General features: G+C 36.7%; 2 protein-coding genes and 1 pseudogene across 2 annotated transcripts; all 3 read left to right on the top strand.

Moving 5' to 3' along the window:
- The first annotated feature begins 1,526 nt into the window (after window positions 1-1,526).
- LOC139726284 (SEC14-like protein 2) lies at window positions 1,527-23,897 on the top strand (annotated as a pseudogene).
- Window positions 23,898-30,419: 6,522 nt separating this feature from the next.
- Window positions 30,420-43,238, top strand: LOC139726234 (SEC14-like protein 2). The gene is made up of 10 exons (XM_071637301.1): window positions 30,420-30,473; window positions 34,286-34,355; window positions 35,387-35,430; window positions 36,500-36,562; window positions 38,487-38,580; window positions 39,446-39,540; window positions 40,391-40,486; window positions 41,298-41,442; window positions 42,342-42,451; window positions 43,089-43,238. The coding sequence occupies exons 1-10, from the start codon at window positions 30,420-30,422 to the stop codon at window positions 43,236-43,238; spliced, it is 921 nt and encodes a 306-aa protein (XP_071493402.1).
- A 9,826-nt stretch (window positions 43,239-53,064) lies between these two features.
- On the top strand, window positions 53,065-71,725 carry LOC139726233 (SEC14-like protein 2). Its single transcript, XM_071637300.1, has 12 exons — window positions 53,065-53,236; window positions 54,774-54,843; window positions 57,371-57,414; window positions 58,374-58,436; window positions 61,227-61,320; window positions 62,163-62,257; window positions 63,294-63,389; window positions 64,030-64,174; window positions 66,813-66,922; window positions 68,352-68,497; window positions 70,350-70,501; window positions 71,042-71,725. Exons 1-12 carry the CDS (start codon window positions 53,183-53,185, stop codon window positions 71,317-71,319), a joined length of 1,347 nt encoding a protein of 448 aa, XP_071493401.1. The 5' UTR covers window positions 53,065-53,182; the 3' UTR covers window positions 71,320-71,725.
- The last annotated feature ends 364 nt before the right edge of the window (window positions 71,726-72,089 follow it).

Raw genomic sequence — 72,089 nt, 5'->3', positions numbered from 1 at the left:
TATACTTTACAGCCTCTTTTTTCCGTTCATACTTATCAAATAAACATGTATGAATAGGTTAGGAGAGTCCATATGAATTGAGTTATACATCATTTTAAAGCTTAGAGTCTGTTCTTTCAGAATCTGCCCTTTACTAAAAATATATGTCTGGCGACTTTTTGTTGGTTTTGTGATTCAGGGTCACATTTAGGACTATTGTTTTTTTTCTTGGAAGTAGGTCTCAATGTATTTTTTTTTTTTTGGTTGTTTTACCTCAGTTGATAATTAACTTTTTTTTCGATGTTTTTGAAGCATATGAAACTCAATAAAATACGTATTGAGAAATTTCGATAAATACATGAATAAAATTGCTTGAGCTCTTTGAGAAACAAAATTGAATCTAAAATGGCTGCCATTTCCCGTTTTCTCATAAATTTTCAACTAGGTAACCGTAATACACACTTTAAATGTCTAGATATGTATGTTGCGACACAAAATGATCATAAACTACGTATGGAGGGATATTTTCAAGGGCCCAAGTAGCAATTTTTTTAATTCTATTTTTTTTTCTAATTCCATTTTACAACTCCACACCATATAAGTACGTATTGTGTGTATAACATATTTACAGCTGCATTCATTTAGTGAATAAAGCAAAATCAAGCTTTCTAGACACGTATCAGTGATTAATTAACTTGTTGTTTCTTACATCCGTCAGCTACTTAACAATCTTTTAATTAAAAAAAAAACTGAATCAGTTCTTATTCATGATGTAGGCTTGCATAAAAACATTTAACCATCAGTAGAGATGTGTGCCTAAACAGAGTGGGTGACATTTAGTATCATAAACATGGGTCGGTTTTATAAAAGTCTTATGAAAGACTTTTCGCTTTTGAGAGACTTCATGAAATGGATTTTACTTCTCTTTGAAAGTCTCGCATAGCTACATATCATAATATGAGAGAATGAATAAATCAACTCAAATGTAGGGCAATTTGTCGATCAGTCACTTTCTCACCTTCTGATAAACAAGGCGCCTTGGCGACATGCAACATGTCGTATTGCACAATGCGCCTTAGGCGAGTTTGTACAAGTCGCCTCCTCGTCTTCTCGCCTTAAACAAAGCGCCTTGGCAAGTTTTTACAAGTTGCCTGGTGAGTTTGTAACAAGTCACCTTCTTTCTTTCTATTCTTAAACAAGGCCCGTTGGCAAGTAGCCTTCTCGCCTATTTTAGCCAGAACAAGGCGCCTTCGAGAGTTACACAAGTCGCCTTCTCGGGGCACTTTTTGTTTGCGTATAAAGTGTGCACGTGCTGTTACTCCGGGAAGTTGTGCATTTTTTTTGTCGACTGGAGCCAACCGCAAACACACCAGCAGCATGTGCAGTAATCGAGAGTCACTTAGCGATAGCATACAGACGTGGATCTTGGAGACTTCTTGTGCGTGTTTTTCGTGTGCTATACGTTGTGAGAAATATATGAATATTCTACTAATTTTGCCTATTGATTTGGAAATATTCTGCCTGTATTCTCCGCTGAGGCGAACAAAATGAGCGGACGACTCGGAGATTTGAGCGCCAAGCAGGCAGATGCCTTGCAATCGGTATGTCATTTCCCGTATTGATTTTGTGTTTTATAAACCTGTAAATCAATTTGAAATGGAAGAATTTTACATTGTATGAACAGTTAAGAATTACTATTCAAGATAGCCAATTACTGTATTGTCATTACAAAAGTAGATTAGGTTGACTATTCTTCAATGAATGCAACGGAGCACAGAAAATCGGATTCCATCCCGATGGGATCCCATCTTCTTTACTCATATTTGTTCATATCATATGATTATTTCTGGTCAGTTTCCCTTTCTTGTTGGAATCTGTCAACCAACTATTTACTTTTTCACTTCTGAAGTAGAAAACCATCATCATGCTTAAATAAAAGGCAAATCTGGGGTTTCTGTTAACACTGTTTTTTCACATGGATAGCCTTTAGTGTGAAATTACAGTTCCTCTATCACTCTGTGAGGACTAGCTGAATCATATTGTCGCTGAGTCTATATGTTGTAGTGGGTTTTGGAAAATGCTCTTGCTTGTATTTTTATCGATCAATAGTGACATATTTTGTTGTATATTGTGTGATGACTACGAAAATAGTAGTTATAGGGGTACTGTGGATTTTACTCATAGTGTAACGGGTTGATTTATGGAACAAAAAAAGACAGGAGCTTTGACATAGAATCATGTTTTTCCGTCAGTTATTTGTATCAAAGGACGGAAATTCATCTGTATAGCTTCGGGGAGACACTTGTGCAATGAGTACTTTATTACTTCTCAAATAGTATGATCATAATTTTGATAAGTGTATTGTGATTGTCATGTTCATAAAAAGTGAATCTTAAGCATGTACACAAAACAGGAAAATTCACATGACCAATGACAATATCTATCAGGAGTCTAATTTTTGTTATCACACATGTATGTATTATCATATAGAACAAAAATATTACTAGATTTCTTGTCTTTTTCCCCATAGGTTGCGATAGCACTTACAAAAAAATGTGGGAAGCTATAGGCTTGAAAGAGAAAGATTGTAAAATATTACCCTTACATAAGTTCTGAATAGGTTGAGCTTTGATCTGTCAAATGCCTGCTTGCTATTGCATACTAGTAATGAAATTAACTTGAACTTGAATATATATTATATTGGCTTTTCGGATTAGTCTTTGAATCAAATATGAAACACATAATCATGCTACACTTTCCCATGTCAAGCCAAAGTCAAAGGAACGTTGCAATTTGTTATCTACTATTAGTCGAATGATCATTATTTTTTGTAAGAAAATCGTCTGAATTATCTGTCAAATGCGAGTTCTCTTATATTTTTTTGTGGTTTTTTTTCTTTTTTCATCCATCCATTCAAAACAAGATATATCTATACATAGATATATGCCTTAGCTCTGTAATTGTTCGATTTATTCCAGTCGCAATTTGTCACGCAATGTCTTCTCATATGAATTGTGATTACTTATTTGTGTGCTTGTGTTTTTTTTCTTCCGTCATTTTCAGATGAAAACAAATTTGAGCGATGTACTACAACCTCGACACAACGACCACGTGCTTTTACGCTTTTTGAGAGGTGAGTCTTTCCCTTTCCCTCATTGAAAATAAAAGCGAAAAACAAAAACAAACTTTCAAATTATGAGAAGTTTGCCGGTGATATTGTGTATTTTGTATATCTTATTGAATTTACATCTTCAGCAAAACCGCTCTTGAGCGCATGCATTTTATTCTCTTCCTTTCCCGCGCTTGCTAGTAAAGTGATTGGACTTGTTTTTTGCTTGAATTATCTGCGAATAGTAGAATAAAGTCGATTTACGTCACAACACCTGCCATTAACAAGTAGTGCCAGTCCGTTCGGGATTAGCAAAAATAGGAGTTCAAATTAATGAAAATTAATGAGTCTCTGTCATGTCTGTTATAACAACAATGCTATTTGTTGCGTTAATTTAATAAACAAAAGAAAATATGAACGAGTGACCAACGTGAAGACTATAACAGATTATGCATCTGGGGCCCGTTGCATAAAAGTTACAATTATGGTAACTTTGTCATCCAATGGTAACTACCATGGCAACAATACTCAACAGCCAATCAAAGTCAAGAATTCCATGGAAGTTACCATTGGATGGCAAAGTTACCATAATAGTAACTTTTATGTAACGGGACCCTGGTCGATAGTCTTCGAGAGAATTAATCCCAAATCCCTTGTATTGTTTTTCTCTCTCTCTCTCTTTGCCTCTCTTTCTCTCTCTCTCTCTCTCTCTCTCTCTCAACCACAATAAATACGCAAATAAAGATAAGGTGGTGATGTCATAACCACACGGATAGCTCCCAAATCTGTAACTTCACAAAAGCACTTTGTGTTTACTTTATTAGCAGTAAAACAGAATGATAATTAATGTTGACGCTCAAAACAGAGTAACTTTCTTATATTGGGTCCGAGTTTGATGAAATTTTGATTATTGTCTTTTGATATAGCGCTATTCCTATTGAAGTATGCTTAAATGTTAAATTTAATTGGAATTTAGGGTGCTAAATGTTTGGTGCTTTATGTTTTCAGCACGAAAGTTTTCAGTGAAAAAGGCGGAGGAGATGTTCAGACAAGTGAGTACAAACCATAATTATTTACTCTGGTATTTATGGGCCAATGATTACATTAGACTATTTTGCGCTGATTTAGCCACTTATCGCGGCTTCTCTCTTTCTCTATTTCTTTCTCTCTCTCTCTTTCTTGAAATCCAATTCTTGTTTGGAAAAAACAGTTGTTTTCTAGCGAAAAATTTTCTTCTGAGAACTTTTACATTGATCGTAAGAAAGCTCTTACAATTTGTTATTTGGCACTAGTATTCATTACACAGTCATTCATTACACAGTCATATATTGTGGACTCCAGATAGTTCTTTTTTTTTCATGTTTACTCTGTCATGTCTGTGGCAGAAAAAAAAATAAATTGAATTGAATTATAGACAGGTGCATTAATGAGTTACATTGACAAAGAAGAGAAGGGACGGAAGCATAACTGTGAAAAACAAATTTCTAATTAATGATTAACTTATAGGTATTACGGGAAGCATCATTGCTATTATTAACTTGATATAATATTATCATTATTGTTGTTGTTATTCGTGTGTCTAATCAGTAACAATATCAGGAGCTCTGTTACATCACAGCGCAGTAGAGTATATTTACATAGTAGCTGCGCTATACAAATTTGTCTAATTATTATTATTATCTTTACTGCTTGACAACATTACCGTTGACCTTACCGACGAAAACATTAGCAGGGAATGGTTGTGTTTTAAAATCACTATGGGAAGTTGGGAGTCAAAACTAAACTTAACTACAGGAATTTGTTGAGCAAAACAGGAATTTTGTAGAAAGTATGCACTTTCATAGTTTTAATATTAACATTTCTCTCACAATGTTTGAAAACACACACACACACATGCCCTCACACCCACTCAAAGGAATACACAGGCGCTAGAAAAGTAAACGAGATTGGGGCCTGACGTGAACACTGTATGATACAGGTTGAGAACGTATAGTTAAGGAAATTTATTCTCAATATGACCCACCAAGTTGGCAAGCAAAAATGAATGCACGTACAGCGTAGTATGGTAGTTGTATCGAACGAAAGAGTGGTTCAAACCATCTGCACAAGTTATTAAGTGACGAAAGTCCGTAAATGGTTGAAAAAGTGACAATGGAATGTATTCATTGTTGCTCAGTATGGGGGGGGGGTCTTTTTGCACATATCTATCTTAATCTATTGTGTCTAATCATTTGTCTTTATCTTATCTATATTCATATAGGGATCTGATATGGCGTAGTCAGAACCGCGTGGATACAATTCTTGAGTGGTTTCAGATGCCTGAAGTAAGTACAAATATTTGAAATTATGCAGAATATGAATACGATCAGATTTTTTTTATTTACCTTATTGTATGTTTGATGTATATTTAGACCTTTTTTCCTACAAAAGCAAGAATTTATAAAATAATGTTAATATCATGCCAGGGGGAATAAAAACACATCATCCACATAACTCTTGCGTATCTAGCGCAATTATGTTAAATTAGCACGTGCCATATATCTTACAAGTGTTGATGGGTATTACATATCATATCAACAATGGCTGTAAACACACACAGACACACAGACACACACCCATACACACACTGATTGGATTGTTAATTGCCAACCCTCTCAGCTAAAGTCGAAACAAGTTGCAAGGCCTCTGTAAAAGGCCGTTGTTAATGACGGGGCTAATGTGCACAAGTGACTTTCAGTTTAAAGCACCGTGCTGAAACCGGAAAGGAATCCTCCTTATTATGGATAAAGAAAGACCTAGTCAAACTGCTATCGTGCAATGGCCGTTAACAAAGTGTAAATTAGACAGATGACAAAACTTACCTGATTAATGTTGACTGTAACTAGACATGTCATTGCATGATATTCATTCTTCTCCAGAGAGAAGCTTGTTGAGACTTTCTCAGAAGGGAAATCTGTGTTATCATGTGTTTTATCTCTGTTCAGCAGTTGTTCACATTGGGGTGACCAAGCAATTTGGTCAAGGCTGTCTTGTACCACGGCATCAGAGACTGATTTCCTAATGTGTATAAATGACTTCCGTCTCTGATGTCATGCAAAAAAAACCCATTAAGGAATTAAAGATTAAATGCAGCATTGCTGCCAAATAGACTAAAGTATAATCTTAAGCAATGCTTAACTGGTGGAGTCCCAAAGACCACATTTCCACAGTTAATGCTTTTTAAACATAACTTTGGCTAATTACTATTAAACCTGTATCTAGGTCCTGTACATCGTAATATTCACTGGAGAAATGTGAAATTTCTACAAATCGAAAATTGTGTACTGATACTTACAAAGATTAACGTTCTATATTTTGTCGCAAATCAAAGTAAATCTTTGTTATCTTTTACTTCTTGTGGAGATTTGAAAAATTGAACCAGTTTTATCTCTTATCCTATTGATAGGATAAGCTGGAGTTAAATTCAGAGTTGCCCACCCATTTTAACAGGACAGGGGTATGATAGTAATGTGCCTTGGCCTCTAACTCTGAGTTGCTACCGTGTTTTTATAACGGAGTCTAACAGTATAAGACGCGTTATTATAACCAGAGATTGGACTTTTTCCCCCACCATTTGAGATCTCCTTTTCTAAAACAAAACAAAAAAAAAGCCTATCACAGTATGTAATCAAATTGAGGAACATATTATTTTAGAATTATTTGAATGGAATTGATTTCAGGAGTCTTTGCTAGCCGAAGTTGGAAGGTGACAAAGTGGCCATGTGTATCTCTCCACATCATTTCAAATAATTGTGACATGTATGATACTATGATGTGTAATATGATAATGGGCAATCCCTATAAAATATGTTTTGTTCTATATGATCATTTATTATACTTTAAGTATACACTTTGCTTGCATGTTATTCTATCATTACTGCTTTCCTCTTCCTCAAAACTGTCTTACCATATTGACCATAGGACCTATATATTCAATTGCTGTCTCTCTAAAATTCCTTGGGTTTAGATGAGGGACAAATGCAAAATTAGTCTGAAAATCTCAATCTGATAGATTTAGAAGTCAATCTAATTTTTAAGTCTAATTTTGGATTTGTCCCTAACCACAATCCCAGAGATGATTTCCAATCTAAACATTTAGAGAGTTGCATAGAGGAACTTAGTTACGCATCATACTCGCTCATTAGTTCCCTAAATTTCATTTTGTTAATTTTTTCTTGCCGTATAAAAGAGGAAAAAAAATGATATCAATACTCTAGGTTAACTTTAGGGCCCTGAGGGGGTTATCATGGTGTGAATTTTGGAGTACAATATCTTAAACCAACATGCGCCAATTTTGAGTGTAGATGGAATGACCCTTCGTCAATGCCTCCTCAAGGTTTGCCTGAAGTACTGGCCTGGAGCGCCGTGGGACTGGACAAAGAAGGTCACATCGTTTGGATTTCTCCCCTTGGCAACGTCGACCCAAAAGGTACTGCGTAGGTACTGCATCTGGTATACATTTGCAAATTGATTATAGTCACACACACACACACACACACACACACATACACAAACAACGCGCAGGTACACTGATATGAATAACAATTGATTATATTGGTTATATAATCATAATTATTATATATATATATACATATATATATATATATATATATATATATGAGAGAGAGAGAGAGAGATAATGTGTCTACATAAGAATACAAAACATTAATTTAGCGAAATCATTTTGTAGTATGTTAATATATTTAATTCTTTACCATTCTCAAAAATTCCATATCTTTATTACATCATGCCCGAAGTTTAAAGTGTTCGAACGTATATACCTACCACGAAACTTTCCGATGCATGTTGTTTTGATGTTTTGATTTGATTTAGTGCATTCTGAAAGTAAGATTCCGCATCATTTTCTGGTAGACGTCGAAAAATAACGTAAAACCAGACAAACAGAATGGTTGAAAAATCCAACATAAAAATGGGAAAGTCATAAGATCTTGCACGTATGATATGTTTGTAGCAGCAATGGTAGCAACCACACTACATAAAGAAGATTGACGAATGTGATAATGTCATTGACTTAGATTTTTGCACAATAATGTCTGAAATATCATGTTTTGGTTTACAAGTTCATGTAATAGGTACTATTGTATTTTTTTCTTCTTGTAGGGAATTATTGCTAAGTAGATGCAAATATGCTTTTTTAGGTATTTATTTGAAAATAATCTGACAACAGCGTTATTCAAGAGGAGATTTAGTATATAATAATACATTAAATGTCTGTCAAAATCAATCAGAATAAGTGTCTGTAAGGTGATGCATAATCAATATTGTGACTATTTGATAGTATCTGTATCTGTGTACATTATATGTGATTTGCAGTGCATACAATAACATTAATTCGAATTTTTGCTGTTTCGCATGTTTCCCACAGGTATGTTGTACTCCGTGAAAGCAGGTGATGTTATCAAGACAAATATCCACATTCTGGAACGGCTTACAAAAGAGCAAGAAGCAGTTTCGAGAAAAGTAAGTTAGACAGTTACTACAGTTCTTTTCGAGGCAATAGATTATATCTATACTTAATAGATTTAGAAAAACATTCAGTTTGCTGGTGCATAAGAATGTTTACTTGCCCCCTGAAATCCCCCGAGAAAAACAGCAGACTAGTTTTTCTTGTTATTGTTAGGTTTTTCCCCCCAAAAAAGTTGATAATTCTTCTTCTGTTGTGTCGTTGAACTATGCGACAATTTAACCACAATATGTATATTTCATATCTTGGGGCGAAACAGCCTACTGCAAATGCAGCTGAAGTTCAACTAGAAATCACAATTGAGTAAAGAAACACACACATACACACACACACACGTACGCACGAAAACAAGAGGGAGTAAATGAAACAAGCAATTAGCTTCTTCTGACAGTATACATCTTCAGTGATCAAGATGGTTGTGCAAGTTTTATAGTGATCACTGCCTAATCACTCTATCACAATTATCGCACACTCTGACACTCATTCACATGGAGTGTGTTCCAGAGATAATATCATAGCGACACAACTTTTATTTTATTGTAAAATGCTCTTTGAAAGATCAGTTGATCAATTCATTCATTCCTGATTGATGATTGATTGATTGATTGATTGATTGACTGATTGACTGATTGATTGACTGATTTGATATTCAGCTTCGTCGCAATATCGAGGGCATTACGATGATTATCGATCTCGAACACCTGGGCACATCGCACATGTGGAAACCGGGTATGAATGTAATGACGGAGGTGAGTGGACTTTTATATTCGTCTTTTTGAAGCGTTTGTACATACGACACAAATAAGGTTCGAATTGTTTGTTTGTTTACTTTTCCATCTGAGAAGATGGCTGGATAGCCCATATTCAGCTACGTTAAGTTGGTCTTCCATGGGGTCCAGTTGGATGTGAGGTGGGACCACTTCACCGGCATTGACCGGGTTAAACACCCTGCTCTTTGCGATGAATGAATGAAGCGGGATCTTTTACGTGCATGGTTGTTACTCTCTCATACACATGACCTCTATTTTATGTCCTATCCTAGGGACAGAGTGTTTTGCCTCAATATGATAATTATATTACGATAAAGATATAGATTATATAAACCGATCCAAAAAAAAACCAAAGCAACAACAACAACATGCTCTCTCCTGTCGCCAAAATACAGTGTACATGTAGATTAACGCACATATTATCGACTCGCTTTTTACCAGTAGTGGTCATGGTGAAACACCAGGAATTAAAAGAGTGAAAACAGACCCTTCTGGCTTTTTTTTCACTCAGACCCAATCAGCGTGCAGGAACTAATAACAACACTATTAACAATTATCTTTACACAGTTGCGACCTTATTTGATATTCTCTTCTTGCTTTGTTGCTGTTATTGTTGTTGTTGTATTGTGCTTACTAACTTTCTTATTCGTCCTTGCTTGACTGATTTTTTTTTTCTCATTTCAAAATGAAAATTAAGATCGCTTGTCTGTTCGAGCAACACTACCCGGAAGTGATTCACCGCGTGTTTATTGTGAGACCGACGAAGATTTTCCCGGCAGTCTACATCGTACTGAAGCCTTTTCTCAGTGAAGGCACGCGGGAGAAGATCAAGGTGATTGGAGGTAATAATCTTACCTTGTATATATAAGAGCTTGGAGGAATTAGTGCAAAGAAAGATATTTTCCTAACTCCATATGACATTTGAGTTATTTCTTACCAGAAAACATTGTTCTGTAGGTTATGACTTCTTCCGTCTCAAAAGCCATTCACTCAGGGATCGTAATTTATACTTTTGGATGTAATTTTTGTATACAATATTATTCACCCCCAGCAGATTTTCTCCAAAAGGGGAATATTGTATATATATATATATATATATATGATCATAATGGTATAATTAATATTATAACAAATCAGTACATATTCAGATTGAAGAATCGATCAACTAACTCTGGTCCAACCCTTATGGAACAAACACAGTGTTACCACAGTGTGTTCACATAGTTGACTATGTGTAAACAATGTGTTAACCATGTGGTCACAGTGTTGTCACAGTGTGGAATTTGAGATCACATAGTGTACCACATAATTGGCATACCGAACACAGAGTGGCACACATATACCACAGTGTGGTATAGTGTTACGACAGTGTGTTCACATAGTTGACTATGTGTAAACAATGTGCTAACCATGTGGTCACAGTGTTGTCACGGTGTGAGATTTGAGATCACATTGTGTACCACATTATTGGCATACTGAACACAGAGTGACACACATATACCACAGTAAGGTATATATAGAACTATGTGTAAACCCTGTGTTCATAATGCTACCACAGTCTGGTATTTCAGTTTAAGTGTTTTACCACATAATCCCCACATAGATCACATACTGAACACACTGTGAATCATGTTTGACACAGTGTGGTATATTTTGAACTATGTGTAAACCCTGTGTTGATAGTGTTGTCACACTGTGGGATTTCAGATCCTTCATTTACCACATAATCCACACAGACTTGGCATACCGGACACTGTAACTTGTGCTTACCACATGTGGTATATATTGAACTATGTGTAAACCCTGTGCTCGGTGTTGTCACTTTGTGGGTTTCAGATCATTCACCTGCATCATCTCCACATACTTGGCATACTGAACACACAGTGTGGTTTATTTATGTGTAATCCTGTGTCCATAATGTTGTTACACAGTGGGATTTCATATCATTGATTTAACACTATAATATCCACATACTAGATGTTAAGGAAAAAACACTACATTTTTTTATTTTGAATAACTAAAAAATAATGAAAATTAACTTTCCTCAAATTTACACAGAAGGTAGCCGCTGAATAACGTACAATCTTGTTGTGTAATGTTTCAAAATATTGCAGGGAACAGCAATCAACAAAATTGTATGCCTGTATTAGCTATATACCTAATGTGTAAATTTGTGGAAAGTTATATTTTCATGGGTTTTCAGTTATTCACAATCAAAAGCTCAAACTATTTTTTTCAACATCTAGTACTTTGACACACAATGACTCATGTTTACCGCATATTGATGTATATTGAACTTTGCTTTAGTATTGTCAGTAGGGGATTTCAGATCTCGTACTACCACATGGCATGTTAATCCTTGTAAAACCAGGCTATTTCTGGTTTTGTTGGGGGGGGGAGCATTTTACCAGTTTGGTGAAAGGATTCAAGTATTGTAGTTCATTAATAAATGTACATGTATGTATCAAATTAAAAGAATATACCTCATCACTACATGTACTCCCCAGAAATTTTTATCAAGTTTGTAAAGCCACTTAGCTGGTTTGATTATCCAATAAAGTAATAAACCAATAACTTAAAGCTGGACAATATACAACACCATTTAAGTACACGGTAGTTGCAAATGTTATATACTTATTTATTTTCCTAATTTCAGTTGAAACCTTTCAAATTTCAAATACTGGCATGGAACAACAGATTCATTTAATGTGAGAATATGACCTATACATATCATTTATCCAACCTTCAGATGAATAAATCATGCACTTAGTGTTGTGTTAATACTATTTACGGATGCATAACATCAAACACTAGAAATTATGTAACACTAGGAGTATCTGTAGTTGTGGAAAGAGAACAAAAAGTGACATGTTATAACTTCCCAGTTTCTCTCATAAATCACATGCTTTCCTAAGATTTCACCAGGAGGTATTGCATACAATCTATTGGTCACATGTTTCACTACTCTGATGTGTACAGCATCAGCACGACTCTCCCTGTCTCTATTCTTTATAAATGTGCCATAATGCTCTACATACTTAATGAGAGTAAAGGCATCACTATCATCTTCCGAAACCACAAATCATGTACAAATGCCACTTCATTGCCCGTTACTCATTAATAGGTGAGTTATGCTGCGAATCATGACAATTGATTTAAGCAGTACTTAACCTGTCCTATACTCCTACAGTATTACCTATCAAGTGGGAGTGCTGAGGTACAGAATGTGATACTTCATGTGGTATTTCTGTGGTGACACTGTGGTATTCCTGTGGTATTCCTGTGGTGACACTGTGGTATTCCTGTGGTAACACTGTGGTATTCATGTGGTATTCCTGTGGTACAGACTTTGCATAGCTCATGAATATTTATAAAAAGCAACCTAAATTTGAGAAAATTCATAAAATACTTCTAAATTCGAAGTATTTGTGATGGGATTTCCTTGAACTATTGTCTAATGTTATGTTAAGCCAATGTCATAAATTTTGTTATGAAAAGGTAATTTCATATTCAATAACAGTGTTATCTACTCAGTAACCGTGCCTTCATGCATTACAAATATTGATATACCTGATGACTATGTGGTTTTTGATATATTTGATGACTATGTGGTGACTACCACATTGTACTGTGGTGGACTATGTGGTGACTGCCACAGTGTGGTAGACTATGTGGTGAATACCATAGTGTGGATGACTATGTGGTGACTACCACAGTGTGGTAGACTATGTGGAGAATACCATAGTGTGGTGGATTATGTGGTGACTACCACAGTGTAATGGACTATGTGGTTATAACCCTGTGGTCATAGTGTGCGACACTGTGGTTTAATTCACAGTGTTTTTAATATGTGTTTTGGACCATGTGGTAACACTATGTTGCACAGTGTGGTGACGCTGTGTTTCACACTGTGTAAATACACAGTATTACCACACGTCCCAAAATCACATATTAAACACATATTAAACACATGTGTTCGACACTATGTTACACATTGTATTCCACACTGTGTTCGACACTGTGTGCCACACTGTGTTGCACAATGTGTTACATAGTGTGGTAAAACTATGTTCTTTCCATAAGGGAAGTCCCTTCCTAAGAATTATTTGAAATATGAACTTTTTTTTTTGACGAAGCAACTTGCCATAATGATACACTGTATTTGAACGTATAATCTGCATGTTTTCAGAGCTCATTTTCTCATAACCTTGTTTGCGTGATGGCCCCTGTATTCATACCGTTTCTTTCGTCTTTATCCCCTTTTCTTCTAAATAGACATCTTTAGAAAGCTGAAGAGTTAAAACTGAATTTTACCGAAGTTAGGTAATCAATATTTTGTGACTTTAACGTGTTTTCATTGTGACGAGTCACTTTTTAATGCTCAAAACACAAAAACATCTATCCATGCAAATTCACGGACACACAAGTAATGAGCAATAACTCTACTTCAGTTCATTTCAGTTCATTTCGTGTCAGTTCAGCTCATATTCCCAAAGTAAACATGGTAAAACATATACAGCGATATACACAACAATACTGCACAGAGTGTCGGTACTAACCACACATGTACAAAGCAGTAGAAATACAGTAGAATACGTGTATAATAGAAATATGTAGGGACCTAGATGAACTCATAATAATAACGATACCAAAATAATATTTGCAGATATTCCATACTGTTACAATGCATCTAGGGAGATCGGTAGATGAATGACAACCGTCTCCTTTGATTTGATTGGCACACGTAGGGAGCTGGAAGGACGTATTGCTGAAATACATCGATGCTGATGTACTTCCGGTTCACTGGGGTGGAACTGTGACCGATGCCGGGGGCAATCCAAACATGTGTCCCAGCAGGGTAAAATTAAGTAATGGTATATGATATAGAGGAATAAGGATAACAGTCTCCATGAGCGATAAATACAAAGATGGCTGAAATTGGCACGATGGTAAACATGACTATGGTTACGGGCAAAGTCATTTTTCCAGTGCGAGAATTAATTCTGTATACATGCATGCGGGGATTTTCACTTCTGTGATATATACATTTGCTATTATGTAATCCGTGGATGTATGTCACGAATGTAATTTGGGAAACTTTATGAATAAAATAGATTGAAATTGAAAAAGGCATACACCTATGTGGGAAACATAGCAATGATAATGTTAAGTAATAGTTATAACAATAGCAATGACAATACAAAGAACTAACACTAGTCTTCTACTACACTAATTCTACACCGTCACGTCTACTTTTATACCACCACTACTACTATTACTACTACTGGTTGGCATCCATTCGTCTGGAGAAACGATGGCGTAGCACTAGCTACGCAAGAAGTCTGCACTGCCTTGAGTGGCTGTAAAGCCCTACTCTTGAGTGGCAATCCTTAGAGCATTTGCAGCAGATGAAGTCTGTTGGGGCCGATACTGAGACTGCCCGTGCCTTTCTCTTAGCTCTCCTGTCGGTCTGCTGTACGTGCCTCACAGCTTCAGCTCTCTGAACGCCCTCCCTGACGGTGCCTCTCCATAGCGGACGATCTTCAGCTACACCTTCCCATGTGTTGGTGTTGATGTCCATCGTCTTCATGTCACGTTTGCAAACATCTTTGAAGCGAAGATGCGGCCTTCTCATGGGACGAGACCCCTCGCATAGCTCTCCATACAGCATGTCCTTCGGGATGCGACCTGGTTCCATTCGACGCACATGACCCAACCACTTCAGGCGTCTCTGGCTGAGGTGTGAAAACATGCTGAGAATGCCGACACGCTGGAGGACCTCTGCATTTGTCACCCTATCCTGCCATTTTATGTGCAGGAGTCGTCTGAGGCAACGGAGGTGGAAGGTTTTGAGCCTCTTCTCCTGGCCAGCATATGTTGCACAGGACTCAGAGCCGTATAGCAGGGTGCTGAGGACGCAGGCTTGGTAAACGCAGAGCTTGGTGTTCTTGGTCAGCTGACTGTTGTTCCATACGCGCCTGTTCAGTTTGGCCATGACTGCGGTAGCTTTCCCAATCCTATTGCTTATCTCATTGTCAAGGGAGAGGGAACTGGAAATTGCTGAACTAAGGTAGGGGAAAGAGTCCACTTCTTCCAGATGTGTGACATTAATGGAGATGTCTGGAGGAGAGTCAGTGCCTTGGGTCAAGATCTTAGTCTTTTTCAGGCTGATGGTTAGTCCAAACTCTTTACAGTCATGGGACAGACAATCAACAAGCCTCTGCAATCCCGCTTCTGTGTGCGATACCATAGCAGCGTCGTCAGCGAACAGAATTTCTTGGATAAGAACCTCTCTAACTTTGTTTTTGGCATGCAGTTGGGCGATGTTGAATAGCTTCCCGTCCGCTCTGGTACGGATGTAGATGCCCTCTGTGCAGTCAACAAAGGCGTACTGAAGAAGCATGGAAAAGAAGATTCCGAAAAGTGTCGGTGCGAGGACACAGCCTTGCTTCACACCGCTGTTCACAGGGAAGGCATCAGAAGTTCTCCCGTTGTAGCAGACTCTACTTTGCATGGGCGTCACCAGGGGGGGGGGGGGGGGTGCGTTGGGTGCGAACGCACCCCCCTTCAGATCTATTAAAAAAAAAAAAAAAATCAGTCTGCGAGCGACCTCAACGCCGGACGCTAAATAATTACTCTTTTCTAATTTGTTTTTATATTTTGCACCAAGACACACACACACACACACAGACACACACACACACACACACACACACACAAATAATAATAATAATTCGCACCCCTGGTCACCTGGCAGCACTGATTTTGTACATATCTATTAGTATTCTACAGTGTTTACTATTTATCGACCGTACTGTACATCCGTACGATACGGAGCACTTGTACACGTTTGCCCCATCCCACATAATCATAATTGCCTCAATGAAAAGATTTTCTTGCTTTTTTGTTAGAATTCAAGAAATCTGTCCAATTAGTTCACCCAAAAGCAGTGGCGTAACTACGGAGGGGGGTGCGCCCCCCTCCCAATCCGCTGGCAAAAAAAAAAAGACTTACCGAAATAGTGATTCAAGTGTTAGTAAACTGCTTTTGAATGAAAGGGTGATCAAGAAATAAGATATTTTTCTATGATTCCTTTTAACCATAATTAGATAGGTATATAGTGTGAAACATTGTTCAAAAAGTCCGGACCCGACAAAAGATTGTGATTCAGCGTGATTCCTGGTTGGCATTCTGCATAATTATAAGCAGGATGTGCGCAGTGTACTCAGTACATCCGAACGAAGAGTCGCTACAATGTTGCGCAATGTGATGTAGAGTGTATACTTTTGTACCTTACTCTTCGTTATATCAAAGCTAGATCATTGATTTTGCAGTGTTGCTTTATACATACTAGTCTATGTAAAAATGTCTTGCATTGCCAATAAAAAGACTTGCCCTGGGCTAATTCCTAACTTTTCCTTGTACATATAAGACACACACACTAACAAACACGCACAATTAGCAGTGATTAGTTTACGGGATGCTCTAAAAAAGTGCAGATTTTGGACATCCTTTCCCCGCTTGGTCACTTCGACGCCACCTCGCTGGTCATACCTCCCCCAGTCATGAACATAAACCCACACCCTTGACTACCAGTGGCGGATCCAGGGAGAGGGGCGCACCGGGCTCACCGGGCGTCCCCCCCCCCCCCCCCCTTTAATTTCCAAAGCGAAAAAAAAAATAATGTAGCTTCAAACGGCAGTTTTTGGACAGTAAAATGTCAAAATTTTCAAGCTCGCTCGCTCCTCTCGCTCGCATTAGTCGTAATGCCATTCTCCTGAAGTTGCTGCCAGTAATTGCCGGCAGTTGCGCCTGGTGCGCCCCCCCTCCCCTTAATTTCCAAAGCAAAAAAATATAGCTACAAACGGCAATTTGGGGACTGTAAAATGTCAAAATTTTCAAGATCGCTCGCTCCGTTCGCTCGCATTTAATCTTTATGCCATTCTTCTGATGTTGCTGCCAGTAATTGCCTGCAGGTGCGCCCGGTGCGCCCCCCCCCCCCCCCCTTAACTTCCAAAATGAAAAAATATGGCTAAGAACGGCAGTTTGGGGACTGTAAAATGTAAAATTTTCAAGCTCGCTCTCTTCGCACGCTCGCATTTTATTGTTATGCAATTCACCTGCAGAGATGTCAAGTTCAAAAAACTTTTATGAGTGAGATTTTTATGACTCGGCTTCTCGACGCTCGTGCGCATGCGCACGCGAACGAGGAGGGTGTCCCCCTCCCATGGTAGGGAGCTTTTTTAAATTGTTAGCTCTTAATGATGCGATCTGGTGCATACTTAAGTGAATATTTTTTACTAATTTTGAAAGGCAAAAGGGAAATATACCTTCAATTGCAACTATCACCAGATGCGTGAGGAAAATGGGTGCCATGCGTGAGATCGTGAGACAGACCCTAAATGCTTGAGTCTCACGCAGAATGCGTGAGACTTGGTAGCTCTGCACCTGGATGTTGCTGCCAGTAATTGCCAGCAGTAAGATGCGCCCGGTGCGCCCCCCCCTTAATTTCCAAAGCAAAAAAAAAAAAAGATACGGCTACAAAATGCAGTTTTGGGACTGTAAAATGTCAAAATTTTCAAGCTCGCTCGCTCACTCGCTCGCATTTAATTGTTATGCAATTCTCCCGATGTTGCTGCCACTAATTACCGGCAGTTGCGCACGTTGCGCCCCCACCTCCTTTATCTCCAAAGCGAAAAAATATGGCTCCAAATGGCAGTTTTTGGACTGTAAAATGTCAAAATTTCCAAGCTCGCTCTCTTCGCTCGCTCGCATTTAATTGTTATGCCATTCCCCTGATGTTGCTGCCAGTAATTGCCAGCAGTTTCGCCCGGTGCGACCCCCACCCCCCTTAATTTCCAAAGCAAAAAAAAGTATGGCTACAAACGGCAGTTTTTGGACTGTAAAATGTCAAAATTTTCAAGCTCGCTCGCTCACTCGCTCGCATTAATTGTTATGCAATTCTCCCGATGTTGCTGCCACTAATTACCGGCAGTTGCGCACGTTGCGCCCCCACCTCCTTTATCTCCAAAGCGAAAAAATATGGCTCCAAATGGCAGTTTTTGGACTGTAAAATGTCAAAATTTCCAAGCTCGCTCTCTTCGCTCGCTCGCATTTAATTGTTATGCCATTCCCCTGATGTTGCTGCCAGTGGTAATTGCCAGCAGTTTCGCCCGGTGCGACCCCCACCCCCCTTAATTTCCAAAGCAAAAAAAGTATGGCTACAAACGGCAGTTTTTGGACTGTAAAATGTCAAAATTTTCAAGCTCGCTCGCTCGCTCGCTCGCTCGCATTTAATTGTTATGCAATTCTCCTGATGTTGCTGCCAGTAATTAACGGCAGTTGCGCACGTTGCGCCCCCACCCCTCCTTTATTTCCAAAGCGAAAAAAGATGGCTCCAAATGGCAGTTTTGGGACTGTAAAATGTCAAAATTTCCAAGCTCGCTCTCTTTGCTCGCTCGCATCTAATTATTATGCCATTCACCTGATGTTGCTGCCAGTAATTGCCAGCAGTTGCGCCCGTTGCGCCCCCCCCCTTAATTTACAATGCAAAAAAAAATATGGCTACAAACGGCAGTTTTTGGACTGTAAAATGTCAAAATTTTCAAGCTCGCTCGCTCGCTCGCTCGCTCGCATTTAATTGTTATGCAATTCTCCTGATGTTGCTGCCAATAATTAACGGCAGTTGCGCCCGTTGCGCCCCCACCCCTCCTTTATTTCTAAAGCGAAAAAATATGGCTCCAAATGGCAGTTTTTGGACTGTAAAATGTCAAAATTTCCAAGCTCGCTCTCTTTGCTCGCTCGCATTTAATTATTATGCCATGCACCTGATGTTGCTGCCAGTAATTGCCAGCAGTTGCGCCCGGTGCGCCCCCCTTAATTTACAAAGCAAAAAATATGGCTACAAACGGCAGTTTTGGAACTGTAAAATGTCAAATTTTTCAAGCTCGCTCGCTCCGCTCGCTCGCATGTAGTCGTGATGCCATTCTCCTGATATCGCTGCCAGTAATTTGTCGTTTCACACCGTCATTCCATAATCCATTTATAAGGGGTACAACCCTCTCCGGCACTTCCACACCCTCCCCCCACCCTTGCTCGCTCCCTCGCATACTACCCCCCCCCCCCCCCTATAAGATGAAATCCTAGCTACCGGCGCGCCGGTGCCCTTTCCCCGCTTGGTTTCCCTCAAAAAACAGTAAAAGTCTAGGGATTGAGAGCTTCCTATTTTCCAAATGTCTGTCAAAAAAATCTCGTAAACATTTAGTGTCAAAACGCACCCCCCTTGAAAAAAAGCTGGTGACGCCCCTGCTTTGCATGTTCTCGTGAAAGGAAATGATAATTTGGAGCAGTCTCGGGGGCATCCAATCTTCTGCAGGAGACTAAAGAGTCCACTTCGGCTGACCAGGTCAAAGGCTTTCGTCAGGTCTATGAAGGCAATGTACAGCGGCTTTTGCTGCTCACGGCACTTCTCCTGCAGCTGGCGTAGTGAGAAGATCATGTCTACTGTAGATCGGCCTGCCCTGAAGCCGCACTGCGACTCTGGATACACCCGGGAGGCAAGACTCTGTAGGCGTGCCAGAACTACACGTGCGAGGACTTTTCCGACAACACTTAGGAGAGAGATGCCTCTCTAGATGTTGCAGTCGCTGCGGTCTCCCCTGTTCTTGTAGACAGTGACGATATTGGCATCACGCATATTTTGGGGTACGTGGCCTTTTTCCCAGCAAAGACACAAGAGCTCATGGAGGTGTTGCAGTAGTACTGGCTTGCCGCTCTTTAGAACTTCTGGTGGGATACCATCATTTCCTGGAGCCTTCCCGCAGGATAGACGGTCAATGGCTTTGCTGAGTTCTTCTTTTGTACTACTACTACTACAATAATAATACTACACACGCTGTCACATTTGGAATGCTGATTCTCAGAGACAATGACAACTTCTTCACACAACAAACTACGGCATCATCTGATCTGTATAGTACTGATCAAAAATACTCTTGTATCAAGTCCCCAAATGATTTCACATTATTTGACGTAAGTTGGGCATTGTATTTCCTTGCTAATAGTGTCTACCATTTTCATAGATATCCTGGATTTGAAAAAGGATAGCCCTGTTTGTGTACTTAAACATAGAAACTTTTACAAGGTTATCTTTTAGAATGGCAACTCAAAACAGGCGCTCTCAGTTTAATCTAAAGTTCTACCAGCGTCAAATTTTCTCTCCTGAAGAATTGGTTTATATTATTCTCTGCCACCAAACTCATTCGAGCAAGCATTGGTTAATCCGCTGATAAGGGCATGTTGGAAAATTAATGAAACCGCTGTCTCGATCAGTCTAACATTAGATTTCTAGTTTACTATAATGAGTCTGAATGAATATTGCACCGTGTCGTTTACACGGAGACAAATGATCATGATGATGGTTTCGACAGATAAACCTAGGAGGCAAGGTTCCGACTTTCTACTACCGCAAAGGTCGCAGTCTCGAACACGCCGAAATGATGACGACGCAAGAGCTTCCGGGTAAAAAGTCAGTGGAAATCAAGTTCAAGGCCAACAGATTCGGAAGCATATTCAGGCGAGTCTTTACCCGATCATTATTTCTTCGTCTTTTTCTTCACTTATAGTGATTTTAGCATTAATAATTGCAGTAATATCATCGTATTATCATTCACATTCTTGTTTTATCATTATTTTTAATACTATCGTAACATTATTAATTTTATTCTCATCATTTATTATCATGATCATTTTTTGTATAATCATTCTTGTCATTATTGGTATCATCATCGCCATCATTGGTGGGAAGGATTGATTTACATTCTAACTGTTACTGCATCCGCAGCAAATATCGTGATATAATGTGCGCATGTTGATTCGAGTATTATGTTGCATATCACATTAAATTTCAAGACGCCAACCTTTCATTTCTCCTTTCAATACTGAGAAATAAATAATAACAAATAATATTCCCACTCGCAACCCAATGGCAGTCCTATAGCAATCATTTTCGTTGTCTGTGAAGTGTGTATGTAAGTTTTTATTGTTGTTGTTGTTGTTGTTGGGGTTTTTTTCAATGACATCGAGCTCAAATTGATATAAGAAACACATCGTTGTAGAAGTCACAAAAGTTACATGTATTACTAGTATATGCAGTTGATTAGCGATGGTTCATCTAAGACCCCTAATCAGAAACAGTTGCAAAGCTGTATGTATCATCCACTTTCAATATACGTAATCCAATATGCTTTTATGTTAACAAGTTCCCTTGAATGTTTAGAATTGTTCTTTTACTGGAACACAAAGAAACCGTTAAGGTGCTGTCCATGGCATTGCTCACTGTAACTCTGTGTTTCATTATTTTTTTGTTGTTGTGTTTTTTTTTTCATTAAACCTTTATCTGCTAATGCGCAGAATGTAACCATGGTAACTACGAACTGGCTTAGTAGTATATCATTGTGTTCATCATTGTTGGGAGAGAATGTACTATATGAGTCAAGATGACAGATGATATCATACTAATTAAGAAACTATACAGCACCATTCTGTTCAAAAGAAACTCTCTTTCAGTATTAGAACAATCAGTAAAAGGAAAACAATCACTAGAAAAACAAAACAAAACACGAGTTTCCTAACCGCACAGTGTGTTTGCAATGATATTTGTAGCAAAATGCTAGATTTCAGTAAATTAAAATTTGCATTCTCTCTAGTCGATTGCCAGTAGGTATAGGATAGAACACGAATTTTCCATAAGACCGACATTGGTAGGATTTGGAAATATAGTATCCCCGTGTTGTATACGACTTTTTGTACACAATGTAGATCAAATGTCTTTCTTATATCCAGGTACGAATTCAAGACGGAGTCTCACGACGTAGCTTTCGGCATTACTCGAACCACACACACGGGAGAAAAGGTCGTTATCTTGGACGAGAAGCGGTACAACAGTCACATCGTAGCTGAAGACGGGGAAATTTGGTTCGAGGAACCGGGATTATGTAAGTAGCGAATTGAGCATTCGGTTTTGTCCTTTTGTTGGTTGGTTTGTTTTTGTTTTTGTTTTTGTTTTTGGTTTTTTTTTTCATGTTGATCACCAATTTTTTTTTCATTGAGTTTTTATTGATCAAATTAACAGGATCAACATCACAACAAAATTCGAGATTATAAAAATACTACAGTTAACGTACTACTAATAAATAATAATAAAAAATTAAGTCAACAAATTGTAGAAAATCAAAGCAAAGCAGCATAGAATAAAGTCAATACGAATGTTGTACATATGCAATGGTGGGTGTGGACCCCTTTGAGCTTTTGGGGACATCTACTTGGTTCCACGTATAAAATGGTTTAGCCATTTTGTCATGTATACATGTTTCTATATGCTGTTAAAATGTCTCATGTGGAATCTGGTGGGTTCTTCTGAGGGCGTCCTAAGGGCAACTTGATGCTCTCTATTATGTCTTGAGGCTGTTTTTCAAATAATGTACCATTGATTGGTTTGTTTGTTTGTTTGTCCGTCTGTCTGTCTCTTTAGTTTATAGTTGGTTGATTCTTCACGGTATTGCCATTTTATAATTAATTCTAAAAGATATAGTTTACCTGTCGAGAGGTTTTTTTTTTTTTTATTCTGGCAGGGGGAAGGGGGGGCGGGGGGAGTGGTCTCTTTGGTTGGTTGTTATAAGTTGCATTTTCAGTGTTGTTGGTGTTGTTGTTGATGATGATGATTATACTCTGTGTGCAACTTTCTAACTCGGTCCAAACGTATCAACCTGTAGACAGTGGAAGTTTGCGTATCTCATATAAATATCGCTAACGTTTAGAAACTATAGGACAGGTGACTACATCAAATTAGTGGTCCATTGCGGAACGCAGTCCAACCAGAATAGCAAAGGCAAGTGAACATACTTATCGAGATTCAAAACTGAGAGTAATAAATAAAGGAATGAACTCTCACGTGTGATGAGAAAACAATTCAAAAGAGCAGATGTTGTAAATGTCAACTTCATAAATCATAGTGTCTCGTTCAACTATACAGTCAAGAGCCTTTATATAACAAAACTAATAAATTAATCTTGTGTACCTATTGCCCATTGATTATTATGCATTATGTGTCTCATTTTTTCTGTTTTTGACTCGGAGTTTACAAGCAGTATTTAGACGTACAGCCGTTACAGGCAAACCAAGAATAATTCATGTCAAACCATGCGACTAATACTAACTACAGATTCCTGAATCTATTGCCACAGACATCGTGAAGTTTGACAACCACGGAGCCTTCCAGAAGACCCGGAAGCTCAGCTACTGGATGGAGGTCATCGAGCCACCGCCCGACAACGAATCGATGCTTGGAGCCAGCTGTATGGACGACATCGTTCGAGACAGCGGCTATCACGACGGTCACTTCCTCGCAAGAGGGCGCTGTCCATCGTCATCAAACCATTCTCGGGAGTCGCCATCCTCCTCTGCGAATTTGCCCGGATCGGCCACGCCCAGTAGAAGAAACCTACATTTCTTATGAACAAAACAAACACAAAACCAACAACAAGACATGGAAAAAGATCAAGGCAGAAATCTGACCTTGTGTCGGTTGGAGTCACATCAGCTTCAAAGAGAAATTAGATCGTGCTTTTCAACTTTGTGCAGTTGTTGTTTACTCTCTCTGGTGTCGAAGAAGTGCTCTGAAAAAGTGGGAGGTAATACGCTTTGGCATTGGCAACCACATTATAATTCATGTGCTTGCACCAACCGATCTTTTTATGTCGCCGAAGCACAATTCCCTCCAAATGGCAAGAGAGATATTACAACTATATGCAGAACTACGGGGGCAACCAGGAAAATGTGAACACGTTTGAGAGACGCGTTTTGCCGAACTTAAAAATGGTGCGGAAAAAAAAATGTTGTCGACTAATATAGCCTTATCAATGCTTATCCAATAATCTGCATACACAGAAGATTAGAAGCATTTTTCCATCAGAAATATAGTGTTAGTTGACATCCGTACAAACTGACACTCCAAAATAGTTTTGCAAGAAACGATTCTGTACAACGGAAATGCTCTGTTTCATTCTGATGCGTATTTTCTCGTAATTGTCTTGACATCATTTACATCCATCACACATCTACGACACGTACGAGGTTAAATGGGGGAAGAAATACGTTGACTTTTAAGAGCTTAAATGCCCTTTTTATCTTATTATCAGTATTTATAGTCAAAGGGAGTGTATAGATTGTCATGTCACCCAGACATACTGCATGATTAACGATGTTTTATCATGTCTCAGAGTCATCTTCTTCCATTGTTGAGAAATGTCAGGTTGTTCCAATCTCTGGCTTTCTCTTGCCCCCAGTCTATATCATATAGGAACGCAATCACAGAAAGGTGCGTCATCGGTCAAACTGGGCAAGGGACGGCCGAGTTCTCTTCTACACTGATTCTAGGCGTGACGAGTTCTCACATTCTCACATTCATTCACACAACCCTCCCACACAGTGATATGTAGGGTACACCTTTGCTCCTTCCCATTGTTCTGTGGATCCCACACTTTGGATTTTGTGTTTGACAGAAGAGTGCCATCTATCGTATCATGTTATCCCATTAGATAACCCATTACAGACTCACACAGATGCACACACTTTCCATCTCCCCTGCATCTCCCTCTCCCCCTCCCCGCTCTCCCTTTCTCTCTCTCTATCTATATGATTATCCATCTTTCTGTTCTTCTCCTTTTCTCTCACTCTTTCTCTCTTTAAAAAACAAAAAACAAAAAAAAATTACATACAGATTGATAACAGACCATTTTAATGTCACTTTTTCCTAATCCCTACAAGACCCCAACGTGGAAATTGCCAACGCCAAAATTACTGTTAGCACTGATGAAGGCCTCGTACATTGTCATGTAAAAAATGGTTTTCCGTGTAGCAACTAAGAAAAATTGATTAAACTCCTGGGAGAAAAAAATACATGATATAGCCAAGTGTTGAAACTTGTTTCACTGAATTGTCAGTTAACAATTGTTGCATATATTGATTATGAGTTATTTCTTTGAAAGTGCCATATCAATTGCCAACTTACTGTCGCTCGATGATGTGCTTTGTATATTGCTGATTACTTGTTTTACATGTATATTGTTTGTATGTTCTATAGAGTTGCTCCATTGTATTTGTTCAAATTTATTTATATCTTGCAATGTGGAATGGTAAAAATAAACAAGAAGGAAAATTAAACAGATATTTTAACCGATTTGAGTATGACTAAATTTAATTGTGCTCTTTCTCTCCAATCCCCCCCCCCCACTATAAATCGCTCTCTCCATATCTCCCTCCCTCTATTTTTCTCTGTCTCTCTCTCTCACTCTTGGAAGATTCGTTTGTTGGTAGTTTTGTTTTGTTTTTTTCTGCTCAATTCACTCCTCTTCCTCTTCCATGCTCATCATGTAGACCGTCCTGATATGGAAGATATGTATGAGGAAACAACAGGAAGAATCCTACCAATTTCATACATAAACATTCTTGAGTCCTCTCGTTCATGCATGTACTCGCTGCACAGAAACAAAAACATAAAACAAAAAGGCAAAGGGAAGTTATCAGTCAATCGTTGAATGGAACCACATCGCAAATATGTGAGAAGGAAATCTGTAATGCTTTATTACTTTATCTCTTTAAAGACAAACAAACAACATGTTGTGCATAATTTCATGAGGAAAGGATCATATAATATAACATAATATGAGTAGTGTTATTCCTGTGTCCTAAAAATCAACGATCTTTCGTAAAGGCTCGCAGTGTGTGGTAAATACTTGTTTCGTATCGTTACACTTAACGTCTTTTTTTTTCAGCATGATTTTTGATTGAAAGAATAAAGCTAATCTTTTGTCTCACGAAGCGAGGTAGAGTCCATTAGATTTATCTCGTTTAGTGAGACGAAAAATTAGCTTTATTCGTTCAGTTATTGTACCACGATGATGAAAATCTTCCGTACTATAATTTTCAATGTTCATAACATGAGAGCGTATATCACTAGCCGCCCTTGTGACGCTGATTCGTTGTCACGGTCTGCTTTAGTTGTCATGGATGTTAGATATGCATTATTCTACTTTATCTTACGTTGTCTCGTCAATCCTGCATGTTGTATTCCTTTGTATATATGTAAATATTGGCGTATCATGGTAAATAGAATTGTTTACTGAATCTTTCTCGATGTCACATGGCAATCCATTAGATTTTTGTACCCTGTTATCTGCTGAGGTCTAGAGGATAATTATTAATGAGATCGCACAGCTTGAACAAAATCTGACGAAATAAGCTGAAGTTAAAAAGCCACCAAGACCATTCAACTCAAAACAACAAGGAATCAGCCCAACTCAATGTTACTGTGGAGCAATAGGCTGCACTAACAATGGCGAGCAAAGTACAGAGTTTCTGGTCAAACTCCGGCAACATAAGTCTTATGAGCTTGTCTTATCTGGAAACACTCGTTGATAAATAATCACAGTTGTCAAATATATGGTCATTGAACTTGGTCAAGATATATGTCAGACAGACAGCAGTAAAGTGGGAGGACAAATCATCAGACATCTCATTAATTTCATTTGTTGTCTCGTGCCTTCCTAGGAGCGGTAGACACCCGAATGCAGGAAGGCGTCCATTGCACATTGTTGCAAGAGAGCCACGCTCTAAATAGTGTGGACTTTTTTTGTTGTGTTCACGTGCATGTCTCTCTCTCTCTCTCTCTCTCTCTCTCTCTCTCTCTCATTCTCTCTCTCTCTCTCTTTGCCTGTGTCTGTGTTTGTGTGTGTGTGCTTTGTTTGTTTCGTTTATTTCATTTTCAACAAAGAGTGGCAATGTACAAACATAATCACGAGAAAAGAACAATAATATGGAAATTAAAAAATGCATATTCTCAATGCGTCGAAATATCATATAAACACCATGAATTAAGGAAGAAATAAACAAGTGTATACAAGTAAATTACTGCGTATTGTTGACAATGGAGGGGAAGCTAAAAAGCAGAGCTTGTAATATGCTTTCCCCTCAAATCCAATATTAATGAAGCACGAAAATGACTAAAAAAACATGACTAAAAAAAACATCGAACTCTAACAACAGAACTAAAACCTTACAAAGCCCTTCACAAGATCGCCTTCTTGCAGCAAAGAATGGGGTTTGGAAGGAATCATGAGTTGAATTCGAAACAGACCATTTTGGACTATATAGGATAAGAAATTGCATATGAGTGTGTGTGTGTGTGTGTGTGTGTGTGTGTGTGTGTGTGTGTGTGTGTGTGTATGTGTGTTCCTGAGTTGTCTCAGATGCAGCCAGTTATAGTCAATAGGGAGTGTTGTGCATGTTCTCAGAGTGTGTCAACTTCACCATATTTTTCGGAAACATGCGTGCACCTTTAATGATAATGATAATGATAATGATAATGATAATGTTGATACATAACAGACAAGGTATCATGTGGTATAAAGTGAATGATGACGATCAAATGCAATGGAATTTGTATTGGCATGGTCGCCCCAACGTCAAATAACTTTTATACACTTGCGCTATACACACACACACTCATAATCATGACTATTACGTATATACTTTATAATTTAGAAGGGTAGCGTGAAAAAACAAACAAACTTGGTTTGTCTTTTGTATTCACATCAGGAAAAAAAGACATTTGAACATTAAGGATGTGTAATATTTTCTGCGATGAACTGTGATCCATCCATTGGCAACATCATACAGGTATATTTCCTTCACACTGATATTGCTGTTTTATCTTTGTTTTTTCTTTACTGTGTTATTGAGACTTGGTATTGGAGACGATAGCCCTATGTGGCAGCAAACTCCAATTCGACGTCTGCTGATGTACATAGGTCTACAAATCACAAATTCTAGATTTCATTGATTAAGTCTTCTTGTTATTCTACGTTTTCTCTGCACCCACTGAGAACAGCCAACAGAGGAATACACTGACTAATCATCGTAATGCTTCGATATCTTGCACATTACCGTAATGTTGACATACAGAAACTCACAATAGCAAGACAAATCTCATTGAATAGCACCCAAAACCTTTCGATCATCTTTATAGTCTTTTTGATGTGGGAACTGTTCCAGAATTGAGTCTTTGACAAGGAATGGTATAGAATTATTTCAAAATTGATTATTACCACATCACCAGCTGCCACATTTCTATGACAAATTTGCTCTCAGCCAATCAGCTGCAAGGATTTCAGTAGCTTGTAACATCTATGACAACTTGTCACTGATGACAAGTTTTATGAAACGGGCCCCAGACGTCGTGATGCGCAGTCATGATTATTCTTTCGGTCCAGATATTTGCTCACATAACGACATTTGTGATCACTAGATACAACATGTTCTTAAACCTCAAATTATGCATTATTTGCTGTATTTGCTTTTTTTTTCCACTCTGCTTCCTAATGTAATGTAATCAACACTGATTGAAGCGCATACTATAGAATTTCGGATATTCTCTCTCTCCCTCCCTCTCGCTCCCTTCGCTTCTCTTGTTTTATATATATATATATATATATATATATATATATATATATATATATATATATATGTGTGTGTGTGTGTGTGTGTGTGTGTGTGTGTGTGTGTGTGTTATACATGTGCACTCAGAGAGAAAGAGATCTTTATCTATTTATTAGCATACCAATATGTATACATTAAAACGTATATCTGACTCATGGTTTATCATGTTCTAAGCCTATAAGGGACTGACGCAATAAAAAACAACAACACCGAACGATACAAAAACATTGCCCAAATTATAAACAACCCAACAAGGTGTAAATTGCATACATACTGTATAGCGTACGAGACATCTGTTATGTATTACTCTTTTTGATACGGAAAAACAATTATATACGAACGTGTATCTAAATGTGTTAATTTACGACTTATGCGTTGTCATTAATGATCAAGCTCAAAGGCATAGCAAATAAGTTGGACTTCAAGTCAAAGTTAAATTAGAGCTGATAAAAATGGTATCCGCGATAGCTTACAGTTATTATAGAAGGTTAGCGATCGTATTTACACATCTTTTTGATCTCGGCACGACGAGTTAATCACGTTAATATGCTAAAATCTGTTTAATTGTTTTCTTCTCATCCGTGACCGAACAAAGATCAAAACATATTTTTGGTGAACTCAGTGTTGTCAATACATAGCTACACGCTTTGTTACCATTTTCGGAGATACTGTAGGATTGCAGGATTGGCCAAACAAAAGAATAGCAGTAATGATGGCATGATGTCTTAATGAAAATATATATCGTCTTATTCTTTTTAACCCACAAAAATATGCTGCCCTACGTGTATACTGCCTATTTATTTTTTCAAGAAATTAACAACCGAACATTGTTGTTGGTGGGCCGTATCATTCTTATTTCTCTGCTATCTTTTGTGAGAATACATACATAAAGTTCGGAAGGGAAACTATACGATGATACCAACTTTAATGAAAGTAATGCAAAGCAAATTTACATCAATGTCAATGTGTAATCTATTTTCATGTATTCAAGGAAGGGATTCAAGGGATTCCTTGCCTATTATTTATTTATTTATTTATTTATGTATTTATGTATTTATTCATTTATTTATTTGTTATAGAAAATGAACAAATATTACGTTTGTGAGCATTGCTGTAGAGCTCTAAAGATTTTCGTTTGTGCAGATAAAGATTGTTTCAATCATTCATTCACCTCGTTTTATCCCCCCCCCCCCCACACACACACAAACACACACTCCCATTCTTGCCTGCTCCTTTGCAATTAGCGAGTGGTAAATGCGTAACACACTTGGAATTTTCCTTCGGGATGTTCCGCACCCTAAAGCCCGGCACACAACGAGTACACCAGCGTCATGTGCAACATACGAAGGTCATACAGTGATAGCGCACAGACGTGTAACTCGCATTTTCCTTGCGCGTGTTTCATTTTATGCTCGGCATTGTGACAAATTGAAGAATATTCAGTGGATTTTTGGAATATTGCGTTAGTTCTCTCACGGCGAAAATGAGCGGACGACTCGATGATTTGAACTCCAAGCAAGTAGATGCCCTGCGATCGGTATTTATAATTTTGTTTTCATTTAATAGAATGGTTTGATAATAACAAACTAAACTACGACTGAGGTCACACATTAATGTGTATTATAGGACATACATAATGACAGACAAGAAGGAAAAGTTCAAACACAGAAGAAATATTGAGACATATCAATGAGTCCATATTTTTGAAGTTTAAGATTTTAGATGTCTCATGTTTCCTTCTGGCATAGATCTACATAAAATTTGTGCTTTTGGTGAGAAAGCTAAAATTGCTATTGTCTCTTTTTTTACTCTTGTTTTGTGTGCTGAACGCTCTTGTGCAAAGGGTTGCAATTCTAGTATTTCCTGTTCTCTCTCAGGATTAGAATTCATTTCAAGCCATCAGAATTTTCGCTATTTTCTCTTCTTTCAGCATGAATCATCTTTTCAATAAGTATGATAGTGCCGTGAAACAAGTTTATATATACATAATCTGTCTACTGTCAGTCAAGGACAGACATCTTAAACAGCGGATAGGGTGGTGAATATGGGCATCAATTTTATGTGAAGGGTTGCATATTGGTTGTAGTAATAAAGATTGGTTTATGGAGCGTGTAACATTATGGCCGCATCACGGAAGCATGTAGTTCCGTCATTAGTTGCGCAGCTGAAGATACACCTGTGTGCCCTCACTGAGACATTAATCGCGCAATAAATGTCAGTGCAATGTCACCCAGGTCTACAATACATATTTTACGATCAATGTATTGTACATATTAATGTATTCATTGCCAATGAATCTGATTTGATTTGATTTGATTTGATTTGATTTGACTTGATTTTATTTTATTTGATTTATTGATTCCTGTATTATCATTGTACATGAACATACATGTACATGTACAAGTACATGCATTGTTGGAGCCATACATATACATAAACATCAGTTGTTAAAATATTTTTCTTCATTGCCTTTACACAATGTTTATATACAGCAGAAACCTAACGGCAAGACAACCGTACAATGAATAAGACAGTAGATTTGCGTGCAGCCCTCGTATATAATACACATAGAAAAAGTTAGGAGGGAGGGATGACTTGCGTAGAGATAGGATAGTAGAAAGGAGAAAGGGAAAAGAGAGGTCTGTCTGCTTTCACTAAAGGCTTACACAAAGTTAGTTCACTTGGATCACTGATCAGTAAGGCATGACAAAATATTTCTCACCGAGGTACAGGTGAACAGTTACAGTTCATGGTTGGTTACATGATTACATAATAGATGAAATGCGACGACATTTCTACGAAGGAATTTCGGTGTATTATACACTAACAACGACAACGAAATTACTGATACCGAGAGTAACATTGTTTTTACAGCTTTCCTAATAGAATACATGGACTTTAAACGTCGAATTTCCGAAGGAAGAGAGTTCCAAACATCGGGTCCGGTGTGTCTAATAGATTTCAGAGCCATCATTGTTTTATGATTATACAAATGAAATTTATCAGATTGTCTTGTGGGATAAGAATGTATGTCCTTGTTTGGTTGAAATAGTGAGAAGAAAGAAAATGGCAACTGGCCATTATGTAAGCGAAACATAAAGAGTGAATTATGCACAAAATTAATTTCATTTACCTTGAGTGTTTTTAATTCTGCGAATAAGGGATCAGAATTGTCTCGATAACCTGAGTTGGTGTATTTACGTATTGCTTTCTTTTGTAGAAGTAATATATTATCAATGTGAATTTTTTTAAGTTGCCCATACAATGTTGCAATATGAAATGTACGATAATATCATTGAATATCAAAATAATATATTGAAATAAATGATAAAGGGATCGTATAGTTTTGGTTGAGACCTAACTTCAGGTTACCTCTCATGAAATATGAAAGGTCATGTAATACCATGAGGAATTCAACGTTTATTTGATAAAGATTGGTTTTGAAATTGCCGAGATATCCCAAACAGAGCGATTCGAGTCCCACCTTTTATTACGATCGCTTTGTTTTACTTTGTTTTTGGATGTTTCAGCCATTCCAAAACAGATTTTCATCAAATAAACTTTGAATTCCTCTTTAGAATGATATGCTCTATACTATATCACAAGTGTTTTCTTGGTATCCCGGAAAAAGTTAAAAACCCAATTCTCATTTCCACCAATACAGTACCATTCCTTTAAATCGATCAATTCTTTTGAATTCTTCACACATATATATTTCATTTCATTTTCGGACGAAAGTATACAATATGACATCTGCATTATAAACAAAGTAAAGTACAATGTGACTTTTGCATATTCAAATGAGATATGAATGCATGTCATTTGTTTTAAATGAGACAAGACATAATTTAGATGAAGAAATGCATGGACAAACTGTAACTGAATCGTAACCAAGAAAAAATGTCGGAAATGGAGGGGACTACTAAAAAGCCTAGCTTGTACAATGCAATGCACTCGTGAAAACGAAACAATAAGACATATAATTCCTCGAGAAACAGAACATGAAACAAATACGCACACAAACGCACACGCAGACAGAAACAAAGCAGCTCTCTTACATACGCGTGGAAAGAATAAACAGGAGGTCAAAGGTCAGAAAAGGGACAGGAAGAGGAAGACAGGGTAAGGAGCTGCTGCAAAGGAGGAAGAGTTCAAGGGTCGATGCCAAGGCAAATGAGACTACAGTCTTACCGTGATATGGACTTTATTTAATAAATGATATATTATAACGATTATGAAATAACTTAAACAAAGTTAAAGACGTTAAAGCAAAGAAATGAATCAGCGGCTTTCAAAAATGCCAGTCCCCAGTGATATAAGAATTAATTCAAAAAAAAAATCTTTAATTTGAAAGTAAAGGTGTTAAAGCTTACAGCTTCTTTTATGCTGCTATCAAGGGAATTCCAGAATTTAGCTCCGGCAAAGGAGAATGTAGATTTTGAAAAAATCGTCCTAGACAGCGGTAAATGAAATTCATTGGATTGTCTAGTGGGATATGAATGTACAGTTTTATTTTGAATAAACATGGAATCAAACACAAAAGGAAGGGAATGATTTTTTTCACTTTGTACATAAACTGTCCTAAATCTAACAATACAAATCCTTAATTTTAAGATATTATTTTGATGAAACAAGTCATTAGTATGACATCTCCACGATTCTCTACAAATAATACGAAGAGCATTTTTCTGCAATAATAACATTCGTTCCAGATACGAGGAATAAGTGTTACCCCAGGCGAGAACGCCATAATTCAAATAAGGTAAAATCAAAGATGAGTATAACATTAACAGAACATTTTTTTTTTAATAAGATTTAACTTTATTGATTACGCCGATATTTCTAGAGATTGTACGGCAAATCGATTCAATATGCAAATTCTAGGTGAGCTTATTATCAAGAAACAAACCTAAAAATTTAATTGAGGAAACTTTTTCTACGGCTATAATATCCAGAAAAACCTTCTAAGGTAATTTTTCCCAAGAATTACTGAAAAGCATACATTTAGTTTTATTGAAGATTAATTGACAATTTGTTATCTCCTATCCAGTAAAGTAATTTATTTAACTCGATATTCAACGTATCAAGGACATTATCAACATTATCATAGTTAGCACTTTTTGTACTCTTTAAATTCCGAACTATATCAATTAGTTTGTTCCTGTGTGTGGAAGGAAAAAAAAGAAACTGGATTTAGGAGTTGTGCCATTGTGAGATCATTATGTTTGACTGAAGCAAACTTGATAAACGCTGAGTATGAGCAAATGCCAACATTTGATCAAGTCTTCTGTTTGGGATTCCAATCATTATAATGTTTGTGTTTGTCTCTTTGTTATGTTTCATTTCTAGCTGAAAACAAACTTGAGCGATGTACTAGAGCCTCGACACAACGACCACCTGCTTTTACGATTTTTGAGAGGTAAGACTGTATCTCCGTTCTTCTTAAGCCAGAAGAAAAAAAAACCCGTGTATTTATCTTTTCATTCAAAATGTAAAAAGTGTTCTCGTGTTTTTTATCTTTTATTTCGTAAAAATCTTCAACGAAGCTATAGTGAACACATTTTGTTACTATACCTTACCTTGTCAGGTGAATGGATTTGTTTTCCTATCATCATAAATTAATGATGAAACAAACTAAACTTAGATCCACGTTATCACACCATCATCTGGCCTTTTGAGATTAAATGTTTGTTATCACTGTTGAGGATATTTGTCACAAACGTATATAATGTTTTCTCTATAGAGAAGTGCTTTCAACCAAAGTGCTAATATCTTTCTTCTTCCCCATTTTTCTCTTTCTTAACCTCTTTCTCTTTTGCTTTCCTGTGTTCTTTTGCCAAGATTCCTATCGTGATAAGCACAGAGAGATTATGAGTCAATAATGTTACCTAAAGTTAATAAGTTTACTTATTATCTTCAAAAATACCATCCTTTGAATGTGGAACTTCCTTAACGTTTAATTATTATCAGTGCTAGTTTTGACGGGTACTACCAACAAGAATGTCTGTGAAGTTAATAAACTCCAATTCTCTTCAACAATCTTATTAAACATTAATTATTACAGCGGAGAAATACATTGTCTTTAATTCTGTTTAGTTTTATGAAACGAGGCTATTATTATGTAGACAATTATTCAGTCAAACAGTCATCAGATGGCAAAGTTATTTTATAAAATGATTTGACAGTGATAAAAAGACTAAAAAAGAAAAGATGGAAGAGTCTTCAAATTAAAATAATATAATTGAATTTAAAACATCACGAGTATTGTTGGGGGGTTTTTCTGGGGGAAGCAATGATGTTGGCCAAAAAATACATAGCATACGAACTTTAAATGAGGTCCGATTTTAATGTCAGTATATTCCTGTTTGTTTGATATCAAAAGTCAGCTTTAATAAACATTGATTATAATTGCTCTTAAAGATATTCAGTGTTTGGTGTTTTATTATCTAGCACGGAGGTTTTCAGTGAAAAAGGCAGAGCCGATGTTCAGACAGGTGAGTACCAACGATATTTACTCTGCAGAAAATTTGGCTGAAAATGATCCTTTACTTCTTCCTTCTGGTATTTTCAAGTTGTTGTTGTTTTTTCTCTCTCTCTCTTCTTTTTTTCCTCTTTCTTTTCTCCACGTTCCTCTGTTTGTTTGTTTGTTTGTTTGTTTGTTTGTTTGTTTGTTTGTTCATTTCCATCTGAGAAGATGGCTAGATAGTCCATATTCAGCTATGCTAAGCTGGTCTTCCATGAGGTCCAGTTGGATGTGAGGTAGGACCACTTCACCAGGTTAAACACCCTGCTCTTTGCGATGAAAGAATGAAGCAGGATCTTTTACGTGTATGAGCTGTGACTCTTTCATACACTAGACCTCCATTTTATGTCCTATCTGAGGGACAGAGTGTTTTGCCTCTTGCTAGAGGGGACGGTATGTTTACACACAACATTGCTCAGTCCAGACTCGGGATCGAACTCGGGTCCCTTGGATCGTGAGGCAGACGCGCTAGCGACTGAGCCAACTCACCGCTCTAAATCTCGTTTTGCTGTTTTCCTACGAAGATATAGCTTATGTGTACTCTTAGAGAGATAAGTGTCTTTGACTGAATTCCATGGGCATGTAAAGCAGAGGACCGAAGGAAGTATAACTGTGACAAAAAAAAAACCAACCTTATGTGACCCCCACCACGCCTCCATTTGCTTTTACTGTCCAGACTGAAATTCTCGAATACGTCAATCATTTACAGAAATTATGAATGTATTAATTTTTAACATTATTTATTTTTTCTACCTATTACTACAATGATAGATGAGCAAACCCATGTTAAAGTAAAAAAGGGCTGTGCTTTTTCTCACACAGGCACTTTGGGGTATTAGACGTTAATTGTACTGTATTCAACCATTATCTGGTTGTTAAAGTTATCAAAATGATTAAAGTCGTAAATGATAACAAAAGAAACAAAACAACAGAACTGAGTTTATTCGTAGTTTTTCTTCTCCCTTATGTCACATTGGAGAGTCTTTTTTTTTCATCTATATTATCTAATATTTTTTTAACGTCTGATTATCTTTATCCAGGACCTAATATGGCGGAGTCAGAACCGCATTGATACACTTCTGGAATGGTATGAGATGCCTGAAGTAAGTAAGAAGTCTGATAAAATGCGGAAAATAGATAACAAATAGAAAATAGTGAATAAATGAAAACATAAGTGACATTTTAATTTGCCCTTTGTATATATACAGTATGTCCCCAAAAAAAAAATTACAACGGGACCCCCCGCAATGATATCTTTAAGAATAGCGAATCAATCTAAATACAAATTCAGGTCATGAAACTATAACTCATTGCCCACATCTTACAGAAAACCCCATTCGATTTGCTTCAGTGGTCAAAGAGAAATACGGAATTTTGTAGAGGATGTCGGGAATCTCTTTTGTCCAAGTTCTGTCTATTATTCACGCACTAGAGCATTGAATTGCTAAAATTGGAAAAATTAGACTCATGACATGCTTTACAACAATCTACATTTCTCTGTGACCGCTTAACCAAATTGAATGAGGCTTTCTGCAAAATAAAGCTAAGATGTTATATTTTACGGCCCCGAAGTAGCACTTAGACAGGTCGATCATTTTGGATGTTATCAATTCGAAAATTTGATTGTCACTTTTGAGGGACATACTGCAGTATGTCCCACAAAAATTACAATCAGATTTTCGCATTGATAACATCGAATATGATTATTTTTTTTCCATACTACTTCAGGGTCTTAAAATATGACATCTTAGCTCTATTTTGCAGAAATCCCCATTCGATTTGGTTAAGCGGTCACAGAGAAATGGGGATTGTAGTAAAGCATGTCATGAGTCTGATTCTTCCAAGTTTAGCACTTCGATGATTTTGTGTGTGAACAATAGACAGAACTTGGGACAAAAGAGAATCCCGACATCCTCTACAAAATTCCTCATTTCTCTTTGACCACTGAAGCAAATCGAATGGGGTTTTCTGTAAGATGTGGGCAATGAGTTATAGTCTCATACCCTGAATTTGTATTTAGATTGATGCAATATTTTTAAAGATATCATTGCGTAGGGCCCCGTTGTAATTTTTTTTTGGGACATACGGTATATATATATATATATATATATATATATATATAGCGGAATTAGGATATATATACATATTTACACACATGTATTCTATAGTTTTTCAAGATTTGTTTCCCTCAAAAAATAATTCCACGCCCCATGTCATGGCAATGCTTTAGGGAATACCTTTAGCTACACTCACCGAGAGAGTAAAGCAAGACATCTATTGTTCTGAAAAGACTTTTACTTGTGCCTTTTCCCACATTGTAATGAGTTAGACATGTCCTATCCAAATCTCAGTTGCCATTATTAATGACGCTGCTAATGTCCACAAGTGACTTTCAGTTTGGACAGCACCTTGCTATTAAACCTGAAATGAAATCCCCACCACGGAAACGCAATCCTCATTACGCTGTGCAATCAATGACCGTTAATACAACGACACAGGCAGACGATAAAGCTGATTACATTTTGAGTATAATGTTGGTCATTTTCATGAATTACTTGCCTCTTTCCTAATAGTGAGGAGTTTATCGAGACTCTTAGATGAAAATCTTCATTATCGTCATGATCATTTTCTTGATTCATTGTCCTTGTCCTTCAAGACGAGAAAAATAAAAATGGCAAAGCATAACAGCCTCCTCAGAGTAAATAGGAGTAAATTGATACGCTAGACACACAAAATAACTGCTGTTCACGTGTTATGGGGGCGATGAAGTGATTTGGTCAAGACTACTGTACCATAGTGTGGACATGATCTCTGTCGTAGCAGGCAAAATCCATAAAATAGATAGAGAAAAATATCCATGACATTATCTTATTTCACCTTTTCAATATGATGATTATGTGAACCTGTGATGTCGATTCATTAAAACATAATTGTGAATTGCTAATTTTGAAGTAAATGTAACAAAAATGTGTCAAGATTGAGTGTAGATGGAATGACAGTCCGCCCCTTCTTCAATTTCTCATCAAGGTTTGCCTGAAATACTGGCCTGGAGGCGCCGTGGGACTGGACAAAGAAGGTCACATCGTTTGGATTTCTCCCATTGGAAATGTCGACCCGAAAGGTATGACCACATTTTGTCACAGCTTTGCATACTCCGGTCACACACACACACACACACACACACACACACACACACACACACACACACAAATATATAATCTACATACACTTTAAAGTAAGTGTACATGGATACACATAAAATACTGTACATTATGTACATACCGAGAAAGAACGAGATAAGTGTGTGTATGATGAATATGCAAAACATGATTGTACCATAACATCTAAACTACATCAGGCCAGAATTCAAAAATCCTAGAATGTTACATACATAATATAAAATTGCATGTTGTTGTTATGTTTTCATTTGACATAATGCGTTTAAAGTGTAACTGTATACATAAGTTAAAGTGTACGTCAAAGTAATTAAGCCAGAAGAACAGAATGGTAGAAAAATGTAACAAAAGCGAAATGATAAAAAAGGACAGGCATGGAATATAAGTGTTATATATATATATATATATATATATATATATATATATATATGTATATATATATATATATATATATATATATATATATATTATAGGGCCTATACCAAGTACTGCTATTGTTCGCAACCACGTTACAGTGTACAATAATCTAGTGTGCAGATGTCACTTTTTTACAAACATTATTTTAAAAAATCATTGAAGGATGCAAGTCCGTTTTCATACAAAAGGCAACAGAGTAGGTTTTTAAGTAAAAATTTAAGTAAAAAAAATTAAATAAAATTATACACATAGGTGTTTGTGTGGTGATACATTATCAGCATTATGACTATTTCAAAAGAAGTTTCAGCGTAAATCATGTAATAAGTTTTTGTTCATATAATTGATATAACTTAAGTTTTGCTTTTTCTGCAAAACTCGCATGTTTCTCAACAGGTCTCCTGTTCTCTGTGAAAGCAGGTGATATCATCAAGACAAACATTTTCATCCTGGAACGACTTCAAAAAGAACAAGAAGCAGTTTCAAGAAAGGTGGGTTAGACTGTTTGGGAGGAACAATTCACTTCAGCTTGTTCTAGTCATCGTTCTTAGATTTAGAAACCTGTACATATTATTGGCTTTTAAGTACGTTTAGGGCCTACTTGATGAAAAGGAAAGAAAATCAATCATTACCATGGGCAGTTATTATATCAGCACTTTTCGAAGTTCGCACAAGTCATTTCTGTCTTGTCGTTGTACTATTATGTCTTTGCTCTAATGTTCATATTTTACTGTTACTATGATTATGGTTAGGGAAACACAACTAAAGCGCGTGTGAATGCAGTGAAAGCCGACTTGGATGAGATCAGAATTATGTAAACTAAAACAAAGACAAAATCAGGGAAATGCAATAACATGGATAGGTATTAAGCAATTGACTAATACTTTAATTGAAAATAACAAAAGAGAAACACATGCGAGAAAACATACTCTCGTGTTCATATAGTAGGAGCGCACTTAGGAGTTCTCATTTATTGATGCTCTATCCATTCTCAAAAAAGGAATGGACAATTTTATATTTGTTGACTTTTGGGGATGGGGTAGCGTAAAGATTGCTATAGCTTTCATTTTGTCCTTTCTAGGACCTATATTATCTGTGTATATGAGTTTTATGATTTCAATATCATGATTAAAAGCAGCAATTCCTAATTATGTCATCATCGTTACCACGTAGAGTTACGTCTACTATGAAGCTGTTCTTTATCTGATTGACTAGTTAGTCAAATAAATGTTTGAATAGTGAATTACTTCATTGATTAATCGATTGAATTCTTGATTAAATTAACTTCTTGATTTGATTGATTGATTGATTGATTGATTGATTGATTGATTGATTATCCAGCTTGGTCGTCATATCGAAGGCATAACATGGATTGTCGATCTCGAACATCTAGGCGTATCGCACATGTGGAAACCGGGTATGACTGTAATGACAGAGGTAAGAACATGAATGTTTATTCATCAGTTGGAAGCAATTAATTTACTACGTAGCACACACACACACACACACACACACACACACAAAGATTCAAATTGAAGGATATAAATCTACACTTCCACCAGCACAAGAAAACGCACTTGTACAATTATTACAGAATTATGCAAAAAAAAAAGACGAAAGAAAGTTGAGGGAATGCATAAAACCAAACAGAAAACACCAAAACTATTTATTGGTTTCGAAACTTGGTAACGTTATCACGTAAGACTGTACTGTTTATGGCAATCAAGATTGATCTTTAACACTATGACTTTTTCTCCGTAGATTCTTTCTGCTTTTTGTTTCTTGTTTTTTGTGTTGTATTTTTTTCAAAGACATTTTTTTATTCTACTTATTTTCTCCAAAACACATACACACGCACAAATTAAAGGTCCTGTTTACCTTTAAGAACCGTGATTTACAAAATATTCAAGATATGACATTCAATGCACATGGCTGTGTAGGTCTGTTGTACCACAAAACAGCCTATCATATACAATTTTCGCGATAAAGCCTAAGATATAAGGAGATTTCTGCATTTTTCTCAATAAACCGTAACTCTAGACGGTTTAGTCTGGAAACATTTTTATTATAACTATTGGTCACATTTTTGTATATTTAACATGTTTAATAATTAATATGTTTAACATCGATTTTACCTATTCAAATTTTTTCAGTGGTTGTTTTTATCCCTAACTCACATTTTAGAACTATTTTAAAGCTCTAATGCTGGATTTTATTTCATCTGCAAATGGTAAATTATGCCTAAAAGGTCGCTGGGCTGTTTGAACAACACTACCCGGAAGTGATTCATCGCCTATTTCTCGTCAGGCCGACAAAGTTTTTTCCAGCTGTCTACTTCATCCTGAAGCCTTTCCTCAGTGAAGGGACACGAGAAAAGATCAAAGTCATCGGGGGTAATCATTTACCATGTATATATGAGTTAGCTATTGGATTAACAATGAGAAGAACAATATTTCTTTCATTTTTTTAAGCTTTAGTCACTTTTAGTTTTATTTATTTTTAGTTTGAGTCACTTCTTCCTAGAATAGAGTGTTCAGTACATCATTCTATTAAGTTCCATAAAGTCATGACAACAAATCAGGATTTATTTGATAGGAAACTTTGTGTGTACCATGTGGAATTTGTACCGCTTTTTTAAATTATACATCGTGGGAAATTAAAGTCTGAAAACTGAAATCATAACGAAGTTATATAAACAATATAAATTGATGTATTCATGAAATACATTAATTCATCTGGTTTTCATAGTTACAAGGCACATTTTGATGCTCAAAACACGAACACATGATTGTATATCTAAAATGAAAGTAATAGATTTAGATAAATAGTCAAATAACTGTTTTTCTTTTAAATTTGTATGCATAAATTCCCATAAGTGGCATTTTAAAAGTACAAGTCATGTTATATGTTAGTATGTCCTTTTAATTTTCTGAATCTTTCACTATGGACTTGTGTCTTATTATATTCAGGTATCAGAATATTTACATACCAATGCACGCATCTATCCACGTCACTGCGCACAGGCAAATGTAAACAAAGAAAAATGTGCCGTAATATCAGTTTGTTTCATTCACTTCCACTAGCAAAAAGTGTGCATTAATATACAAATATGAATAGAAACACTTTTTGACATAAACTATGAATTTCGTAGGGCCTACATGCATAACACAGTAATTAAGAGGAAATATATGCAATTATGGCATAATATCCTTTATAATGACACGCCCGATACACCTAGCTACATGGAATGACAACCGCCTGATTTGACTTTGTATGGAACAACACCTTATAGGAAGCTGGAAGGATGTGTTGCTGAAATACATAGATGCTGATATACTTCCGGTTCACTGGGGTGGAACTATGACCGACACTGGAGGTAATCCGAACATGTGCCCCACAAAGGTGAGAGCGACACACACACACACACAAGCACACATGATTGAAATGGAATACAATCGTAAAATGTGATTGTATTAACATGAAAATAGAAAATCTATAATTTTCCCCTTTTCTCCCCTTCCTCCCTCTTCATTATCATCATCAGGATGAGGTATGCATGGCGAAAAAATAATTATTTAAAAAGCCACTCAAAGGCAGAAAAAAAAAGAATCACCCATTTTGAAAACAAAAACAAAAAATTGAGAGTATGCCCCTGGTCGTAAAGATCAGCACCTTCCTATTCTCATAACGACTCGACAGAAACCATGATTTCCCCTTCATTCCTATTCGTCTACTAGACCATCAGTCTATCAAGGGTGTTTTAATACTGGTAACAATCCATTCTCTTATCAAGTCCACTTTAACAGCTTGTCACGTTGCCAAATAATTTCGAATCATCTGATTTCAGACAATATTTCCAGGTGAAACACCCTCTTCTGAAGGATTTTTTTAAATACTTGTCACTCAACATTTTCGTTATTCAATGAACACAACATGATGGAGATGATGAAACTGATGTCATTTCCTGTTGTCCCATCATTCTTTGAAAAAAAGGTGCACGGTTTCATTTAAATGAAGGCAAAATTTATGTGTTGGCCAGATAAACCTAGGAGGCAAGGTTCCGACGTTCTACTACCAGAAGGGCCGCGGTCTCGAACATGACGACATGATGACCACGCAAGAACTTCCGGGTAGAAGGTCAACAGAAATCAAGTTCAAGGTCAACACCCTTGGGAGCATATTCAGGTGAGTTTGCAATCGATCGTTCATTATTTCTTATCTTTTTTTTTCTTCAGTTGAAGTTAAGACATTCTAGATCAAGCACCATGAGCGCCCTTCCAAGGAGGATACCGGCGCTATATAAGAAGCCGTCATCGTTTTCATCATCATCATCATCATCATCATCATCATCATCATCATCATCATCAGTTGTCATAATTGTGCTATCATTCATATCAGAAGTAATATTATTTGCTGAGCAATTTCACCATCATTATATCTGACATTCTGCTTTGTAATCATTATCATTACTGTTTTATCACTATCACTAACATACAGTCATGACGTATTATAATTGCTGCATTAACTGTCATTATTCCTTTTGTTGCCATTATCAAATCGTCATTGTTATCGTTGGAATGCATTAATTTCCTTTCAAACTGGCATTGTATCTTGAAGCAAAGCAAATATCGTGATATAATCAGCGTTTGTGTTCATGCCGTCATTACAATACTTCGTTGGCTGTCACGTTTATTTCCAAGGCATGGACGTTTTCATGCTTTTAGTAGATTGTTTCTGTATGTATGTATGTTTTGTTCACAAAACTCGAACTTAACCACCATAGAGATTGTCGGAGCTTTGCACTACCTAGCAACAGCTATGGAGCTTAATGGGTCGGAGCAGGTGAATGAAATGCTTCGGAGGCTCAAGGAAATGAAGCATCCATACAGTGTAATACATTTAATACAGAAACGGTCTATTCTGAGTACTGTTCTTCCACTTATTACAATACCGTAGCTAATCTTGTTCGTTGTCTGCGACATTTGCGTTTGTTTGCGTGTAATCAGATCAGACTTTCTTCCAGAGGTATCCGAATCGGTAGAAGGAAAAAAAAAGTCAAACAAAAAAAGAAATTGAAACTATACACAAAGTTTCTAGCCACACTACTTTTTGCAGTATTTTCATCGAAGAATTTTAGTATTTAACTAATTGACTTTTTGTTGTTGTTTTCTGATCGTGCTCTGCCATAAGTTAGGATTAAGCATGACTTTTTTTTTCATCTTTTTAATCGTTTTTTCCCATCTTTTTCATTTTTTTTTCATCAACTTGATACAATTTCGTTCTAAAGTGCATGTGTCATACCTGACTTTTAATACTAAATGAAGATCAAATTCCCTTATTAGGTACGAATTCAAGACGGAATCTCACGACATAGCTTTCGGCATCACTCGAACTACACACACGGGTGAAAAGGTTGTTATCATGGAGGAGAAGCGATACAACAGTCACATCGTACCTGAAGACGGTGAAGTTGAGTTCGAGGAGCCGGGATTATGTAAGCAGCGAATATATGATACTGCTTTCTCTTTACTTCTTGTTTGTTTATTTGTTAATTTGTGTGATTGTGTGTGTGTGTGTGTGTGTGTGTGTGTGTGTGTGTGTGTGTACGTACCTGGTTAGTTGTTGTTTGTTTCTTCAGTGTTTTTTTTTTCTTTGTTCTTCTTGGTTCCATTCTTGGTTCTTGTTGGTTCCATTTTGTGTGCAGTTATCCAATTCGGCCTATACATATTTCAAATTAAAGGTTTTATGACATACAAATGCATGTTGATTTGTGTTGATTCTTGACACTCTCAACATCGCTTTTGCAGTGAAGTGAATATCTGGAAACATGCCATATATTTTAAATAATTTTTCTTCTATTTTTCTTCAGATTACTTGGATACGCCCACAAAACCTTCCAAACCAAGATTCTGGTTGTGACATCATCTATCAATCATGCTAAAGTACTAATTATGATTAACAAAAGACATTGTAATGCATCCTCCCTGAGACCGAGCATAGCTTGCATGTTCCCTCGCCATATGTCTTTTGTTAGTCGTATTAATATCACAGAAACATGCAAATTATGCTGAGTCGAGGGGAAGGTGCATTCCTATATCTTTTGTTAAACATATCAGTACTTTAGCAATGATTGACAGATGAGGTCACAACCAGAATCTTGATTTGGAAGGGGTTTTTTGTGGGTGTATCCAAGTAATCTGAAGAAAAATAGAAGAAAAATTATTTCAAAATAATTATGGATTGTTTCCAGGTATTCGTTTCACTGCAAAAGTGATGTTGAGGGTATCATAAATCAACACAAATCAACATGCATTCGTATGTCATAAAACCTTTATCCTGTAAGCATAGCAATTAAACATTAATCAGTGTTACATGTGGCATGTCATTGAGATACATTGATGATACTGAAGAGAGGACTAAAATAGCCGCCTACAGTAGCGAGGAAAGACTAGTTAATACGCTCATCGAGATCTATAACTCAGAGCAATGAAAAACAAGAGGAATTAACTTTCACATTATTCAGTATACATACTGTAAACATGCAGCATACAAAGTGTACATCCTGTATGATGAGAAAAAGGGTAGGCAATGTTGTATACGTCATCAACGAGAATCTGTTTTACTATGCAGTGTTATATATCAAAGCATCTTCTTTCTAGAAAACCATCAAATCGAACTTGTGGTACCCATGAGCCTGTTAGCGATTTGTATGCATTACACCCTTTTCCCCCAGTTTTTGACTGGTGGTGTCCAAACAGTGTGCATGAGGCGTGAGCAAGATCAGTTCGACGACACGTCTAACCATTATGACTAATACTAAGGGCTTCTGAATCAATTCCCACAGACATTGTTAAGTTTGACAACCACGGAGCCTTCCAGAAGACCAGGAAGCTCAGTTACTGGATGGAGGTCATCGAGCCACGACTCGAAGTCAACGCATCGATGCTCGGAGCCAGCGTGGACGACATCGTTCGAGACAGCGGCTATCATGAAGGTCATTTCCTCTCAAGAGGGCTCTCTCTATCAACATCAAACCTACCACAGAAGACTTCATCCTCTTCTAAGGGTATTACTCGATCGACCACACCAGTTTAAAAAAAAAGAGAGAGAAAACAATGGGGTCTCCTTTGAACAATATTCAGCCCAGGAATCGTACAAAAAAAACACAAGATAAAGCTTTAGACATTGCGTGACATTCGCGTTGCCTACCGAAGAAAGCAGCAAAGTGTATATATATATATATATATATATATATATATATATATATATATTGATCTTTCAAGGTTGTGCTGTCCTTGTTTACACTCTCTGGCAAACAGAAGTGCTCCAATGTGGTGGAATGCAATACGTTCATGATGTTTTGAAAACCACATCTATACTACAGCGCCATCCTGTTTGTCGCCGAAGCATACTCCCTCCAAATGGCGACAGAGTCATATGCGGCTATACGGACAGGCTCGTTTTGCCTGATTTGAAAATTGAGCGGAAAAATTGCAATATATGTATATATATATATATATATATATATATATATATATATTCTTACAAAGTTGATAATAATTATATCATATCAAATTTATTGTTTAAATTAGCTGTACAAATGCTCATCGTGATGATATGCAGACACAAAAAATTCGGTTCTTATATCACTTCAGTGTAGCTAATAGCATTTTCTTAAAATGCAATCGAAATGCAATTTTGGTTGACATCTGCCTTCCATTTGACATTGAAGTTTGATTTGCAAAGAATGATTATGTACACAGCAAGATTATCATTTAGCATCTCATTTAGCCTTCCGGTAAGCACACTAAATTGGCATCACACATTGTCATGTGATTTTTGTTTTCCGTATAAAATAACAAAAATCGATTCAACTCTTGTAAATTACATTTAAGATTCAATATTGACCCCCAGCGTTACGACGTATTTCACTGAAATCGTCGAGGGGAATGGCTCTGCTAAAACTCTGCTTAGTAGGTAGACAGAAAGATCCCTCTGTCCGGAGGAGTCTTTTATTTTTTTGACGTTATCGCTCTCCTCCGTAGACATAGGAGGGGATCCGTGGAGCCAGACGCAGTCTCCGCGAAACATTTCCCCGACGGCGAGATACAGACCGATCTTTCGGACAAGTTAGTAGGTTGCCTAAATAAATTATAGTCCTCATATAAAGGGAGTGCACGTCCATATTCTAAACTGGGCATTAAAAAGGACACATTTTGTACGAAATTTCATTCAATCACAGCTCACTAGCTGTTGTCACGCTGGCCTCCGTATAGGTTTTTATGGATTTCTCATAACTTATCGCAGTAATTCATATTTCTTGAAGTTATGCGTATCGAAAGACATGTAACGTATACGAGTACTTAAGACATATGATAAGCTGTTGGGAAGGTCATTCAACCATTACAAACTATTTGTTATCAAGCTGGCATTCGCAATTTTTAGTTGCTTTCCCGTAATTTAAGGTAATGACTTCTATCGCATTACAAAAGAGCAAAACATCATCTAGAACGTCCTTTAGCACGATTCATGTGCAGTCCAGCTTGCGACCCCATACCACTGTCCACGATATCTTTGATACACGAACAAAACGTCATGCCTGTGTTATCTGACTTCACCCGTCTTACGCAAATTCGTCACAGATGCTTGGATTTCTGTTTCTGTCCTATATAATTATGATTATAAATAATTGCTCATGATAATTATGGGTAATGTCGTTGTAAGTTACAAAGTACTTGTCCCCTTGCTGCTTACTCTCATTTGATATAATTCTTGGTATTACATATTGAATGTTAAAAAAAAAAACACTTATCGGTGATTAGTCATAGTTGTAAGATTTAGATTTGTAAGATTTTATTGACTCTATCGACCCCCTCTCGGGGTATGAGAGAACAAACATATTTACAATATAATATGAATACAAAAATATAAGTGATAATGTACATGTACATGTGAAAATAACAGATATGAATAAATATGTTTACAAAACAAGGCGTAAAGGACGTTTAACTACTCTACCACTACCACTACCACTACCACTACGTATTGTATTGTATGTATTGTGAGCAATGACGTCACGTTAGGCAATACAATGCAAGAATTTGATGGTTGCACACGGCACGCTAGAATTACGTGACGTGTATTTATGTAGATCACCGTAGAGTATAACATCATATCATATCATTGTAGCACAACATTTTGCAATCCCTCGTGAGTCATGTCTTTCTAGTTGAGATAATATATCTCCCGCCTTTTTTGTCACGTGTTATATTACACCTTTAAAGGTATATATTACCTGTATATTATTTGTATTCATATGTATATCATTTGTATGTTTGACGGTATGATAGCCATACATTGTTTTTTCTATGCGTAATCGTTATATTGACTCGTTTCCATTCATCTCTCAGTCCAAAATATTCTTAAAAGAGAAATTCTATTTTTTCAATATTATTTTATAGCTGGTCTGAAACAGAAAGTAAAATTGGATTAAACATAAAGCATAACAGGAAAGATTTGATCACTGCCGGATAAAAGTCATGAAAGCTGAGAAAATTGAAGTTTCGCTAATTTTCACAAAACAGTTCTATAAACAGTCATAAATATGCAAGTGAGTATAAATGGATGATGATGTATCGCCTTATAATTTGCATAGTTTTTCCACACACAATATTTTAATTCCCATATAGAAAAAAAAAACTGAAATATGCCTGAATTCCATTCCTTCCCTGTTTTTATCGTTTCCGTTCCCAGTTTTTTTAATTGTTGTGCTTGTAAACGATTATTTTTTTCGTTTAATGCTAATTTTTAACTGGTGCTGAATTATCCTTCAATTTTCAATCTTTGATTTTTATTTCTTTTTTATTGTATGGAGTTAACCTCCCTGTGAGGTTGCTTCATTGTTTTCACTGTCATGGTCTACTGTAATTGTCATATAGAGCATATTATGATATATTATGATATTCCTGGTTGTACTGTTATCATACAGTTGTTTTTATAATGAAGTGCATTCCCTTGTATATTGCCACACTTATGATAATTTGTGTTATAGCATGATATTGCTGTCTTAAGAAATAATTTACAATTGTTTGGGGTATTGAATATGATCACATGCCTTTCACATACCGCTGACAGCAATAAAATTGGAGGATAATAGTAATCATATAGTGTTCGATGATAAGATCATAGCGGGTTCTTTTTTTTTTCTTCTTTAGGCAATCTAGCTTAGTTTTATTTGTTACGTTGTCCACGAGGAGATGCAAATTACACGCTTTGCTTCTCACTTTCCAACAATTCAAATTCTAATTCGGTATAATAAAAAAGGCCACCGTATAATGATTATCAGTTCACAGTATAGGCGTAATGATTATCAGTTCCCAGTATTTTTCTTTCTTTGTTACAACATTGTACCGATTCTGTGTTATTGTGTGTCCATAAATGTTTTATTTTGTTGGTAATGAAATGAAATGGAATGAAATGACATAAAATGAAATATCTTTTAATTGCGATCTCATTTTCAGGCACCAAGACTGAGTGTCCTGTTTAGGGGTTTACCAACGAGGGTCATCATTACAAATGAAATGAGGGTTTTATTGTGTGTGTGGAGATATTGATGAGACATTTCAAACGTTATTCAATTGTGATTTCATGCCTAGGCTTCTGGTATCTATAAGAGAGCTGTTCATTGCAAGACAGGCATATTCGTAGACTGGATGTCGTTGTTGTGTTCACTTTGAGTGTCTAGGTCTGAGAGTGTGTGTTCTTTCAAAGTCTCAGTCTCAGATGCTTTATAATAGGGAATAAAATTTGTCCATGTTCAGAGTGTGTCATCTTTACCACACTTTTCTAAAAACATGATTACACTTCTAATGATAACAAGGATAACGATATAAGTAGTAATTATATCATATTATGGTATTGTACGTGAAGATATCGAGGTTCACTGGTAACGATAAATGCAAAGGAATTTCATATACAAAGAAATACTCGAGGCGTACCAACGTGAATTCATTTTAATGTGCATGCACTGGATTCTCCTGATGCAATAACAGCTGTTTTGTATTACGGTATAGTTACGAATTTTGTACTCTCAAAAAAAAAAATCGAGTGAAAATTTTCACTCTTAAAGGAGTGAATACAAAAAAGAGTGAATTTAGAGTGAAATTGGAGTGAATTTCGAGTGAAAATGTTCATTTTCACTCGTTTTAGAATGACGTCAGGGATCACTCCAAAATCTTCAAGTGATCCCTGAGGTCACTCCAAAATAAGTGAAAATGAACATTTTCACTCGAAATTCACTCGAAATTCACTCCAAATTCACTCTTTTTTGTATTCACTCCTTTAAGAGTGAAAATTTTCACTCGATTTTTTTCTAGAGAGTACTGTTCAAATGGACGTAAAAATATTGATATCGTGGTTTTTTTTCACTTTGAGAGAGAAAAGGAATTTGTTTTCTTTGGTAAGCTTTGAGCCATTTGCAATTTCTGAAAATAGAAATAGTACTTTTTTTACTGCAATAAAATTGTTTATTTTCCTCTTTTCTTTACAGTGTGAACAAGGTAATAGGGAGGGAACCCCTTCTTAGGTGTGTTTGACTCCTTTAAAATTTCTTTGATATCAAATTCCTTGCTGACTTCTGCTAATGTTGATTTGTGTACTCTACAAGTTAATGGTGTGCATTGTTTACATTATTCCCCCCCCCCCCGCATCCACTAATGCCCGCCCCTAGAAAAAAAAATGAAACAAGTAAAAGCCTTGCCTTTCTTTATGCCATCAACTGAATAAGTTCAGCGAAATAAGCATCGAAGTAAGATGCACCTAATATACTCTGATTCATATACAAAGTCACAATCACTGACAATGGCAAGACAAGTCTCACTGAATAACACGCGTAAACTTACAATTATTATAGTCTTTGCTACGTAATTGAGTCTGCGGTAAGAAAAGGTTGTTTTGTATAGATCCCGTATTGATATTGGGAGCTGATGCATCTAATTTTGTTCAGGTGAAAACTGTGATTACATGCATGCTCTGATTAAACAATCAACATGTGTGTCTAAATGGATGGTGTCTTTGTATTTCAAGAAGCAAGTTATCCCCTATGATAATGGATACTACCCTTTCCATTCCAGATAGTTAATTTATCTAACTAGTCTACTGCTTTTAAATTCTCAATTTCGCAGGGAAGACTCTACGTATATATATTATATATATATATATATATATATATATATATATATATATATATATATATATATATATATACATATATATATATATATATATATATATATGTATATATATGTATATACAAATATTGGGGTTTTTTTCTCTTTCTTTTTACTTTTGTATTTGGTACTATTCTATTCATTTCATTTCATTTCCAATGCAAATGAAAATTAACAGTTAAATACTCAAAGTTGTTTGAGTACCCAAAATCAGAAATGATTTGAAATTTAGGGATCTGTTAAAAAGAGCTTTTAATTTAAACAATAAACTAATAAGACAAATCGGGCAAAATGCCTTAAAAAGAATAAAGAAAGACAATTATTTTTATTCAGTCGGGCCTGAAAATGTACATTCTCTCTCCTTCGTTTACAAATCCAATTACTCGGCTTACTCGGTTAATAGATAAAGATGCTTTGTTTGACATTTTTACAACCTTGTACATAATGTTGAAATTGACCATCTACTCTTATGACTATTTTGTCAACTATTGCTATTGACAATGCGCACTTACATCGTTTACACTGTAACACTTTATGAGAAATATGAAAACACATTTGATTTAATGTCATCTACCACTGAAAAGGGGAAGTCTATCCCCCCCCCCTCTCTCTCTCTCTCTCATTACATATTGATACGTATAACTATAAAAAAATTTAATCGACAGTGGGTCAAGTTCAAAGGGACTGAAAGAATATACAATGAATGACACAAAATGTCTTACATTAGGAACCAAAGAAAAACTTTAAGGTAGCATGCAACGCATTGGCAAGTGTTTATCTATGGTAATCTATCACTATTCTTACAAAGCATACATTCGTCTATCTACATGCCCTGATTTACAACTTGAGCACTGTCATTAATGATCAATCTCAAAGCTTAAGCAAATAGATTGGATAAGTTTTAGTCAAAGTTCAATTCGAGCTGATATAGTGTCGGCGATAGTAAATTAAGGAAGGTTGGAGGTCGTGTGTGCATTTTCTGTTAACTCAGCCACCAAGAAAGCTACCAAACAATGCAAAAAGTATTGGAATTTTTCTTTCAAGCAGTGACAGAACAACAACAACAACAATCGTAATTATTGTCTATGAATTTAGTATTGCCAATATATCTAGGCTGAACACTTCCATAGATATTCTTGGATTACAGGATGAGGACAGTTATCATTGAATGATGTCATCATCAAGTTTGATATCGTCTTTATCTATTGTTATCATTCTCAAGCCAAACATCTCACCCTATTGCATCTCTCACACATATTAATCATTTTATTCATTGAATATTGCAGTAGGTCCTGGTTTTTGTTTTCCATTTTTCTGAAGTTGATGTTAATATAAATACAAATAATATGCGGAAGAAGAACTTTAATGTCAATCTTAATAAAAGTAAACTAGTCATAATTGCACCAGTGTCTGCGCAAAAAAAAAAAAGTATGATCATTCTGCATACACTCAATTTGCATGCAAGATGACCAGCATTATATATATTTTTGAAAGTTTTGCCTCCAAAAACTATAAACAAAATAGAATGTTTGCGAGCAAAGTTAAAAAGGTCTGAGAATGTTCGTTTTTGCAGCACATTAAAAGGTACTGGAATTTTAGTCCCTTATTCGCCCCGTCCCATTCCCGCATCCCCGCCCCCTTGTCTGTCCCTTTGCCGTTGCCGACTAGGGATCAATGTGTACACACTGGGAATTTTTTCTCCGGCGAGTTCCGCTTTTTCCGTCGACTGGAAGCGAACAACAAGACAAATACACCAGCACCATGTGCTACATACGAGGATCACACAAAGATAGCGCACAGACGTGTAACTCGCATTCTCCTTCATAGTACGCTCGGCTTGTTTGGTACAAATTGAGGAATATTGGGTGAATTTTGGAAATATTGCGTTCACTCTCTCGAGGCGAAAATGAGCGGACGACTCCATGACTTGAACGCCAAGCAAGCAGATGCCCTGCGATCGGTATTTACATTTTTCTATTAATTTCATAAAATGGTATTCAATAACCACTGGTAACAACAATTAATTAATCACTCGTATGATAATAACATATAGCATTATTAATGGATAATGGCGTAGACTTCTTAAAGAAAGACGCAAGCACTAAAGAGATGCCAAGCTGCATCTGATAATAGTCCATTTTTATGATAGTTATTTCAAATGTATCATGTTTCCATGTGATGGAGAGAGACATAAATATTGAGCTTGGTTTAAAAAGACGAACTTTGCAGTCTTTCTATCCTACATTCTTTTGTTTGCTCTGATCGCTCTTTCACATGTGGTTTCGATGTACAGTTATCTAGTTTTCCTTTTATCTCTGAGAAGCAGATTTTTATTTATTTATTTTTTATCATAGGCAGCCTGACGCTCGCTTTTTTTTAGTGAGTGTTGGAAGATGTTCCTGCTTTGCTTTTTGTTATCATCACTGACAGTGGCTTTAATTGGTTTTCAATAATAATCCTAATATTACTGATGGATTAAAGAACAATTTGGTGCTGCGATAGAATTATTCTTAAGTACATGTTCATTGTCAGACAGCAAAAAGAGTGGTAACTATTGGTTCTACTCATATATTATGAAGGGTTGAACATTGACTTTAGTAACATCTTATATCCATATCAAGGAAACCTGTGTCCTGGTCAGTATAGCTTGTTGTTTAAAATAGACGAAGACTGAGACACTATTCGTATGCAAATGAAAGTCGGCACGATGTCACCTAAGTCTCGAAAGCTTGTCTTATGATCAGAGCGCTGTTATTGTTCTTTCATGTATTTGTTCTAAATGAATGTTAGTTCGTCATCTATTCAGTTGCTCAAGTACAATTAATACTTTTTCTTTCGATACCTTTCAACACCTTTCTTTCGCTTTGCAGACGTACTAAGGATAAAAACGGAAAACTAAACATGTCAATAAACAGTGTTATTAAGTCTTTTGCTTTCTGACAGATGTATCTATTATGATGACCTAACAAAAAATACTGCTGATTTACATCCGATTTGAGTTTTCTTTTGTTTTGCTTTTCGTGGGTAATGGAAACAATAAACGCACGGTCATGAAAAGAAAACACGAACAATGTTTACAAAGGGTATATTGTGACCGTTGCTCTTTAATCTATGAAATTACCTTGTAGTTGGACATGAACTTGGATATATCTGACGGATCAAGGATTACATACATACCCGTGACCATTTTGCAAGGTCAACATAAAAGTAACCATTATTTCAAGCAACTTTTAAAAAATCATTGCCGTATTCATTCTTCAGGAAATCGCTTCATATTATGATTTAAATCTTATAAACCGTATCGGTAAAATCAGACGAAGTTAGCAATACTTACAGTAGCAAGTGAAGTCTGAGGGTTTGTCCAGAAATCTATAATTTCATGACATGCCAAAATAAAATTAATCATAAATCAATTTGTCATGTCATGTCTTCTGATTGGATTTTAGTTATTATCATGCTTGTTTGATCTGTGTGGGATTCTTATTCATCATTTCCAGTTGACAACAAACTTGAGCGATGTTCTGGAACCTCGGCACACCGACCATCTTCTATTACGATTTTTGAGAGGTAAGACCAGGGTCTTGTTCAAACGGCAGGAAACAGCACACAAAAAAAAAAATCGACTCTGTTGTATTTCCACGTAAAATGTGACGATTTTTTTTATTTGTTTCCATTTTCCCCTATATTCATGATGTCCCTACACAATAATGGTGAAAATAGGTCTAGCTTTAAAGGTCCAGTTTACCTTTTGGAGCAGTGATCTAATAAATGTTCAAGATATCACATTTGATGCATATGAGTAGGTCTGTTGTACCACAAAACATCCTACCATATAAAATTTTCTCAATAAAGCCTAAAATATAAGGAGATATAAGTATTTTTATTAATAAACCGTAACTGTAGACGGTTTAATCTGTAAACATTTTTATTATAACTATTGTTCACATTTTGTATATTTAAGAATACGTAACATCGACTTTACTGATTCAAATTCTTACAGTGGTTATTTCTATCCCTATCTCACATTTTAGAACTATTTTAAAGCACTGATGCTGGGTTTTTGTTTCATCTGCCAATGGTAAATTATGCCTTTAACCATTAATTTGTCTTAAGTAGCCCCTTTGGGGATTGCCCACAACGATAATGGTAATTTCTTTTTTTGTTAAGACCCACAAGGCTATACTCGTTACAGGGCCGGCGCACTGTCTTCAAAAGTGTGGCGGCCCACTTCCGGGTTTCATGAGCTAACAAGCAAAAAAACTCAGCTCATCTCTCCCCGTCCCCGTCCACTTCCGGGTTTCTTCAGCTGACAAGCAAAAAAAAAAAAAAAAAAAAAAAAAAAAAAGGTCCTCAGCTCATTCTCTCCCCTCCCATGTTAGTGCCACTTACGCACGCGCACGTCCGGGTTGAAAAATGTGTGGGGGCCCAAAGTGATGACACGTTATGTATTCCTTTGTATGGTGCACAAAAAGTGTGGGGGCCCGAGCCCCCACGGCCCCCACGGCCCCCACGGCCCCCACGGCTGCGCCGCCCCTGCGTTACGCACGTTACAAGAGACGAAATAGTGACCAACGTACCCGTTATCTCTATCACTTATTCTGTTTCACCCATACCCTTCTAGAGAAGTGCTTTCAACTCAAATGCTCGGCTCTTTCTTTTCCTTCGTATTTGTTCTTTTATAATTATGTCCTTCAGTGTCCTTTCTGCCGTTTCTCTCTTTCGTTCCCTTTCTTCCCGTTTTTTTTGTGTTTCTCTTTCTTTCTCTCTTTATTTTTTTTCTTTTTCGTGTTCTTTCTTAAGAATAGTATAGGTAAGTACGGATAGATCATGAGTCAATAATGGTATCGAAAGTAATGTTTACATGAAATATTTATCTTCATAAAAACATTCGTTTGAATGTGGAACTTCCTCATACATAAAGTCGTTGTCAACACTATATTTTGACGGGTTCTCCCAACAAGAACGTCTATTTCGGGTTCTTATCTCCTCTTCTTTTCAAACGTTACAATATATATATATATATATATATATATATATATATATATATATGTATATATATATATATATATATATATATACATATACATATACATATACATATAACATATAAAAACAAAAAGTAGTTGAATAATATAGTGGAGGAATACATCGTCTTTGATACTGTTAAGTTGGATTAAGTGTGTAGACATCTATTCACCCAATCAGCCATCACAGGGCAAGATTTTGTTATTCGTAATTTAGCATTACTAAACAGAGTCAATTCAGCCATCAAAATTATAAACTCTGAGATTAGACTTTGAGCTGTATGTCATTTTTTAAAATCAGTTTTCATCTCACCGTGTCTCCTCCCCTCTCCCTTATGTCCAGATTCTTCTTATGTTTTCTCTACTAGAAAGAGAAGAGAGACATTTATTTATTGTGTGTATGTGAGTGTCTATTGTGGTTCACGATATATATAGATGCTTGATAGCATTAAAGAAGATTCATCGAAGGAAAATATGGTCAAATATGGTTATTGAATTTCAAGTGTTGTTGTTGTTTTGTTTTGTTTTGTTTTTTGCAATGAAGCACTTATATCGTCGCAACCACATGCGCTCTTTGAACACGAGGCCATTATGCCATTTCCACTCAACTTCCCAATCTTTTCGTTCACAGAAATATTCTAAAAATCATGTTGTTGTTGTTGGGTTTTTTTAAATAATTTTAGGAGAAAGGACAAACCCGAATCCCCCCGAAAATCAATGTTTCCAGGTTACGTACAACAAACCAATTATTATTATTATTATCAAATTATGTTTCTCAATTCATAAAGTGAAGATTCTTTTTTATTGGCAAGTCGATGGCAGACTTGGGAGAGAATAGTATCATTACTTCACATTATTTGCATAATGCATGGTTCCTTCGGATAACGAGGCTTGATGAGAGAATCGGAAGCTTAGAATTCTATAACCTTATCCCCTTTACAGTCCTATTCTAGTAATATTTTTAGTTCTCTGTTTGGTTGGTATAGCATTATAATTTGTTTCAAATCAACTTGAACATGGATTTAGAATTTCACCTGAGAATATGGAGCTTTGTTGTTTTATGCTTTCAGCGCGGAGGTTTTCAGTGAAAAAGGCTGAGGCGATGTTCAGACAGGCGAGTATACCAACGATATTTTACTCTTCCGAAATATTTGGGTCAAAGTTTAATACTTTGCTTCTTCCTTCTTTTTGTATTGTCAGGTGTTTTCTTCTCTCGATCTCGCTCAAATTCCTTTCCCCCTTTTCCTTTCAATCTCGTTTTGTTGTTGTCCTATGAAGATAAATTGTTCATGCCCTCAGGGATACGTGTCCTTTCAAGCTGAGAGAGCAAAGTATAGGGCTGACGGAAGTATAACTATAGGAGAAATCATAACATTATGTAACATTTTAAATACTGAAGTCGGCTTTGCAATAAAATTTCCATTGAATTGACTAACCACAGTTCAGCAAAGACAGATTATTTTTAACACTACTTAGCAAAAATCGAAATCCTGGGATACAATCAAACACACACGTAAGCACTAAAGAATGTAATTCACAGAATTTCTTTTATTTTCATGAGACAGATTATGTATAAGTCACAAGCAGATATGTATAAAAATCGAAGGCAATTATGTTAGCCCCCCGCACCCCCCCCCCCCAGCTCCTGCATTGCTCTGAGCTGATTAGTAAACCTCAAAAATGTCAACTATTTATAGTATATCAACTTTGAATATAATGCCCTTTCATGAAGTCAGTTTAGCAGATAACAACTTTGCCCTTTAGACTAACATATTTAACAGTTTAAGCAAACTTATGCCACTGTATATGCTAAAGCTAAACTGGGATATACTTCATACGAGCTGCTTGTGTTTCTCTTTTATATGAAAAGACGAGAATGCTGCATCTAATAGATAGCTGATTATTGAGCAACTGAAGTGAGCAAAGTCATAAACAACAAATAGAAAAAAAAAGGAAAACCACAACCCGGTTTATTCATGTAAGGCTGTTCGTCTCGCTCATGTCGTTTTGGAGGGTATTCTTTTCATTAATGTCTGTTGATATTTTAATGCCACGTTATCTCTCTTTATCCAGGATTTAACATGGCGGAGTCAGAACCGCGTGGACACTCTACTGGAATGGTATGAGATACCCGAAGTAAGTAAACATTAATTGAAAACATGCAGATGTGGAAAAAGATGGTATATATATATATATATATATATATATATATGTATATATATATATATATACACATATATATATATATAAGATAGAAAAGGAGTTAAAAACATATATATATTTTTTGCCTTTTGCATAACATTTTTCTACTGGTCGAGATTTGTTTTCCAAACTATGTCTAAACTCATTTATAGGCAATGGATTACATAATGGAGATTAAGTAGATTGTTAGATACAAAGGGTTAATTATATAAGACCACTCAACTGAGCTCAGCTAACTCAAAGCGGAATAAAACAAGATATAAAGGTTCAGTTCAATTATTTAAAGTTTCAGTTCAATTCCATTTATTTCATTTATCAACAGAACATGAATGATATTGTTAAGATCATGCAGATAAGATACAAATACATGACGTCAGTTTGCCAATATTATTCCTTTGAAGTGAATGTGCTTGATATTTCAATAAAATCATGGTTAGTTTGAAACATATTCAGCGAAAAATGGAGGGACCCAGTAAAGGGCAGCGCTTGTAATGTGCTGGTCTTTCAAATGATAAAAATTGATGAAAAATAAATGTACATACAGATATTAGAGTTATAGATATAAATATACAATAATATAAATATAAATATAAACATAAACATAAACATGAATATATAATATATATGAATATACATATAAATATTAATATTAATATTAATATAAATAAAGATAGAGGTAGAGATAGAGATATAGATATAGATAAATGAAGATAGAGATGTAGATATAGATAGAGAGAGATAGAGATAATAGATATACTTAAACCAATATATATATATACATATACACAAACATATACATCTAGTTATATGAGGAAAACAAATTCAGGACAGGACATGGACAATGATAACATGTGACATAAAGAGTGACAAGACAATGCTTACGAGAGAGAGAGAGAGAGATAGAGAGAGAGAAAGAGAAAGAGAGAGAGAGGGAGAAGAACGAAGACAAGGAGAGGTATAAGATAGATCTTAACCCATGTGCTACATAACCTCCTGAAGTGGTATAATACATCAACGATGTATATATGCATGACAGGCATAACCTAGTTCTGGGAATGGTTCTGGGACTGTCCTGAAAATCCCTTCACTTTCGCCTTAAAAGCCTAAGTGGCGAAGGCTTGTCAAAAGGCCATTATTAATGACGAGATTAATGTGCACGAATGACTTTCAGTTTAACAGCACCGTGCTGAAACCTGGGGGTGTTTCATAAAGCTGTTCGTAAAGTTACGAACAACTTACGAGCGACTGGTAATCAGTTCTGATGTGCTATACTTATCAGAATTTCCATAATTCAGCACAAAAACTGATCACCAGTCGCTCGTAAGTTGTTCGTAACTTTACGAACGGCTTTATGAAACAAAGTCATCCTCAGACACATTCATCTTGCTGTAGCTGTTGATATAACTTTAAATTTGCGACGGACAATAAGGCTGATTTGATTAATGAGAATAAATGAGAGTCATTTGTATGAGATTGCTTCTTTTCTAGAGAGAAACTTGTCCAGATTATCTCAAAAGTGGAATACAACCTGTTTATCTTATCATGTTCTACATCTCTTGTCCATTTTCTTCAGCTAGTGCAGTAATTATGCTGGTACGCTGGTCACACATAGTAACAGCTGGGCCCTGTTTTATAAAGAGTTAAAATTGATTATATAGTCGATGTAAACTGTAAGTCTATGGCAGCCTGTGTGGTAAGGAAAGTTAGAATCGATTTTATCTTTTGATAAAACGGGGCCCTGATCATGTAGGGACAACCAACTGACTAATCAACCAACTTCGTCAATCTTGAGCCATTGTGCTGAGGCCAAAATTCCGATGTAGACATGATGTCTGCCTTAGAAACTCCCCCAAATTAAACAATGTTAAAACTACAGAGAGAAAAATAATTTAAACAAGACTGGACTCGACCATGAGTTTCTGGCACGGGTTGTGGAATGGGGTCCAAACTCCATCGTTGTCAGTTTTTGATAATGCGCGGGGACTATAATTTTCCTGCCAAGAAGATGTTGTATCTGTTTGAAGTGAAGCGATTGCATAAACTCAAACCAGTCTTACTTTGGACAAAACTTCCCCTCACTGATGAAATTTCAAAAACGCATCTAATATATATATATATATATATATATATATATATATATATATATATATATGTATATGGGAATCAATGCAAATTCTGCTATTACTGGCAGGGTTCTTCAACAATTAATATTTTACTTTGCATATACTACGTGGTACTATACTACTATACATACGACTATAGCATACTTGCATTATTTACTTCATCGCTTCTTCCCTGTTAAAAGAATTGATTACGGTGGCGGAACTTCTACCAGCACAGCTTGAGAGCATTATTTCTTCAGGCATTGTTTCTGCATTGAACGGATTTAAAAATGCTATTCTACGTCACATCCATGCCACCATCGTCTTGTTACTGGATTTACTTTGGCTGGAAAGTGACTGCATCATACCCTTTGATTTAGGCCCCAACTTCTCTTTTCTTTTCTTTTCTTTTTCTTTTTTTTTTGAGGGGGGGGGGGGCTTTTTTCTCCTATCTTTGGATGTCAAATGAATGTGAAATAAAACAAGGTGCACAAGACCATAGTAGTTGTGTTGAGTTGAAATAAATGTGAGCTGAATTCTGAAGTAACTGTAAAAGAAGGTTGAGTCAGTTTGAGTGTCGTCGGAATAAAAGTCCTCCCCTCATCATTATTGTCCTATCAAGGTCTGCCTGAAATACTGGCCTGGAGGCGCCATCGGACTGGACAAGGAAGGTCACATCGTTTGGATTTCTCCCCTTGGCAACGTCGACCCGAAAGGTATGACATTTTGCATACTTCGATCACACACACACACACACACACACAGTACACACACATTTATATAATGATAGCATGTACATAATACCTGATACAAACAAAAAAGGGTAAAATATGATATTAAAAAAAAATACAATGTTTGTCTAATATACTAGTTTCATATTTGAACTACAGCATGCCCGAATTTAACAGTAACAATACGAAACTCTTCTAGAGTTCTGGAACATGCAGCTGTGTTGTTTTGAATCGGTCCAGTGAAGTTTGTTTAATTCTTTCTGTACAAGTAACGTCGGACAGTGGGTACAATGCCATTTGGGTCGGCACTCAAAACACATAGAAGATCAAAGTTCATCCACAATGTTAAAGTTAGCCTCTCTCAAAGGTCTGTACGTTGTTGTTTTTTAAACACTGACGATTTAGCAAGTACATCGTACAAGCAGTCTAAAAGTAATAACTGCTAAGCTCTACACAGTAACACAAAATATTACACCGATACTACTATGGGTGACACAAGGAAGGATATCACCCCCAAAAGCGAGAAAAATACAACATGATTTCATAACATGGATCTGATGATAGAGTTGTTAATACTTAAGATATATTTTGCGTATACGTGAGTACATACAGTGTACATACATTTATATATATGCAATTATCGTCAAAATGGATGTTTGTGTGCTGCTACATTATCATTACTATCTAAACTAAATTCTATTCCAGTATCATGGTGATAAACAATATGGTTCACACAAACAACTTGAAAAGTGTTCAAGTTTCCTCGAGTACAGTGTACCTAAATTTTGCTCAGATACAATATGTATGCCTCCGTTGCTATACCGTAGGTATCCTATTTTCCGTGAAAGCAGGGGATGTCGTCAAAACACACATCCACATTCTAGAACGACTTACAAAAGAGCAAGAAGCAGTATCAAGTAAGGTAAGTTAAACTGCTTGAGCGTGACGGTTCACTTCAGCTCTTTTCGGCTTTTGATAACGGACGAATTATCGCTCTTAAATCAGAAAATTGTACAATTACTGCTTCTCAAGTATGTTTACTTGCTCGCTGAAATGCTAAAAGAATGCTGTTATCTTCGCCAATCAGTAGTTGTACCATGACCGTAGACTAATCACAATGTTCATTTTTTGTACAATCATGGTTGAGGCGTCGCAACCGAAGCACATGTAAATGCATGCAGCTGAAACTACTCTTGACGAGATCAAAGTTGACTAAAGTACAAATAAAAACGTGCACATTACTAACAGGAGTACGTGGGATGAATCGAATCAGTAAACAAATATTTTAATATTATACGCAAAAAAGCGAAGCACATGCGAGAAAACGTGCTGGAATGACAGTGCGCCTATATAAAAATTTCTCACTTTATGATCTATCCATTTTACACAAACAAGAACGCTTCTCCCATGCAGAAACATTTTCAATAGCTAAAGCTAGCAAACGTGAAATTTGTTCCTTAGATTTATGATACTGCAGGGACAAGTTTGTGCGCATGATGAAATTTTGCTATTCTGAGCGATTGTGTGATTTCGTCCTTTCTTGGTGTAATATTTTTTTACATGAGTTTTATGATATGAAACTCGAGATTAAAAGTAGCAGTTCTTCAGATATTAACATTATTGCCACCCTATGACTCCCTAAAGTAATGTGCTTTGTTTGATTGATAGATTAATTCGTTGATCGATTAATTGACTAATCAATCAATTGATTCTTTAATGATTTCAATATCATGATTAAAATCGGCAACTCTTGCATAAATGTCACCATCATTATCACCATGATTACAGTCAGACCGACTATCAAGCTGTTCTTTCTTTGATTGAATAACAAATGATTGCTTAATAAAGTGGTTTAGTTATTTGAGCGATTGTGTAATTGATTGAATAATATAAATTGATTGACTAGTTGTTTGACTGACTGATTAATTATCTGATTGAATGATTGATTGATTATCCAGCTTGGTCGTCATATCGAGGGCATCACGTGGATTGTTGATCTCGAACATCTAGGCACATCGCACATGTGGAAACCGGGCATGAATGTAATGACAGAGGTGAATGCACTTTACTCACCTTTGGTTGCTTTTATTGTTACATATTCCTCACGTAGGCCTATATTGTATTACACACATATGAAAAATTAGACTTTGCGAATTGTCGAATACAGATACGTAAGAGAATTGATACATGTGAAATATGAGTAATTTACACCAAAATTATTGCCTGTAGGCCGTGAATTAATTTCCACAACATTTGGAAATGCCTATATACACGTATGTTCACGAAAACAAAGTTGCACAATCATCACACTGTCATGGTTACTACCATACATCCACATTCTATGAAGTAAACATAATGAAATATATACTCCATCTTGTCGACAGAGCACGATGTAAATTAACGCATCGCTTGTTGACACTCTCTTCATTAGCGTCCAGGGTGAGGTAAACATGGTAAAGGAAGTTAAAGAGTAAAAAACAAACTTCTTTTCTGTTTCCTTTTCTCTAACTGCACTGTATAGCCACCATCAGCAAGTAGGACAGTATAACATGGAAAACTAAGAAAAATCTGTGACATTTTTCTTTGCTCACATTCTACTTATGTGTTATTTTTTCTGTATTTTGCTTGCATGCTAAGTTTCGTACTCTTGCTTCATTAACAATTTCTCCCTCAAAAATATTTAAAAAAAATAAGATCGCTGGTCTGTTTGAACAACACTATCCGGAAGTGATTCACCGAATGATCATCGTCAGGCCGACGAAGATTTTTCCAGCTGTCTATTTCATACTGAAGCCTTTCCTCAGCGAAGGGACACGGGAGAAGATCAAAGTCGTCGGAGGTAATAGGTTTATTCTGCTGATGCACGTTACGAGCTCGGGTCATAAATTCCACGAGTCACACAGCCCACGAGTAGCATGCCCACGAGTCACCCTAATTACGAGTCATACAGCCTACGAGCTGAACACAAAATGAACAGATAAGAGCACAATACCTGAGCTCGACATCAACTAAAATAGGCCCACAAGCTTTGCGGTCCACGAGCGATACACTAGCCAAGTAAGGCCCATGACCTAATATATCATCAAGAGGCCTAATTATGTACGTAATAGTGTCGAGCTCGAGGACCCAATACTTACATGTATGGACTTATTTTACTTAGTGTCTAGTTAGTGAGCCTGTTTTACTTGGTGTTTAGCTCCTGGGCTGCGTGAGCCGTTAGTGTATGATTCATGGACCTTTTTCCAATGTCTAGCTCGTAGGCCGTATAACTCGTTGGTGTCGAGCACGTGAGATGAACCCTACTCTGCATATCCAAAAGGTTTTAGCGTCAGTCTCATTTGAACGTTCGTTCAGACCTTTAAACGTATTTTGCACATCAATCAGTAGCATAACTGTCGTTTCTTGCTTTCATGACATTCGAGTGTAATCTCATAAAACCGTAACTCTTCTTTTCCCCTATGTCTTTGAAATCTAAAGCATGCACTCAACAGGGGAGCATAGTATATTTTCATTAGAATGATCTGTGTGTGCTGTGTTTGCCCTGTGTGTGTCCTGCAAAAACAAACAAACGAACGAAAAAGTGCTGCAAAAGACTAACGCAAATTCAAAAGGCAATGTACTTTATGAACCAGATGAGCTTGTTTCCAATTAATGTAATGAATATTTTGCGAATACACCAAACTCTTGAACTATCTGTCTATGTCAAAATAGCCCTGCTGAAAAGAACACAGTATGAAACACAGTCTTAAATTCGGACGCCAACAGTGTGAACATAGTGTCTCACAGTGTGTTCCCAGTGTGCTCCCAGTGTGTCCCCAGTGTGTTCCCAGTGTGTTCCCAGTGTGTTCACAGTGTGTTCACAGTGTGTTCACAGTGTGTTCTCAGTGTGTTCCAGTGTGTTCCCAGGGTGTTCCCAGTGTGTTCACAGTGTGTGTTCACAGTGTGTTCTCAGTGTGTTCCCAGGGTGTTCACAGTGTGTTTCCAGTAAGTTCTTCACAGTGTGTTCACATCTTTGATTTTGATTTTGATTTGATTTTGATTTATTTATTCACCGTAAATTCAGCATAAAAAAAGAGTGCAGTAAAAGTATGACAAGCAATAAACAACATATGATCAACAGTAGAATAATACATAGAATGCATCAAATATAGAAAAGAGGAAGAAAACAAGAGAGAGAAATAAGCAACGAATATGTACGGTAGGATAGCCCATTCAGCTCAGTCTACGAAGACATGGCTGTTCTTCCATGGGGTCCCAGTATAAAATTGATATTGACATCAGGAAAAAAAAACCATTCAAACTGTAAAAAAATATGTATATCACTGACAAGAGAAAAAAGGACATTGTATGTCGACTAAGCTACAAAGAAAGTAAACATACTATAAAAGGATTACAAAAAATCTGGAACAAATGATATCAATTTACTAGAAAATGAAGCAGGACTACAAACGACTTTTAAGCTTGGAGGGAGATTGTTGTATTGCACAGCACCCCTATAATAAAAAGTTCTTTTACAGTATTCTGTCCTGGGTTTTGGCAATGCTAAGTTACCTGTTGACCTAAGTAAATAATTAAAATGACAATATTGGAATTGATCTTTTAAATACGGAGGTGCAAAATCATGTAATGCCTTTGACTCTCTGTGAGCATAGTGTCTTAAACAAAAGGTCCAGTGTTCTTCACAGTGCATGCAGTCACATTCTGTGTAAACACACAGTGGGACACTGTGTTCTCCCAAGGCAGGCTGGGAATACCTAGTGATTCGTCAACTTGTTATCCGGAGGAAGTCGAACACTCTGAAGACATGAAACGCATAGAATTAGGAATTTTGTTCAATGTGAAGATTACAGCTCGTTAAAAAATAAAAATAAATAAAAAATATGTCGGGGGGGGGGGGGGGGCGGAGTTCCAGAAGAATATGTTGCTACACTTGTGTTTTGCATTGAGCGTTAGTGGCGGAATGGCTTATTTTCTTCACGCTTGACTACGGCTCTCAAACGGTATTTTGTTGTATTGTATTGCATTGTATTGTACTATATTGTATTGTTTTGCATTGTATTATATTGCATTATGTTATATTTTGTTGCATTGTGTTATATTGTAGTATAATGTATTGTATTGTATTGTATTGTATTGTATGTAGCGGCCAAATTTCGTATCGTTTGTGTGGTACACGTTCATTGTTGCTTTTGTTTGTTTGCTTGCTTGTTTGTAGAGTAGAATCGGGACGATTATGTAATTGCAAGCTCAATGTTTGGAGAATCAAATCATGCCGAAATCAGGAAATCGATGTCAGTCGACTTTCCAGATCAAACTTTCATTGGGGAAGGGTCACTCTTCAGTGCTGAAACTACACCTGGCTATACATACTTATAAACACATCTATCTCAAAGGCAGACTAATGTGTGATCAATGGACCGAAACAGATCGTTGAAACAAATGACAACCGTCATGTTTGACATGTATGATTCGCTCAGGGAACTGGAGGGACGTCCTGCTGAATTACATCGACGCCGATGTACTTCCGGTTCACTGGGGTGGCACGCTGACCGACTCGGGAGGCAATCCGAACATGTGCCCGAGCAAGGTAAACTATTGAGACAAAAATAGTACAATGTAATAAAGAGTCTCTGAACAGTACACATCCAGATGGCAGGAAGTAATACACTCGTAGACACGTGGTGGTGTGCAAAATCACAATGGCAGTCAGCTGACAGTTTTTGGGGGTTTTTGTTGTTGTTGTTGTTGTCAGGAAATGCTCAAAACGAACATGCACATTGAAAGCAGAATTTTGACATGCGCTCTTGGTATTTCGTCAGAAAGAGAAAAAAAAACAAATCAAAACAGACAAAAATGATAAGAGCAGAAATTAGATATGAGAATGACCTTTCGATTGGAGTTTCAGTGTGTTCAATAACTGTGCATAGTTTAGTGTATTGCCCACATACTGGGTTTCATGCTGTGTCGTTTGCACGGGCCAATACCAGCAACCGCATAAGCGGGAGCACCACTTTAACGGGGAAAAAACATGTCCCCCCCCCCCCCAGATTAAGCGTTGACCACTGTATCTGTTGAGTGATAAGAAGTAAAGGAATAAACTCTAATGTCTTGCTGATGTTGTTTTCGACTGGAAGTAGCGTGGGCTGCGAATCATCGAAAGTGGCAGTTTGTAAAGAAAAAAACACCTTATCATCTGTACTCATATTTATTTCGAGTACGACACTTTAGCAGTGATTAATCAGTAGAGTAGTAGTTGTAGTAGTAGTAGTAGGAGTAGTAGTACATATAGTAGTAGTAGTAGTAGTGGTGGTAGTGGTAGTAGCAGCAGCAGCAGCAGCAGTATGTAGGTTGGCCTATAGTAGTAATGGAAGTAATGATGTGGAACATGTAGTAGGAAAGGTGAAAGGTATTGGTGGTTGTTTTTTTTTTGTGTTATTTTTTCTATGTATGGAAATTACCTTCATTATGATATGGACTTTCAACATTATCCTCACATTGATATTAGTGTCTGTAACACTGAAATAACTTCTAATTTTTACCTTTATTGCTAGTATGAGAAGGATTTTTATTCATTTACTTATTTTTACCTATTGATGTTTTATATTATAAATGTTCATGGTCCCTTTAGTAACCAAATTCACTGTACATCCCTTTGCCAATAATCTTGCATTGTCTGACGTCAAATTATATTGTATTCGCGTTTGAGAACAGAACCTACCGTTCATTTGAGATCAATTTAACACATCTGGCATGTCTGGAGTTTATCAATGTTTATGTGGCATAGAAATTTTCATAGGATTACTTTTTAATCTCTCACTCAAAACTGGTGATATCAATTTAATCTGGAACTTTACCACCGCCAAGTATTATCTTTCCTGAAGAAAAGGTTGATTTCTCTGTCATATATATATATATATATATATATATATATATATCATTTAAAACAGCGAAAAACAAATCAAACTCTTGCGCCTGAAAACAACCGCTACTTCCTGTCTGACGCTTGTTATTTGCAGATAAACCTAGGAGGCAAGGTTCCGACTTTCTACTACCGGAAAGGTCGCAATCTCGAACACGACGAAATGATGACCACGCAAGAACTTCCGGGTAAAAAGTCAATAGAAATCAAGTTCAAGGTCAACACCCTTGGAAGCATATTCAGGTGAGGTTGTACTCTGTTAACCATTGGATCTTCTTCTCTTCTTTTTATCCCGTTCATTTTTGCCCGCGCCTCTTGGGTCATGCATGATATACATTCTTAAAGTGCAGCTTGTTATTGTTTTCTTTAAAAGTTAATGTGCTCAGTCATGCATGACAATTTTCAACATGATTAGGTATCAAAGAAAACAAGAAGAGTTCTCCTTTTCTCACAACCAAGATCGTGCTCTCCATATTTGACAATTATGAAATATTAGCCCTCTAAATTTGGATTATCCTTTTCTTTCTTGATGCGTACTGTGACTTCACGATACCACGACGCTTATCTAGAAAGCTTGACGTCATCATAACTTGTTGACATGGAGTTGACCCTGTTAATTTACCGAGTATTGAATACCCACATTGTCTTTATTTGAGTTCCTCAATGCCTCGTATCATTTCATTAAAAAAAAGAACAATAGCAGACATAGTTGTCCATGCAGGTTGCATTTTGAGCATTGCAGCGTCTGTTTGTTTCCGCTAATGATTAATGAAATTATCTTGATCAATCCTTGGCTACTGCTTGAATTCCCTCTCACAAACAGTGAAGAATGATGAAGGGAACTTCCCCTAAACTTGTCGCTTTGCATTTTCTGCATCTTATAGATAGCTTTTATCGCGTTCCGTACTCCGCTGCGTCGTGCACCAGGTACGAAAGAAAAGCAATAAGATTGAAACGACGGCCATCATCTCAAGATTTGATGTGCACAAAGAGGTTATCGATAACAATGACAGGGTAAACATATGAATTGCCGCACTAAGTCCAAGCTGGCTGTAAGGAATACGGCAACATGGGAACAGAAACGAATATGCATGTAAAGACAGCATGTGAGTTCCTCCCCTCACCCATTTCCATCTTCTAATTTATTCACTCAAATGTCTCACTTCTCAAATGCTCATCAGAAGTATACCCCCTTGATTATTTCTTTACTTTTATTCACATTACGCGGTTGCGCGTATTATGTTATTGATTATGTAGAGACGGAGTAAAAATAACTTGAATTTTAAACTAAAACTATACTGGCAGAGATTTTATCTAATCTGATGACACTTCAATGACTCAATGACTCACACGTTTTCATTCAAGTAAAATGAGATAATGTTGTCATTGCCTCACAAATCAATCAACAATTGAGACTCAAGCCGATGAATCTTGTTTGTCGTTGTTGTGATTATTCTTGTTGACAGTGTTGGTGTTGCTGTTACTATCGTGAGTTCAGTTTATCTTAAGTTAATGTTTGATATAATTTATGTACCTATTAAATGCATCGGATAACTGTGTGCAGAGGTCGTAAAGATTGACTACTAATCGGTTGCCTATAATTCATTCCATAGACTATGCATTATTATTGCGATAAACTGAGGCATGGCATATGCCAAGAGACATCCAATACTTGAACACAAGCTGACGCGCTGAGGTGAAATTTGTGTATAATAAATTACGTCCCTCTTTTCAATATAACAACCTCTCCCTCTCTCGTTCCCTCTTTGTTTGATAGAAGAGGGACTATATGATAAAACCGCAGCCGATTCGTTTCAAAGATTATAGTTTCGTTAGAGAAGTGTCATCATTAAAAAAAAAAACAATGACACGAATTTCTGAGCCGTACAAAAATTTGCGATGATGTTACAACAGAATATCAAGATATATGTTTTTACGCTTTATTCAAAGTTTGAACTACTTGAACTACTACTGTTGAAATACGTTTGTTGAAACACGATTTAAAGCAAAATTTGAGATAGGTAAGATTTCGTTGTAAATTTCGTGCGCTGAACCCGACTAGCAAATCTAGATCAAATTTCTTTCTTATATCCAGGTACGAATTCAAGACGGAGTCTCACGACGTGGCTTTCGGTATCACTCGGACCACACACACGGGAGAAAAGGTTGTTATCTTGGACGAGAAGCGGTATAACAGTCACATCGTAGCTGAAGACGGGGAAGTTTGGTTCGAGGAGCCGGGATTATGTGAGTTTCGAATCGAAAATTCGTTTTTGTTCGTTTGTCTGTTTGTTTATCTGTTTTTGTCTGTCCCTTTGGGTTGGTTAGTTGATTTCTTCTTCACTGTAGATTTTGTCCTTCATTTAATAACAATGATAAGTCACACCTTTTTGCGTAATAGCGATATGTATGCATGGCGTGTCCTTAATTCCGGAGAGGTTGGGGCTGTCACCATGGTAATGTAAAAATAGAAAAGATTCCCGCCAGATGCTGCCAAGTGCTTTCGTTATTGGACGAAATCTTGTTAACCACAATGTCCCATTCGACACGGGTGTACGAAGGGTATAAACTTGGGATTGCTGGGGGTATAAAACACAGTGATAATGGCAGGGCCCTCTTGAAAATTGGTGGCAGCACTGAAGAGCTCACTAATAACATCATGCATGGATGAACAAGGTCATTATCAAAAGTATATTCTATTTACTGCTCGTTAAAAAAAAACAGTCCGCATAGTCAAACCAAAATTAGCTCCAACCATAATATGACTTCCTGATTCCGTTACTACAGACATCGTGAAGTTTGACAACCACGGAACGTTCATGAAGACCCGAAAGCTCAGCTACTGGACGGAGGTCATCGAACCACGGCTCGATGTCAACGAATCGTCGCTTGGAGCCAGCGTGGATGACATCGTTCGAGACAGCGGCTTTCAAGATAGTCACTTCCTCTCTAGAGGGCGCTCTTTAACGTCATTAAATGCAAGCCATGATTCTCCCTTCTCCTCGTCCACATCAACTTTACCACGATCCACGGCGCCCCCTAAAAGGAGCGTGAGTTTCTACTGAACTAAACAAATTAAGACACATCAAGCAAAAGAAACAAGAAAAGGATTCCGCGGAAATCGGACTACGTTTGCTTTGCCAACCAGCGGCGGATTAACCTGTTTTGATATTATGAGGACATGCATCCGATTCGCAAAGGGATATAATAGGCCTATATACAGTAATACTATTTTGGAATTATTGGACACACCGACCCTACGGTAGACACGTGTCCATGACAGTGGTTCATGAAGACAGCTCAGGCGCAGCTCAGAGAGGCGAGACGTTTTGGCAACCGTATATGCTACTCGTCTAAACACACACAGTCTTTGACAGTAGTAAGGTGCCGTAGTGCGGTGATATCAATTCCCTGAGAGTCCGAACAGATTTATTTAGTGTAATAGAACAATTGAAACAAGGTCGACTGTTTCACGGAGGAAAATGTCAACATCTTTGCAAGCCGCGTTTACCCGGATTCATGCATAGATAGATTTGGAAATATCATCCTTAATGTTGTTATCAATCGTGTATTTTTTATCACAGTAATGATAGTAATAACTGGAATATTTATCTTTGTTATCAATTGTGTATTTTTATATAATGATAGTAATAATCAGAATCTTGTATTAGTATGAATATCATTAGTGTCGTTGTTATTGTTGTTTAATTTAATCTGGCCCATGCTCCTTTTTGGTATTGGCACTGAGAGCAATGAGCGGAGGCAGAAATGAAATATATTTTGGTTGCCACCAGCCCGCCATCCGACATCTCAATTCCGTAGACGGCAACCTTAT

Source organism: Diadema antillarum, unplaced genomic scaffold (genome assembly GCF_040938485.1).
Source record: "Diadema antillarum isolate AM-2024a unplaced genomic scaffold, OU_Dant_1.0 seq00000082_RagTag, whole genome shotgun sequence".
Lineage (NCBI taxonomy): Eukaryota > Metazoa > Echinodermata > Echinoidea > Diadematoida > Diadematidae > Diadema > Diadema antillarum.
This window is presented reverse-complemented; position numbering and strand designations above follow the sequence as displayed.

Coding starts and splice junctions, on each gene's coding strand:
- LOC139726233 (XM_071637300.1), top strand. CDS start 53,183: ATGAGCGGACGACTCCATGACTTGAACGCCAAGCAAGCAGATGCCCTG. Junction 62,258..63,293: donor AAGAAGCAGTATCAAGTAAG/GTAAGTTAAACT, acceptor TTGATTATCCAG/CTTGGTCGTCATATCGAGGG. Junction 70,502..71,041: donor GTTCGAGGAGCCGGGATTAT/GTGAGTTTCGAA, acceptor CCGTTACTACAG/ACATCGTGAAGTTTGACAAC.
- LOC139726234 (XM_071637301.1), top strand. CDS start 30,420: ATGAGCGGACGACTCGATGATTTGAACTCCAAGCAAGTAGATGCCCTG. Junction 34,356..35,386: donor GCTTTTACGATTTTTGAGAG/GTAAGACTGTAT, acceptor TTTATTATCTAG/CACGGAGGTTTTCAGTGAAA. Junction 38,581..39,445: donor TGGAAATGTCGACCCGAAAG/GTATGACCACAT, acceptor GTTTCTCAACAG/GTCTCCTGTTCTCTGTGAAA.